Source organism: Sitophilus oryzae, unplaced genomic scaffold (genome assembly GCF_002938485.1).
Source record: "Sitophilus oryzae breed Bouriz unplaced genomic scaffold, Soryzae_2.0 scaffold_1063_pilon_pilon, whole genome shotgun sequence".
Taxonomy (NCBI): Eukaryota; Metazoa; Arthropoda; class Insecta; order Coleoptera; family Curculionidae; genus Sitophilus; species Sitophilus oryzae.
The window spans coordinates 906,509-978,597 of NW_022145686.1; the positions used below are offsets into that span (position 1 = coordinate 906,509).

Below are 72,089 nucleotides of genomic sequence, written 5' to 3' on the forward strand. Positions count from 1 at the left end.
TAACATCCCATAATATAGGCAACTTTTCATATTCTTAAATTAATAATAACCGAGCTTCATTGATCCACTCCAAAATTTTAATAAAGAAAACGAAAAAAAATCACACACGCACGCACAAACGCAGACAAAACAAATTGCCGGTGCAAAGTGAGCTTTCGCGCACACATAAAATCCCTTTGAGCACGGACCAAAAACCGACACCAGACGGCTCACGTTGACCAGACCCGCGCCCAGACAGTATGTGATAAATAAATATGCTATTTTGTCTTTGTAACTGCGAGATAACCAATTGAAAAATTTCTTATGGTTAGGTTAGCTTATGTTATAAGGATATTTTAGTTAGTTTATATTGGTTTATTCTGAGCCAATCTAAGTTCCGCCCAACTCTATGACGCAAGCACTTTAGTTGTCTGTTCACCTTGTGATATTAATATATAAACTTTACATCATTATAGGTGGGTCTGTATTACCCGAGAGAAAACCTGAAATAAAAAAAGTTGTAGGCGGTTTTTCTGGATCATGTACCACAACTCGGTATTGGGATTGTTGTAAGCCAACTTGTGCATGGAAGGAAAACATTGATACCGATGTTGGTAGGTTGATTTTAGTAACTAGTTGTAAATATAGTGTTATGCAATTCTTTAATTGAAAAAAAAGTTTTCGATTATTTGGTTATTTTAAGTATTATTATGAACGTAGTTTAATAGGTGGGTCAAATTGGACGCTTTTAAAGGGAAACATCCTTTTCTGTAGGAGATAGACGAAAACTAATATCGGTGTCTGGAGTTCAATTTTGATCAAAAACATGATGGTAAAAACCGCGCATCGATATCTGTTACCGTTCCAGAGTTACGGGGTGTTTTTCAAAAATGTGCATTTTTACCAAATCGCTGGCGCTGTCACTTTTTTGCTATGGAAAATTTTATATTTTTGTGAAAACATTTCCCAAGCACCTTTTTACGTAGAATTTAGTAGTTGGGATATCTTGTATATTTTTAATTCATTGGAATTAATTCTTGGAAAAGAATTTAAAATTACTTTTCCAAAAATATAGCATACCTACTTGATATTTTGCTCGATTCCTCTTCAAAATATAGATTTTTTAAAAATTTGCCCACTTTGAATAAGTAAGCTTTGAACAGCGCCGGCTGAAGTGCAAAAAAATTCTAAATTTGAGCAGCAATTAAAACGAAAATAATATTTGCAATGACAGATATAGAATTGAATAACAATATAAACTATATTTAACAACATCAACACGACCATTAAACTATCTCTAATGACAATAAAAATTAACAGCAAAACGAGACAAATATCGACCGTGTTCTGTTATGGACAGACCGTTTATGAACATTTCTCGCGGAATTCATTAACTCAGTGAAGGTGAAAGATACCTTCGCATAACCTCTAACTATTTCTAATTCTTGTCTAGATAATACGGGCGATTTAAAAAGAAGCACCTTTATTCTTCCACAAAGATAAAAATCCACTAACAATAACGGGCACTAAATCCGGCGCCCTCGACGGCTAACGGCTGGGAACCAGGGCCAATGAAGTGAAATATTCAAAATTGTTCCAGCAAAAGTTTCCCAATTATGACGGGTGATGGCGCTGATCGTCAAGATTTTTGGACAGGGATTTTGCTTACCGACAATACGACGTGAGCTACGACCGGACCAGGACCAATCAGAATGATTAGTCTTTCTTGGACATTTGCCGCGGAAGTGTGTGTTAATTTCTGTTGTGATAAGTGTGGTTGTGTTTGCAGTTTGATTTTTCGGTTTTGATATTATGTTAAAATTAATTTTCAAGTATTGTATCACCTGTTTTTATGTAATAGTACTTTTTTTAGTTCTATGATCTGATATGTTATGATTTGTTAATGTTTGTTTAACAATGTTACACCAAAGAGGTTATACTTAACATATCAATTTGCATAGCCCAACTTTTTTATCAATAAACTTTGTAGATTTTCAGATTATTTAATTCCTTTTGTTTCCGTTTGTAATTTTATTTTTAAGACATATTATGTGATTGTTTCAGATAATATGTTTTAAAAATAAAATTGCAAATAGCGAATAAAAATAATTAAAATAAAAAAGTGTATTTTACAATTCCCCCCGGCCCCGCACCCCTTTAGCTAACCTGTAAATGTCAGCTTTGTCGAGAGATGGCGTTACGAAAATGGAACCGATTTATTACAAGGAACTTGGGCATCTTTTTCGTTAGTATATTCTGTGCTGGGAACGTTCTGAGGCGGTACCTCGTCTTGCTGGAAAAATATGTTTTCGAGTTCCATTAGGGCAGATCATCAATAAGGGGCCCAACGCCTACTAGTTAAAAGTGGCGAACTTATACAAATTCTGTATTTCGAAGGGGACTATAACAAAATATCAAGTGTGCTATATTTTTGGAAAGGTAAGTTTAAGTTCTTTTCACTTAATTAAAAATATACAGGGTTCCCCAAATAAAAAAATCATTTTTTCTGATAATAAACACAAAAATGCTAAATGTTTTCACAAAAATACGAAATTTTCCATAGCAAAGAAGTTACAGCAATTTGTTAAAAATGCACATTTTTGAAAAACACCCCGTAATTCATAAAGGGTTTCATCATCATATTTTTGATAAAAATTGAGCTCCAGACACCAATATTATTTTTCGTCTCTATAGAAAAGGGTGTATCCCTTTAAAAGCATCGAATTTGACCCACCCTGTACATAAATAACATTTTAAGACAAAAAGGTAATACATATATCTAATTTAAATGACAAATATTAGGTACTTTGACTTGCGTAATGAACTACATATTTATTCTACTCAGATATTTCAATTAGGTATACTAACTTAATACGCACAACTGCAGTCCCTGGGACTACACTGTAAGTAGCTATAACTAAGCGGTAGTTTAATAGCATGTGTGACAGCTAGAATCTCTTGTGAAAGATTCTGATCTCAAATTATAATTATAATAGTTAAATTTATCTAAAAGTTAGTAGTCAAAAATATCAGTAGAAACTTTCATATTCGAAAATATTGTTCTAAGCCTCTTAGAGTACAATATGAAAAAAATGGAGTCAGCGATGGCTATGAAATGATGATTGCTGTCATTTTATATAGAAAATTACATGAGGAATATCATCGATCGCCATTTTTTTTCGATCATACGGTATTATATACTATTTATTATATGATTATTAAATTAGAATAGGCTCTAAAAATATTAAATTGGTATTAAGAAGTTACGATTTAATAAATAGTGTTTAATATATATGTGTGGGTGTGAATTGGATTGATAATTTAAAAAAACCCAAACCAAACCAATCCAATTACGCCAGTGCCATAAAGAGTTGAAAAACAAATGAAAAAACCGTATATTTCTTTTTCTGGTCCCTGGTGTAATTATTGTCCGACCAAATTATCGCCGGTATTAGTATCAGTTACGATTCTTGTTTTTATAAAATGTAAATTGTGCTTGTAGTTCGTTGAGATGAACGAATCGTAGGAGTCGATTCAATATGAGAAATTGAATCGTGTGATTCGATTCACTAATAAGAATCTTAATGCCCATTACTAATTACTATTAAATGGTATTGTCATATTTTAAAACGTTTTACAGATATTTTGTTTTTGTAATTTTGAAAAATATTGAGATTAGTGTTTCCGATATTGTTTTTCGGAACCTCAAAGGAACGACTCGTTTAGTCTTTGCCCACCTCTACTAGTAATTCTATTATTATTTATATCTACCATCTCTAGGACCTGTAAAAGCTTGTAACATCGATGGAGTTAATATAAGTGACGTAGAGGCCCAATCTGGATGTGGTGGAGGTAGCTCTTACATGTGCAACAACCAGCAAAGTATTATTGTTAATTCCACATTTGCTTATGGGTAAGAATTATCGGTATTAGTAATAGTTTACCTTTATTATTTTCTTGCCTGTGTGCGGCATAATTCAACTCACATTTCCCCTTGAAAACAATTGAATATCACTTTCATTTTAACCGGATGTAAGCCTATGCATAAAATTTTAAATGGCGCCACCTATTCTTTTCAACTATGAGTATACACTGTATATCACAAATTGATATTATATTTGAAAATGTCGGCCTAGGGTTCTTTTTTTAGAAAAATTTAAAGTAATTTAATCTATTAAAACAAGAAAACTACATTGTTTCTATTAATTATAAATTATTTATTTCTGTAAATCAACGAAAAATCATCAATAATGTCCCATTATGCTCATATTTTTGAGGATAAGTTTGATGTTTAATATAATTATAGATCTTCTAAACTAAAGCTTCATTCAGAACCTCGCAATTAGTGGAATAAATTAGTGGTTTTCATTACACTCTATAATATACTCTTTAGTTTACGATCATTCACAATGTCTAAAAATCAATTAAAATTAATAGAATATCCTAGCAACATCTTGCGGTAATCAGTTGTATCCATAGAAAAAGCCTAATATTTAGTAGCCTAGTTATTTCTAACCACATTTTCTATTGACGGATGATAAGGTAAAAATGATCTAGCAAATTTTGAAGTATAATTAGTGGAAAATTTAAAAGTTTGGTAACATTTTCCATTAACTGAAAATTCCTCCCACTAATTTTGATGTTCTGAATGCTTACATTCAAATTAGAGGAACAAACTTTAATTGAAACCACTAGTTTATTCCACTGAGAGATGTCATTTTCGCCTTTGATTATCTTCCGTCAAGAGAAATTGTGGTTAAAAATCTGATTAACGCAAGCTGTTGCTAGGATATTCTATTAATTTTAATTGTGTTTTTTAAATATTGTGAATGATCGTAAACTAAAAAGTATAAAGTGTAATTGAAACCACTAATTGCGATGCGAGGTTCTGAATGAAACTTTAGAATATAATCTTTTAATTCTGGCATGTTGACGTCGGAATAAAACCTCAAACCTCTCAATTTTGAAAAATAATAAGAACTTGTGATAGATAAATAGAAAGAAAACATCTATGTAAATATATATAAAATACACGGAATGTCATATAAATAAAATTATTTGCTTACTTAGATTAATTTTCTCTTTAACTAAAAGTGAAGATATTTTTTTAGAAATCGAGTTTTGAAGAACACCCAATGTTTGAAACTCAATTTTCACGTTTATTTGTACAAAACCACCATGAAATAGCCGGATGTGCAATTATTTCTTTGTATACTCGACACAAAGGGTGGACCATTAGTGCAAAGTCCAATATCGTCGTTGTTGAAAAAGATATGAAAAAAGGTTTTATATAGATGTTGCATGGTTAATAAAGGGGCATATACTAAAAATATTTTGTTGTATACAGAGTGTCCCACATAGTTTTTATGGAGTTTTAAGTTTGTTTTTAAATTGTACCCTCCATTTTGCAGTATATGATTGGATTCAGCATAAAATTCTGCAAGTTTTAGTAAGACTATACTTTTTTTATTTGAAGCGGTGTTGCCATTCTATTTATTATTTAGGTACTAAAACTTTTAAAAACACTATATCCGAAAAGTGTTAAGAACTGGAGTGAATATAACTTTATTAATATTTATCTATAGGTATTTTCCTAAACACCAAGGATAACAGAATAAACCCACCCAGGAAAGTTTAAATTATCATATCATATCTCTATTTTTTCAAGTGCACACATCTTGTATATTATTTTTCTTTTATATGCAGAACTAAATAATATTATTGCTTGTTGATATTTGATTGTTTTCAACGGTAAAATACCAGACAAAGATAATCAGATTTAATAAAAATTTACTGTTGAAAGAGGTATAGAAAGAGGTATATGTAATATAATACCTCGAATATCTGCAAAATCGCTGAAAATTTTAGAATACTTTGAATACAAAAAAAATAATTTTTTAAGTCTCTATCTAAAAAAAATAAAATACAGGGTGTTTTATTTTAAATACTGCGATGTTGGCGACGACATCGCCATATATAAATAATTACCCTGTATAAGATAATGTAAACGTTCCTTCGCGAGATTATTAAATTTTGTTATCCTTGATATTTAAAAAATATAGCTAAGTATTAATAAAGTTGAACTTACTCTAGTTTTTAACCACTTTTCGAATATTATATTTTAACCAAAGTTTTAATAAATATGCAATAGAATGGCAACACGGCATAGTGCGAGAAATAATATTAGCATAAATATATATACAGGGTTGTTCACCACATACGACACGGAATATTGTAGCTAAACGATTAGATTTTTATAAATTGTAAGTTTTGGGTTCGTTGAAGGACTATTAGAGCTACAATTTAAAAATATTTTTACAAGATACAGAGTGTACCAAATAAGTAAAAAATATTATAGTTGTATTTTTTTAAATGGAACACCCTGTATATTATTCTATTTTTGGATTCTACGATTAAAATAAAGGTAAATTTGGTTAGGTTTATCACACTTAACCTTACCGTTTTTAAATATTTTCAATTTTATGAAATTGCAGTAAAAATTTTAAGCCTTCATTTCTCCAAAGGATATCAAAAGTTTTTAATACTAAATATTTACTGACGATTATTTATTGATCAGATATTGTGTTGTAATAACAAAATTTACTACCTTATACAGAGTGTCCAAAAATGTATATTAAATATTACTAGCTTTTAAACGGCAATAACTTGTTTAATTTAAACAGAACACCCTATATATTTTAGGTGAATCAGATGCACAATATAATTGTCTATCAAATTGTATTATACCATTTTTACCCATCTCTTCAAGTTTTCGTAGAAAATGCATTTTCTTATAATTTAAACCTCATTTATCACTATACCCATGGAATATTGACATTTCAGATTTTTTTAAAGAAACATATATGTATAAAATGTATTGCAAGCCCATTGGTATACAAAAAAAAACTATTTAAATCTTTGTGAAAGAGTATACCAATTAAATATACATATCCATTATTTCCGACCAAAAATTAGTTTTAGCTTAATTAATAAAGTATTCTAAATAAATGTGTGTGTGAATTTGGCTCAGAATCAATATAATAATAAGTTATGAAGATGAACGTTTCTGTTTTTATAAATAAGCATTCGTCAAAAAATGAAATAAAATGTATAAAGTGTTACTTTTTACCACACTGTCTAATACACACACAAAATTCAGTTTTTGAGTATTTGGAGCAAATATTTATTAATCACGTAAACAGTCAATTAATGTAGTTTGAATGCTGGGATCATATTAATTGGCCCTTGTTAACAAAAAAATATTTAAAACAGTTTTTTTATTTTTTAATGAAATAAGCGAACTATATCGACAATATTAGTATCTGTACTCTTTGAAAATTTGTTACATCTTTAAAAATAATCTAAAATGTCAATATTTCATAGGTATAGTAATAAATGAGGTCTAAATTATAAGAAAATGCATTTTCTACAAAAACTTGAAGAGATAGGTAAAAAATGGTATAATACAATTTGATAGACAATTACATTGTGCATGTGATTCATGTAAAATATATAGGGTGTTCCATTTAAATTAAACAAGTTATTGCCGTTTAAAGCTAGTAATTATTTAATATATATATTGAACACTCTGTATAAGGTAGTAAAATTTTTATTATAGCAACACAATATCTGATCAATAAATAATCTTCAGTAAATATTTAGTATTAAAAACTTTGATACCCTTGGAGAAATAAAGCCTTAAAATTTTTAGTGCAATTTCATAAAATTGAAAATATTTCAAAAACGGTAAGGTTTAAGTGTGATAAACCTTAGTCAAATTTACTAGCTATTTCAATCGTAGAATCTAAAAATAGAATAATATACAGGGTGTTACATTTAAAAAAAAAATACAACCATAATATTTTTAACTTATTTGGGACACTCTGTATCTTGTAAAAATATTTTTAAATTGTAGCTCCTAATAGTCCTTCAACGAACCCAGAACTTACAATTTGTAAAAAAATCTAATCGTTTAGCTACCATACTCCGTGTCGTATGTGGTGAACAACCCTGTGTATATATACATATATATATATATATATATATATATATATATATATATATATATATATATATAGTATATATATATATATATATATATATATATATATATATATATATATATATATATATATATGAGTTATATATATATATATATATATATATATATATATATAGTTTATAATATATATATATATATATATATATATATATAATAGCAAAAAAATATGCAGAATTTTATGCTGAATCCAATTCTGTACAGAAAAATGAGGAGGGTGCAATTTAAAAGTACTTAAAACATGTCCAAACCTTTTTTTGGGGACACTGTATACATCAAAAAGATTTTAGAACACGCCCCTCTATAAGCCATGCAACATAGTATAAAACTTTTTTTCGTATCTTCGATATGGACAACGATTCCTAGCACTAATGAGCGACCCAGTATAAGCATAAATGGCTAATTAACAGTATTTCAGATTTGCTGCCGCTGTCTTTATATCACCACCTGAAAATCTTTGTTGTGCATGTTTCCTTGTTAATTTCCAAAAAGGCGAATGGGGTGACTGTGCTGGAAAACAGATGATTGTCCAACTGACAAATACAGGCGGTTCTAGCAGTGTTAATGGCACCGAAAACAACATTGAAATTGCCATGCCTGGAGGTAAAATAAATATCAGAATCTTTATATATTACATAAATATAATCTTTTTTTGGTTTAGGTGGCGTTGGGTATTTTACAGAAGGATGTAAAACTCAGTGGAATGCTCCAGATCAAGGATGGGGTGAACAATATGGAGGAGTTACTACTGAAGATGGCTGTAATGATCTTCCTACCCAACTACAACCCGGATGCAAATTCAGGTCTGTATGTTATATTTGAACTGATTTTTTGTTTACTCTCTCTTTAATAGTTATATATATATATATATATATATTTTATATTATAGATATTTTTTTCTCATTTTAACTTTAAAGAGTAATTATTTATTGTGTCTAATGTTTATTTTTTTATAGAAATCTAATTGTTATTCTTTTATAGATGGGAATTCTTAAACGGATGTTCCAACCCGCCAGCGACCTTTGAACAAGTTGTTTGTCCTCAAGAAATTGTAGATATCTCAGGCTGTAAAACGGATTAATTATTAATAAAAACTTGGACAATATATTTGTTTTTATTTGTCGTTAATTGAGTATAACTATTTATATATATATATATATATATATATATATATATATATATATATATATATATATATATATATATATATATATATATATATATATATATATATCTTTATATTTCTGTAAGATATCTCTCCCTAAAATGCTATCGTATTTAATAGGAATTTATACAGGGTGATCCCCGAACTGTATTCCGGAAACTTCGGCAGCATATCCTACATATAAAATTAAGTACAACAGTTCGTATAAATATATGTCCTAAAATGGCTTAGTTTCAGAGATACCGAGTGTAAAATTTCCATTTTTATTTTAGATTTTTACGAAATAATTTTTGATGTGACGTCAATATTTGTATGAAAATTGGTGTCTGGGAGTTTTTTGATATGAGAGATTTGATTATGATGTCAATATGACTCTTACTTGTAGAGGGCGCCTCCTATATATTTTTAACTGGTTTAAAGAGTAATAACTGTAGAGTAAGTACTAGCTGAAGTGGATGCGGATCTTTCTGCCTTCAGGTCCTTCTTTTCAATGGAAAAACTTCAACAGCTTCAGAGAATTAGAGAAAATCATACCAAGTATTTCTCCAATGGCTCTCCAAATAAAAAGAAAAATTTTAGGTGAAATGACGTGAACAGAGGATCAAGCACCCTCTGAAAACTAGACGATAGCAAGCTTAGTGTTTTTTTAATTAATATTCAGTCCTTAAGACATAAGACGGGTGAATTATATATTTTATTAGAAGAGCTCAATTTTCCAGAAATTGTTGCCATAACTGAATATTGGTTAAATATGAGATCAGCCTGTATTTGTCAAAAATTACAGTACATTAACTAGATTCAATAGAAGTAACTCATCTCATGGAGGTACTATGATAATGTCTACTAACAACGACTTTTCGGCAGTAACTAAGTTCGATACTATAATATCCGAAAAAAATTTTGAATTTTCCGTCGTTTATCATAATGCTTTTGACCTCTGTATTATTTGTATTTACAGAACACCTGACTCTGACGTACATATTTTCAGTCAAAAATTGCTAAGCTTGCTTGAATCCCTACCTATAAAAAGTAAATTAATTTTGTGTGGCGACATAAATATTGACTTTTCCAGTGTGTGCGCAGCTAGGGAGTCTCTCCAGTCCATTTTTGATTCTTTTAGTATACTCATGCATACTGACTCACCAACTAGAATAACTAAAACTGGTTCTAGTACTATAGACGATGTCGTGTCGTCTTTTGACCCGAAATTCGTTGACTGTAGAGTCCTTCACTCTGGTTTCTCTGATCATGAGGCAGTATTGACAAAATTTTTGCCAAAATCCAAATGCAACAATACCTCGCGCAAATTGGGCCGTATTTTTTCGGATAAGAATTTTCTAAATTTTCACCACCTATGTCTAACAACTGAGTGGGTTGTCCTCTTGGCTGACGTCGATTCCGAATTTTCTAGATTTATGGATACCTTATTATCTGGCGTACAAGGCGTTTTCTCTTAGGCCTATCAAAATTAACCAAGGTATACCCTGGTCTACTACAGGCTTGCATATATCTGCAAAGAACATGCGCTCATTATCTCACCTTAAGAAAATCACGGACAGCGTCTTCTTTTATAATTACGTGAAACTTTATAGAAAGGTTTATCATAAGACTATGAGAGCTGCGATGGACATTTATTATAATGCGAGGCTAGCCAAAGCCGGTAATGTTGCTAGGGAGACTTGGGCTATTGTAAATGACTTAAGGAATAAGACTTCTTCGTCTGGCACAGTCTTTAATTCACCTGAAGATTTAAACACTTACTTTGTTAATGTGGCTAAAAATTTAGTGAACACCATAACTCCTTCCCATGATTCACTTTCATATCTCCCTAAAACAAATGAGAATTTACACAGTTTCTTCTTCACGCCCGTAGCATTAGATGAGCTCCGTAGTACAATTAATAGTATTAAAAACAAATCCTCATCTGGGACTGATGGGCTTACTCTCAAAATGTTCTCTGAACTTCCTGAATGCACATTAAACCATCTTACTACTTTAATTAACGAGTCATTCCAAAAAGGAGTTTTTCCAAACTGCCTTAAGACAGCAATAATTATTCCGCTGCATAAAGGAGGAAATAAAGATGAAGCTTCGAACTATCGCCCAATTGCACTCCTGCCACATTATCTAAGATCATTGAAAGATCGGTTAAAAAAAGGTTTCTATCTTTTCTACTTAAATTTAAAATACCTACTACCTACCCATCAATTTGGATTTCTAAGTAACAGTTGCACAAATGATGCTATGTTCGATCTTTTTAATAATGTATACTCTAGCCTGCATAACCATCACTCTAGAGCTACAATTTTCTGGGATTTTTCTAAGGCTTTCGACTGTGTAAATCATAATATCATAATATATTAATTAAGAAATTGCAATACTATGGATTCAGGGGAGTGCCGCTCGAAAGGCTCAAGTCATATCTTGGCAACATAAGGCATGCAGCTTGTGAGGATTGATACGTCTATGTCTTCTTGTAAGCCTATAGAATGTGGTGTCCCTCAGGGTTCAGTACTTGGCCCTATTTTGTTTCTGATGTTTATCAACACATTGCAAATTTAGACATTAGCGGTAAAATCTGCCTCTTCGCAGACGATACTAGTTTCACATGGAGCGGCCCAGATGTTGCGGCACTATATGATACTATATCCAGTGACTTACGCACCATTAAATCTTGGTGCGATTCTAATCTCCTATGCCTCAATCTATCAAAAACTAAAGTTTTGTCATATAAAAGTACTATACAACCTTTTGTACTAAATAACCCCACTATTGACGTCGTAGACTCTGTGAAATTCTTATGACTTGTAGACAACTCGTTAAAATGGAACTTTCACATCGAAGCTCTATCAAAGAAACTAAGCGCTACCTGTTTTGCGCTAAGATCAGTTTCAAAGGAGCTTAACTTATCAACCTCTAGAATAGCCTATTATGCCCTTTTTGAGTCACATCTTCGTTATGCCCTTTCATTCTAGGGTACTTGCTGCGCAACAAAATTTGATCGTATTTTCAGACTTCAAAAGAGAGCAGTTCGATATTTATTGGGACTGAACAGTAGAACTCACTGCCAGAATTTCTTTAAAAACTTCAAAATACTCTTCCTTCTTTATTCATTTTTGAATCCGTTTGCTTAATCCGCAAGCGCATATCTGCTATTCCCGAAAGGCCATCCCATAACTATCCACTTAGGAATGCGGAGCACGATCTTTATCTGCCAACCCCGAGCTCAGAACTAGTTAAAGGTTCAATACTGTACAATGCCAAAGAAATGTACAATCATCTGCCTTGTATATCAAGTCGCTTTCATTCTTTCCCGCATTTCGCAAAGCTCTGAAATCATACTTACTGGAGAGAGCCCTATATGCGGTAAACGACTTTTTTGTTGATGTTTAATCATGAACAATTTTGAGGTTTAAAATGTTGATCATCTCACACACTAAATATATCAGAAGATTCCTATCCTTCAATAAGAAGAAGAGAGACAACCGTTCCCACCAAGACAATTATGCTGACATATACTTTTTTACTTTTTATTCTAATTAATTTAATTCAGTAGTTGATTGTCAACCATCATAGCATACACATGTACTAAAACCAATTTTTTTTGTAATAAATAAATTTTTAAAAAAGCATTTCTGAGTGTTCGAGAGTTATTTGGCGCAGTCGGGTAGGATACACAGAATTCCCGTATCGAACGTGAATTTTCGTTTGACTGTGAACAGATCCTAGACAGTTGTTCGCGAAAAGTGGAAAGTGTACTGGCGGCTCTTCAAAAATCAAGAAACCGACCTCGTATTGGACCAATACACAATTCGCTCAAGCAGAACATCGAAGTTTGGAACAACATTGTCCAAATTTGCGAAGAAACCATCAGCGAAGACTACATTGCAGACCTGGTGAATTTCTTCATAAAAAAGGATGCTCAGAATCGCTCTCATCATACTGTAAGTACAATTTATGGAAGAACTTTCTGAAATTTTTGAAAAATTAAGTTTTAACAAACCTTCAACTGACTCTCAACCAATTAACGAAATTTTACAAAGAAATTTAAATTCAAATATAAAGAAGATGACACAAACTTTCAAAGCTGAATATTTAAATTGTCTGCCTGAATTCGACGGCAATCCCAATGAATTAAATAGGTATATTTCTCTAAGCGAATCGTTAATAAATAATTTTTATGACCGTAGTAATCCAAATAAATTTGAAAATACTTATTTAATGAACTCTATAATTTCTAAGCTTAAGGGAAACGCAAAAATAGTTGTAAGCATTCATAATACAGCCACATGGGAAGATTTAAAAAGTGTTTTAACCAGAAACTTTGCTGATCAGAGAGATGAGTGTTGTCTCAATAGAGATCTAGTAATGTTAAGGCAATCGCCAAATGAAAAACCACAGCAATTTTTAGATAAATGTTTAAATATCTTAAATCTGCTATGTAGTTATGTTGATATTCACGAATCGACTACTGAGGCAAATAACTTAAAGAAAAATTTATATCAGGATATAGCTCTAAAAACTTTCTTGTCTCGCTTACGAGAACCTTTGGGAACTACTATACGTTGCATGAAACCTAGTACTTTGGAAGAAGCTTTACAATGCGTAACTTCTGAAGATAATATTCATTATTTTCAAAATTTTTCTAGTAACAAAAATACATTTAGGCCACCTGTGGCACAAATACAACAATTTAGACCACAAATGCCAGAAGTACCGCGATCTAATTTCGGTTCTTCTCAGAATTTACCTTTAAATTCGCATACTCAAAATAATCAATTTAGACAAAATACTTTTCCTAGCAGTTTTTCTAACCTATAAATATAAAGCCTAACGCCTAACCCTAACTATCAACAACCGAAATTTTTTACTAACTCCCAAGTTTTTAAAACACCTTCAAATGTTAATGTATTTAAACCTAATCCTGGACAAAAATTCCCACCACCTAAACCTATGAGTGTCTCTACTAGAAACACTAGAAACCTAAATAGAGCGGGTCCGTCAACATCAAACCAATATAGAAATAATTTTTCTAACCAAAATCAAATTCGTAATTATTTTAGTAACGTTGGTAAAAATCCAAATATGATTGTCGAAGAACTTTTCAATACAGAGGCAAATCAAGAAGAGACATATGATCAAAATATTGAATACTCTGAGCCTCAAGATTACGAGGAATTTAATCTCAGTTATCAAGATATCAATGAAACCGAAATACAGACAGATATTGAGTCGAATGTTGACAGACAAAATTTTCTCGAAACTCCTACTCCCAAGCAAAACACATAACACCGCAAATAATTTCATTAAACACAACAAATTCAAGTGAATTAGCATATTTAATTTTTCCTGAATATAATATAAAATTATTGATCGATTCTGCATCGACCAAATCATTTATCGATCCACAAATCGCTAATAAATTTTTCCCAAATTCAATAAAACCAGATCCGTTTATCGTAACTACAGTATTTCAAAAATCATCACATAAATACAGCGCTGAAATTCCAGCATCTCAAATTTTTAATTTACCGAAAGCAAAATATCTTAAATTCTACTTATTTAAATTCCATAATGTTTTTAATGGGCTTATTGGACTTGACATTCTTAAATTTTTACAAGCCAACATTAATTTTAAAGATGGATATTTACTAACACCATATGCAAAAATTAAACTGTTTTTTCACGGAACTCAAAATCCAGTATATTCTATAAATGTTTCACCGAGATCACAACAACTCATTAAAGTTAGAACTTCTATTCAAAATGGCGAAGTTATAATTCCTCACACAAAAATTCAAAATTGTGAAATTCCTGAGAGTTTAACAATGGCTTATAATGGCGAAGCCATAACAACTATTTTGAATAGTACAACTAACAGTATTGTGTTAGACTTGTCCGAGCCTATCGAAGTCCGAGCCTATCGATAGAAATGAAATCGAAAATATCGATCTAAATTTATTTACTCAAAATCCACCCAGCACTAATAATAATACTGAGAAATCGCCTTTATATTTTTACAGCGAAAATCTGCCTAACATAAGTGATCCACCTAACGACGACAACTCTATGCACGTTGAACCCGACCTTGACCGTCACCGTGAGAAATATGAAAATGCGATCAGACAATCCATTCTAACGCGGAAAATCATCCTATCTTCGGTATACCAATAATAGCAACTGCTGTTAATTACGGGGCAAATCAAATATTTATTAGCTCAGTATTACACTCACCAGCAAATCCTAAAACAAAAAGTTTATTTGGAAAAAAGAAAAGTATTATTTTGCAACTATCACAAAATAATTTAGAAAAAGATATAATCGATTTTGTCAAAACCTACATAAATCCTGATACATTATATTATTTATATTTCGAAAACCCTGACCTGTATGAACCCTTTTCAAACACTCTTCAAAATTATTTCAAACACTCTGCACTAAAACTCAAAAAATGCACTAAAAAATTAATCGATGTAACTAACAACGATGACCTGAAGGAAATAATCCAAAATTACCATGAAAGTAAGTCAAATCATCGAGGAATCGATGAAACTTACAATAGAATAAAAGAAAAATATTATTGGCCCTTTATGAAAAATCCATCCAAACTTTCATCAATGATTGCGAAATTTGTCAACAAAGCAAATATGAGGGACACCCTATAAAAATACAGATGAACATTACAACTACTGCAACAAAACCCTTCCAAATCCTCCATATGGACACTTTTACACTTGAACAAAATAAATGTTTAACAATTATCGATAGTTTTTCGAAATATGCTCAAGCATATCATCTCAATTCACTTTGCAGTACGGAAATCGTAAATAATCTTATACAATTCTTTTCTCATCACGGAGTTCCAGATCAAATCATAACGGACAATGGTACCGAGTTTAAAAACTCAGTTCTCTCAGAGCTACTAGCTTTACACAAAATAAAAATGCATTTTTGTTCAGTTAACCACCCCCAATCTCAAGGTTCAATCGAAAGGTTCCATTCAACCTTGATCGAGCACGTTAGATTACTTAACACAAGAGGTTTCTTAAAAACACCAATATCACACAAAATTGTATATGCCATTTTAGCGTATAATAATTCGCTTCATTCTGTCACAAAACTCACACCTATAGATATCATAAATGGACATATTACAGAAAATAGCCCTTTTAATTTAGATATCGATAAAATATTAATTAACGACTATGTCAATGATCATAAAAAACGATCGCGATTGTTATACTCAAAAATAAATGAAAATCTAGTAAACGAAAAAGAAAAACGAATAAATAAAATAAACGAAACCCGTGACGATCCGGATATGTTCAATGACACTGAACAAGTATTTGTCAAAAAACACACCAGACAAAAAACTGCCAATAAGTTTGGCAAGAAAATAAAATTAAAGCAGATTAATACTAAGCACAAAACGGTCTCTACTGACGCTCAAGATAAAATTCACATGGACAACTTAAAACGTCCTATCAAAAAATCTTTTAAATTTAAACCCTAAATGACTGATAATATTTATTTTCAGCATACCCGTAATTCTGGGGGTGAAAGATAAAATAGAAATCAAGAACTTAGTGAACAACCCCGGCATATATCCAGCAAAAATCGGAACGGCTAAGCTTACACAAAATTATTATAAATTAATACATTTTTACGATCTTCAGCCTCTTATTGAAGAAATTGATAAGTTAAAGTCACAATTTGAAAATAGAAAACTTCAAATTAGCAAACATACAATGTATTTAAACGATTCCTCCAATTACATAAAAGTCTTAAATTTTATTGAAAACAAATTAAGTGATAAATGATCTGAATTAGTTCCATATTCTCCAAGGAAAAAACGTGGACTAATAAATGGTTTGGGATCTATTTTCAAAGCTATCAGTGGTAATCTAGATGCTAGTTATGGTGAACGATATGAAAAACTAATATTACAACTTCAAAACAATCAAAATAAATTATCAGAAACAATTAAAATGCAAAATTCGCTATCTATAAAATTAATCGATAATTTTAACAATACATTAAAAAATATAATGCATAACGAAAAATTGCTTCAATCTAAATTAGAACAAATTGCATTTATAATAAATGGAACAGAACAGTTCACTGCGAAAATTCTATGTTTATAAAAGATGTTTTAAATCAAATTATAGAACTACTAGCGTGTACCAGCGACTTCGTTCGCGTCGAATTAATCATTTGTAATGGTGATGATAAAGCAAAGCAAGAATTTCCATTAACATACAAACTGCATAAAATGTTCTCACATTTATGTCAGCATGAGAAAATACAATATGGCGATATTATTATATAACTTGGTTATATTTGAGGGGTAGTTTCATCTCGTTGGAATTTGACTTTCGAAAAATCCGTTTGCCAAAAATAAGCTTTTTACGTCAAGCAGTTTAAGCAGAATCGTGGTTAAGAAATTATCCAACTTTTTGGAACACCCTGTATGATTTTTTAAGAAATTTCAAAATATGTAAAAAAAACAAATAAATGATGCTTGTCCAAGCGTTTTCTCGAAAGACTAACCGTTTTTTAAATAACAAATATTGTAATATTTGAGGGGCATTTTCATCCTCTTGGAATTTGAGATTCGAGAAACCCCTCCTTATCGAACCTCTACACACCACAGTCAAGTTTAAGAGTTTTTCCGAAACACTCACCGGTTTTTAAATAAAAAATATTTTAATATTTGAGGGATAGTTTCACCCCCTTAGAATTCGAGTTTCGAAAAATCCCTTCTTATCGAACCTCTACACCCTAAAGTCAATCTGTTTTCCAAAAATCAGCTTTTTACGTCAAGCGCTTTAAGCAGGATCGTGATTAATCAATGACCAGATTTTTCGAAACACCCTATATACATTTTTAAAAAATCTTAAAATATTTAAAAAAACAAAATAAAATATACGTGTTTAAGCGTTTTTTCGGAAACTTGACCGTTTTTTAAATAAAAAATATTGAAATATTTGAGGGGTGGTTTCACCCTCTCGGAACTGGAATTTCGAAGAATCCCTTCTTATCGAACCTCTACACCCTAGAATCAACCTGTTTGCCAAAATTGAGCTTCTTACGTTGAGTGGTTTGAGCAGGATCGTGATTAATCAGTATGTCAGTCACTTAAGGATTTTATATATTAGTATAGATATATATAATATTATTTATTCTATTAAACAAGGATATTGAAAATTCAGTTACATTTGCTAGACTAGGGATAATGCACCCGAGTATAATTAAACCATATGAATTCTTGGAAGAACTGAAACGTATACAGAGTGGCTCAAATACATTTTTATTACCTATCGAACTTGATCATGAAAATGTTTTGTTATTAGAAAAGTTAATTAAAATAGAAAGTTATTCTTTTAAAAATAAAATTTCATACATCTTAAATATACCCATCATTCGCCCTTCGGATTTTAACTTATTTCACATTTATTCAGTACCAATAATGGAAGAAAGTCAGTTTAAGGCTGTAATACCAAAAAATAAATTTCTAATAATGAATAAATTGTACTACGCGTACTCGAGCGATTCCTGCGCGAAGATCTTCCAAGAGCAATACCTATGCAAAGAAGTGGAACTACAAGAAATCCAAGAAGTGAACCCCTGCACTGTCCAGTTTTTGAGCTTAAAAAACCTTTCCACTTGTCAAAAACGCAATATTCGCGTCAACCGGCCGATCATCAAACATATCGAAAATTCAAATCAGTGGATTTTTATAATCCACGATGAAGAAAATATCAAGTTACACTGCCACCAAGTAAAAGGAAGCCTTATAATTCGTATTCCAGAGGGATGTGAACTCTCAACTCCTAACTAAAGAGTTAAGAACACTAAGATATATACTAAACAAAGTTTTAACTACCCTAAGATAAACACCCTAACCAGTTCTCCACAAGATATGGACCTAACAATATCACTGGAAAATATCGAGTTAGACGAATTACAAGATATAAGAGGAAAAATACTTCAAAATCAGCCGAAAATAGATAATACTGATTTTTCAACATTGCCTAGTATCTGGACAGTCTTTATCTATATATCAATAATCTTATTGATTAGTTGTTATCTAATCAGAAGATTCATACCAAGAGATGTCTACAAGAAGCCTGTACGTCAAGAAAATCCATTAGATGTTCAAATCCCACTGTAACCCTCGGATTTGAATCTACAGGGGGAGGAAATATATCAGAAGATTCCTATCCTTCAATAAGAAGAAGAGAGACAGCCGTTCCCACCAAGACAATTATGCTGACATATACTTTTTTACTTTTTATTCTAATTCATTTAATTCAGTAGTTGATTGTCAACCATCATAGCATACACATGTACTAAAACCAAAAAAGCATTTCTGAGTGTTCGAGAGTTATTTCACTGGTCAAAGGTCAAGTATTTAAAAAATTTAAAATTTTATAACTCTTAAAATTATATCTATTTACTGCTTACTATTCTGCAATTGTCCATGTATGTACTTTTTGTAATTATAATAACAAAAAACTAAATTTTTTTTGAATTGTATGATTTGTAGTGTGTATTTTTTGTTGTTTGTATATATTTTTTTGTGCTTTTGTTTGTTTTGTGATTGCTTTGTCGATGAAGCTGTTTTGGCTTTTTGCACAATAAAGCGTTGTTGGTTCTTGTTGTTGTAACTTTTCGTCCACACCTGTATAAAACTTCTGGCTAAAAAAATATACATTTACGACGTTTTTTACGTAAAACGGTCTCCTGTTAAAAATCGCTACGAGTAATGAGTACCTATGATTCTTGATATATTTGGAATCGAAATGATCAATATCTATCATAACATAATATTAAACACACAATTTATTTAAACACAATTTATTTAACACTAATTAACAAAAACAATAACGATTAAAAGACTTAAAGAACTATTTATAACTTATTTACAATTTATCTATTTATTTATCTAACAGAAATTTATTTTGAATTAGCGCGGCGATTGTAACTGTACGCGTCGATCGGTTATTTATCTCTCTCTCTCCCTTATGCCCCGGCGTCTGCTTATATAGGAGAGAAACAGACAATCCAGATTTGCTAGTCAATTCTTATTCGTTCTTAGAACGTCGGCATCGCTGGGCGTATGAGTCATAGGCGAGTGGCCAGGCCTAAGGCTGAGTTCACACGGTACGGGTCCGTAACAATGCCCCCTTCTTAGGTACATCTCGTCCCGAGATGTACACGGTGAATGAAGGTATTTGCACAGCTGGCCCCTGGTACATTGAGAAGTCTGGTAGAAAAAGCAGTCTACAGTTTTCTCTCCCGATCTCAGCTTTGGGTTGTAGCAGCAAACGAGGATCTCGTTGTTCTTCTTTGGTTACACCATAGCGAGCCTTCTTACTGCTGTTGTATCGGGCCATGAAATCGTCAAAGGACATCTCCGAATCAGTGGGATCAAAGCTGCAGGTTCTCACGGTCCCAGCACGCTCTTCTATTTCGCCTTGGTAGAGGCTCAAACGGTTGAAATGGACTACCCCCGGTTTTCCTTTTGGCAATTTTCTGATACGGTATACGACGTCATTAATCCTATCCATGACTTCGTATGGCCCTTCCACGAGGATTGTAGCTTCGGAGATAACCCACGACGTCTCTGCGGGTTGTATAGCCACACCAACTTCCCTGGTTGGTATCCTCCATGATTAGCTTGAATGTCGTAGTGCTCCTTCATTCGGTCACTAGCGCTTTGAATATTTAGGCGGACTCGCTGATGGATGTCATTCATCCTTTGACGTAGTGTGTGGACATAATCTTCTCCAGCGACATCTTCTCCCGGTCGGCAACCAAACTTCAGATCACAAGGTAGGCGCACTTCCCGTCCCATAACGATGCTGGCTGGAGTTTGCCCTGTAGATTCTTGGACGGATGAACGGTAGGCCAACAGGAACAGGTGAAGAAATTTGTCCCAGTCTCTTTGATGGCCAGAGACTACTTTGGCCAGATAACGGTTGATAGTTCTGTTCATGCGTTCAACCATCCCATCGGATTGTGGATGTAGAGCAGTCGTCCTGGTCTTGCGGATGTTAAGGACTTCACAGACGCCTTGGAACAGATTGGACTCAAAGTTTCTTCCCTGATCTGAATGAAGCTCCATGGGAACACCAAACCTGCAGATCCATTCTTTAACAAGGGCATCGGCAATGGTGGACGCTTCTTGATTTGGCAACGCGTAGGCCTCGACCCATTTGCTGAAGTAATCCATTACTACCACAATGTATTTGTTGCCATCGTTCGTCTCCGGGAAAGGACCAGCCACGTCGATCGCTATTCGTTCGAAAAGACTGCCTACATTGTACTGGCGCATTGGAGCTTTACCGCGCTTTTGTGGACCATTGATAGCAGCGCAAACGTCACATTTCTTGCACCAAGCCCTCACGTCTTCTTTGCAGTTCACCCAATAGAACCGTTCTCGCAGCTTGCGCAGTGTCTTGGTAACACCAAGATGTCCACCGCTGGTTCCATTGTGAACTTCCTCCAAGACCTCCGGGACCCCCTTCTTTGGAATAACGATCTGCCTTCTCTCTTCTTGTCCCTCTAGCCTCTCAATCACACGGCGGAGTAACCCGTCATCTATTACCAAGGAATTCCACTGGGCCCAGTACGACTTCACGTTCGGCGAATATCTGCAAACTTCCTCCCAAGTTGGCCTCTGGTCCGCGTTTTTCCAGTTAATCACCAAGCCCAACTCTGGATCACTGATTTGGTCATTTGCAAGATCTTCGGTTTGCCAACTATCACCAACCACAGTCGTCCTTAAGACTTTCACTTCTTTCTCTTCTTTGCAACGATTTCCCATCTGTCCGCAATTCCAACAGCAAATCGGTTCCCCCTTCTTGCTCATATACTTTCCGCACAATCTTTTCCACTTTGGAATCGTCGGAACACTCCTCAACAGCCCGTACAAATCCTAGAGACCTAGAGCATTCTTTCGCGGCCTCAAAATTCCAGGGCACGTGCTAGGGCATCTCCCAAATGCGTTGGATGAGCTAAAAGAAGTGTTTGCCTTGTCTCGTTGTCAGGTAAACCATCAATAAAAGCCTGTACTGTTAAGCGCTTCATAACATTTTCGGGCATAGCAGGATACGCAAGGCGAGCAAGGCGGACTATTTCAGCTTGATATTCTCTTAGGGTCTCATTAGGCTGCTGAACACGATTTTTGAGCTGGGAATGGTAGACATGTTCCAAATGAGCTTGGCCGTATCTCATTTCTAAATGTCGTACCAATTGCTGATAATCTGCCTGTTCCGATGGTGACAGTGTCTGCAGGATGTCAGTCGCATCTCCTCGCAGTGCAACAGTCAAAGCGGTAGCCTTTTCAGCGATTGTCCATCCGTTCGCTCTCGCAGCGGCTTCAAACTGGCAAAAATAATTGGCCCAAGCGGTTTTTCCGTCAAACTGTGGAGGCTTAATAACTGACTTTGAGGTATACTTATTTTCGACTAGTTTCGTGTCTTCCGGTGTCTCTTGACATTTTGGTGAATTTGCCTTTCCCATTTCTTTTCTCAAAATCTCGATATTTCTGTTTACATCGTCCTCAATTTGTGTTATTTTGTCTTGTAGTTTCGTAGAATTCTCTATAATTTCTGTTATCTTTTCATCTAAATTAATTATTTTATTATTAAAGCTGGCCTGTATATCTCTAGAATTTTCTGCGATCTTATCTTCTAAAATATTAATTTTATCACTTCAAATTGTCTTCTAATTTTTGAGAATTTTCTGTAATTTTATCATTCAAACTCTCTTCCAAGTTAATCATTTTACTATTCAAATTGTTCAAGTTGTCGTCTAATTTTTGTAAGGACGAGTCAAGGTCACCTTCCAGCTCAAAGCAAAATGTGTCAGGATCCTCACCTTCCTCAATCAAAACGTCTCTCAGTCTGGCTTGCAAAATGCTTTTCTTTCCATCTGTTTCGCATTCCCTCTCTTCCAGTACGCATTTTAATTCCGACACTTTCAAGTCTTTCAACAATTTTTTCGGAGCCATTGTCTGTCTTTTTATTTTCCTATTTTATCACACACCCCACACCTGACACCAATTACGTTTTTCGTCGATTCCGTGTGGATAGAAAGTCACAATTTATTTCAACACTATTTATTTAACACTAATTAACAAAAACAATAACGATAAAAGACTTATAGAACTATTTACAAACGATTTATAACTAAGAATTTATTTTGAATTTTAGCGAGTCAACTGCACTGGTATATTTATAACTGCCCTCTCTAGGCCACAGCCGCCGGCTTTTATACCTACAGCTAAAAGAACTCTAGAATAGTCCATAGATCGTTAGGTGCATAGAGAAGGTTTCGATTGTTCTCGTATGTACTACTCCATTCCAGTGGAACTCGTTTCTTCTCGAATCTTCGAATGAATCATTACGGTGTCACAAGCTACACAATTGTGTACTTTGCTACACATTTGCTTCAATGAATGCACAGCTACACCACAATCGCCTAAGCTACACATTTTGAGAATTTACAAATTTCGTATAAAAAATAATACCAGAACAGTAAATCAGCTGACAAAAGCTGATTATTTATTTTTTTTTGCTTTTAACTTAGTAAATGAAAAGCGGCCGCAAATGTACTTTAAATTTTGAACTAACAAATATCATTTTCCGTCATCAGTGTTCAGGTGTTTGGTTTGGTTTGGTTTTGGTAAAATGTTTAGTAAAATGTCAGAGTATGAACTGGGTCATGAGTCAAGGACCGATAGGCAAGAGCCAAAAGCGGTAAATAGACAGGATTGCTAAATCCCTTAAATAATACATAACACCTGATAACACGTACAAATTAATTATTAATACAATTACGTCACTGTAGTTCACAATCTCACTTCTACTCGTTTGCATACGTGAATATTATTCAATTCCTATTTCATTTTCTACCATATCAGCAAGGACTGCAGTTTCTATGGACATATTTGTCCGATTACACAATCCTGAAATGTTTACAGTTTTTATAAAAACTGTTAAACAAAATTAACCGGTGTAATTTGTCCTTTAAAACCGTTAGTTTCGCGGCATCATATTTGACGTCACTGCAATCCTTGCTGGCATGAGAGGAAATTAATATATTAACGTATTATATAAACGACTAGAAGTTAGACTCGTAATTGCTCGTAATCATGCTTTAAAAATTGGCGAAAGTGCGTCTTATTGGATAGTTTACAGTTATTGGACGTGGATGCTACACAATGCTACACATTTTTATGATCAAGTTCTGCACAATCAAAAATTTTCTTGTGGCAACCCTGGTCGGCATCGCTGGGCGTATGAGTCGTAGGCATAGACTTAAAATAAAATATAGACTACACTATTTACATCTCAACGCGGTCAAACAATATTTTTTGTATACATGTTTACTTCTGGGTACAGTCGACCGAGCCTTCCTCATCCAGCCTATGTTGTCACGTCTTTAATATTATCAATATTTTTTTTCTTGTTACACACATATATTGAGATATTAATACTACAGTTTAATAAAGTAGGTTTTAATATTCCATAGATGTATTAAATAGTCCTTATACTACTAAATTATAAGTCGGATACTGTTTAAAAAGGATAAGTTCTTTACAATATGACAACACCGATTAGAGGCGAGGAAGCCTATTCATTCATTTATTACCTTGTAGTACGCATCGCACGTGTGCGGTAAAGCTTTGGTGCCGCTATGTCCCCGGCTGTTTTAACGCATTTTCTTAGCTTCTAGTCCTTAAGTGTTTATTTTATTGAGATTTTCTGTTCAAGAACTATAAAATATGGTTCGCTAATGCCAAATTTGCAAGAAATTTGACTTAAATAATCCATTTAAGTCCTGAAACGACTTTCGACCGGTAGGCAACTCTCAATTTACCCATTGGGAGTCAGTGGCGTTGTTGTAGAAAGGCGCTTATTTAGATAATATTCTAGTAAAATGTAAAATCTGAATTTTTTCTCTTACATTACATTATTTACTTACTTACATTGTAACAAAATCATAATTATAACCCTGTTAATAATTAATAATGTTTTTATTAAAAATATATTCCGGTTTATTCTAAAATTATCTTCAGAATCTAAAATAACATACAAGAATTTTAATATGATATTACATTATGAGACAATATTTTTTAATATACCGGGTCGTCTCAAAAGTGGTTCACCGCTATAACTTTTTTATTTTTTCAGATAAAAAAACAGATTTGTATGTTAGTAGGTATATGACATAAATTAGGATTTATTGACGTATTCAATTGTTTTTGGTCTCTTTCTGTTTCACCGAAATGATTACATCTTTTGATTTTTAAAGGCACCCTCGGTATATTTCTACTTTATTCGATAGAAAATGATAATAGAATTCTGAATAGAATGACATATCATATGTCAACTTTTGACATTGTCGCTTAAAAACAAATCGTATTATAAATTTCAATCCAGGGTGCCATGGTGTTGTTAAAAACACTAAGTTTTAATCAAGGAGCCTTGGAAAAATAGTTTTGATCGTCTAATGGGTTTCGTGTCTTGTCTAGGCCGGTTAAAAGATGTACAAATCATATTTTTAATCATACATATGTCAATTTTTTCAAATGGAACAAGGGTGACTCATTAGCATATTTGGAAAAAGCATTTTTTTATGAATATATTGATACCACACACTTGGTATTTCGAGTCAAATTGTCGTTATGAACCGCGTGTTACAATTACAATTAAACCATATGCGAAAATGTCAAAAGTTGACATATGATATTTCATTCTATTCAGAGTGTCATTTTCTATCGAATAAAGTAGAAATATACCGAGGGTGCCGTTTAAAAATTAAAAGTTATAGTCATTTCCGGTGACACAGGAAGTGACCAAAAACAATTGAATGCGTCAATCAATCCAAATTTATTTCATATACTAACATACTAAATCTTGTTTTTTTATTTGAAAATATAAAAAAATTATGGGGGATGAGCCACTTTTGAGACGCACCCGGTATAATAAAGACAGTACCGAGTTAAATAAATGTAGTTTTTATTTTATCCACTTCCTATCACCTTCCTTGCTTTAATGGAACAGATTTATGTTTTCTCTAATTTACATAATAAGACATCACTTAACCAGAAAAAAAATTACAACAATCATATTTTTTTTTCTCTCCCTGTCGCCGATTCTATTATATCTGTGGAATAGATCCTGTTTTGATTAATATTAGGGGTTGTAAATGTTTGACTAAAATTAATAATTTATTATTAATTTCAAAAATTACCTAATTTCGATTATAAAATTTCTTCTATAACGTGTATTTTATTATTTTTATCCTTTTTGGACTCTAAATTGTTTTTTCTAAACTTTTATTTAAAAACCTGTCCTAAATCTTAATAAAATATAAAAACGTTTAAATACGATATATTTTTAATTTACTTATAGCTTCATTAAAATAAAAAAAATACCCGGCTATGATACGGAGAGTTCAGGTGTACTTGAGAAACGAAAGACAGTGTTGTGTTTCTCGGCAGAGTCGTCAGGGAACGACCGTTACGACAGAGACAACCTATCTATCGCTCGTGTCGCACTCGTTAAAACCTAAAACAATAACAAGACAGTGTCTGACCGCATGTTCCAGCTATTTATGAATGAGATGCTCGGTCTATATTTTATTTTAAGTCTATGGTCGTAGGCGAGTGGCCAGGCTTAAGGCTGAGTTCACACGGTACGGGTCCGTAACAATATCATTAACATAAATTAAATATATTGACTATATTTATATATATATATATATATATATATATATATATATATATATATATATATATATATATATATATATATATATATATATATATATATATATATATGCTATATATATATATATATATATATATATATATATATATATATATATATATATATATATATATATATATATATATATATATATATTATTATAAATTAAATATATTGGCTATATTTATGTTGATTAAGATGGTACAGAATATTAGTCCCAACGCCAATACAATATTTTAGTAACATTGAGCGGAAATATAATGTCAGAGATATTCTTGAACCACCTATCATGGACTTGATATCGTCAAACAATTCACTTCCCATTTTATTGAGTGGATTGTTGTATATATTGTTCTAATTTTATATTTAGGTATTTGTTACTATTTAAAATAACAAAATGTATTTTTGGTTTTGGAAACTTTTATTTAAAAAATATTTACATCAATATACTTAGATATGTAAGTGTTTTGAATATAAACACTTGGGATATTATCAGATTTAGATAGCAAAATTTATATAAATAAGGAATTGAATTAGCCTTTCCTAATATTTGAATTCTTGTGCAAAATGAAAGTGTTAATTGTTTTGACTATTTGGCTAGGGGTTGTTTTCTGTAAGTTATAAAACATCGTTTATTTCTGGAGAATACCATTCATAATTACTTTCTTTAGTATTGGAATATTTTATTACATGATTTAATTATATACAGGCTGATTTTCTAACTTGGAATAGAGTCAGTAAATCACGATATTTGTTTATTTGAAAATATGCTCGGACATGTCAATTAGTAGGTAGTAGGTGTTCTAAACTGATTTTTCTTACAAGCTCAAATTGTACAGGGTGAGTCAACGATAGAGTAAAGCTCATTATCTCATTTGTTTCGAGGTTTACAAAAAAATTTTAAATATAAAAGTTGTAGGGAAGGTTAAGATACACATTTTAAAATTATTATAAAGTGCTTCAAAAAAGTGTGGCGGATATAACATTTTTTAACTGCAACACCCTATTTTTTATTTTATTTTTAGATTCTGCGTAAAATTCCTTAACTTTTTTGTACATAATGTTATATACCTAAAATTAATAGTTTCTGTATTATATAAATTTGTTTAAACAAATGCTAGATTGCAGTGTGATAAAAAAATTGTCAGTAATGGCATTGTTTCTGAAGTTGGAGAACCAAAATTTGGTAGGAGAATTTAATAGAGATGAAAAAAAAGATATATATAAAGATATTTTAGTTAAACGATACAGGGTGTTCAATATATAGTTATGAATTTCAACTACTTAAAATTAAAAAATCTCAAATTTTTTAAATGGGACACCCTATATATTATCATTTTTTCTGATAGATTTTACAAAACTCTTCAACTTTTATTAAGTATGTCATATACCTATTTTTAATAGTTTGCGATTTATTCGAATATTTTCTATTTTTACCCAAATTTTTAATACAATTACCCTATAAAATCATAGTTGCCATGACAAAACAAACTATTTATTACTTATCTTTAACAAGTCGCTTAATAATTAGTTACAATTATTGCTGGTATTAGTTAAAATTAATTAACTTTACTCAAATAAACTAAAATCGCAGTCGTAAATTTCTTGGTGTATGTATTTCCATATTATGAAAGGACACTTGGATTTTCCGTCGCGCGTCGCACAGTGCTTCGAACATATGGCTCTAGAGGACAAAAATCCAAAACTTCTCTTTTATTGTAAGCAATTTATTCAAACTAGGTTTATTTGACACAAATGATGAGTACTCTCATTGTACTAAATGATGATGTTCTTAGTCCCACGTTTATGAAAAAAAATCTTATAAATAATAAAAATATTGGAGCTGTGTTCCATCTAAGCAAATAATAATTTATAGTATGAAAACGGTGTAAGTATTAAATAAATTCCTGTGATAAAAAAGAATTGAAATAACATTAGAACATGATTCCTACAATATAAGCCTAATACGTAAGATAAGATAAAAATGTTTTTGTTTAATGAAAAAGAAACATTAATGTTATATTTAATTAAAAAAAAAACTTAAGATACTATAAATTTACTTTAGGACAACAAAATGCATAGATCGTAACTACTTTGATTCAGAAGAATTACTGCTGACAGAATCTTCCAAATTTATAGTATCCAAATCAGGTAGATGAAGTATCCTCACATATAAGATATTTCTGTACATCATTTTCTAATATGTTACTTTTTCGCGTTGTTACTGTTCATTTTGTCGCTATGAGGGGTTCGGATGTTAATAGTTACCTCTTTAATACAGCATATCCATATATTATTTTTTCCTTTTCTTGGGTATGAGATTATATAATAAATTGAAAGATGGACACTTTTTTTATGCGACGTTTCGCTCCAACATAGTGGACTTTTTCAGGCACCAGTGGTGTCTCATTTGACTGGAAGGTTCATCAATATCTAATAAGAACATATTTTTTGAAATACAAATAATTTTGAGTTCTTGTCTTTATGATCAAGCCAAGTATTAGCCAGATCGGCATTGCTTATCAATTTTACTCCATCTGAAAAGTATTATAAAATAAAGTTCGTCGCAAGCAGACGCAGGTGAACTATACAAAAATTAAAAGTGTATGAATATGGGAACAAAAATATTCAATAAATACGATATGTTTTGATATGTTTTTTTTAAATGCCTTTTTGAAGTTTGAAAACGTAAAATTTTTATACCCATTTAAGAATCATCTTAAAAAATAAATAAGAACTAAACAATCACGAACTTGTTTAGAAATAAATTTAAAGTACATACCTTGTTTAACAATATCCATAGTGGCTTTCAATTAAGTACATACCCGTTTAACTTCATAATATACAGAACTACTATGAATGTTATTCTTTTCACTAATGAGATAATGATCGCAAAATTTATTTTTAGTGAAAATATTTGCTAACAAAAACGCTGTTTATGAAAAATAATATACAGGATGGTTGAACATTGCTATAAGTATAAAATTATATATTCAGATATTAGTAAATTTTAACTTATTTTTTGATTTTTGTCCATGGGACGAAGCACTGTGCGTCGGGGCGAATAGCCACAGATTAAGGTAATACTAGATTATCTAATTGTTGAAGACTACAAATATAGGAATTCTTTTCGACATACAGTAAAGTTTTTTTCTCGTAGTAATTCTGGTTTATAATTCATTTGGTAAAGCCAATATTACTACTGCCATTACACACTGAAGATATTTTCTTGATAATCTACATCTATTCTTATACTACTTAGCAAAGCACTATACAGAGTTTCTCACCGTAGCCGTTCGTTAGAAGTTTTTGAAGTTAGGAAAAACTTAGAAGTTTAAAATTTTGGAACGTAGGGTTTTTTAAAATTTCCTTTCATTTAAAAATATTTTCAAAGTCATACCACTTCCGGTTACCCCGGAAGTCGCCAGTAACTTCCTTATTTTAAATGGAACACCCTGTATATTATTTTATTTTTGGATTTCTAAGGAAATTTTATGACGAGTTTCATTAAATTTCCCTATACCTATTTTCAACTGTTTCTCAGATATCTTGATATATATGAAAATTTTTACAGATTTACCCCTATTTTTAACAGTGGGTCTTTTACTCATTTTGAATTGGTGATAAACGCTTCTGCGGTAAACTGGAGCAGAGGACTAATACTTTCGAAGTCCATATTGACAACTAATTTATCGCATACAGGGTGTCCAACATTTGATAACTGATTAGATTATTTTCAAACTCAAAAAAGTTCATTTTTTCAAATGAGATACCCTGCATATTTTTTGATAGTTTGATGCAGAATTCAATTCTGCATCGATTTGCTATAACTTTCCCTATACCCCTTTTCAACGGTTTTCTTGTTAATCCTTATTTTTTATTTTAATTCAATTTTTGGCAGAATCGACAATATCGTTTGTGCGTTTTTTAAAATAAAATAATTATATTAAAGTAACGAAATTGAATGTAATTAGAACATACGAACAAAACAGGAACAAAACAAAAGTGAAATCATATAAAATATAACATAACATAACAAAACAAACGTATAACAGTAACGGTGAGGCATTAATTATTATCACTAGACGTTAGTGTAGTGATAATACCCTACCGTAATAAAAAAAGTAAACACAATAATTACAAAAATTATTGTTCAAAGTGACCGCTAATTTGGTTGAAACATTGAAAGCTCTGCGATGCACTCTCAAACAGACCTCCGGATTTTGTCTAGGCATAGATTAAGTAAACACATGGTTAACACGGTTTAATAAGACTCGGTCCCTAGTACGTACAGACGTAGAGTACACCAGCTCTTTTATACGCCCCCAGAGGTAAAAATTGAGGGGCGTTAAATCGGGTGACCGTGGCGGCCAGTTCCAGGGTCCTTGTGGACCAATCCAGAGATCTCGAAACATTAATGTCAACTGCTGGTGCATATTGTCGATTCTGCCAAAAATTTAATTAAAGTAAAAAATACGGATTAACAAGAAAACCGTTGAAAATGGATATAGGGTAAGTTATAGCAAATCGATGCAGAATTGAATTCTGCATCCAACTATCGAAAAATATACAGGGTGTCTTATTTGAAAAAATGATTTTTTTTGAGTTTGAAAATAATCTAATCAGTTATCAAATTTTGGACACCCTGTATTCAATAAATTAGTTGCCAATATGGACTTAGAAAGTATTAGTCCTCTGCTTCGGTTTACAGCAGAAGCGTTTATCACCGATTCAAAATGAGTAAAAGATCCACTGTTAAATATAGGGGTAAATCTGTCAAAATTTTCAAATAAATCAAGATATCTGAGAAACAGTTGAAAATAGGTATAGGGAAACCTAATGAAACTCATCATAAAATTTTCTTAGAAATCCAAAAGTAGAATAATATACACGGTGTTCCATTTAAAATAAGGAAGTTAATGGCGACTTCCGGTATAACCGGAAGTGGTGTGACCTTGAAAATATTTTTAAATTAAAGGAACTTTTAAATAACCCTAAGTCTCAAAATTTCAGACTTCTAAGTTTTTCCTAACCTCAAAAACTTCTAACGAACGTCTACGGTGAGACACCCTGTATAATATATAGTACTGAACCAAAAAATATTTTTTTCTTGGCTTGTTCGTGTATATCAGTCACATTGACTAATTCAGTTCAGGAAAATCTTTAACTATTATCTCTACAATTTATACTTACTACAACATATTAAACTAAAATTCAAATTTTGTTCTTAACTTGCTTAACAGACAAGAAATTTTGATAATTATTACTTTTTGTCATGGTAACTATGATGTTATAGCGTAATTGTATTAAAAAGTTGAAGAGTTTTGTAAAATCTATCAGAAAAAATGATAATATATAGGGTGTACCATTTAAAAAATTTGAAATTTCTTAATTTTAAGTAGTTGAAATTCATACATATATTTTGAACACCCTGTAGCATCTAACTAAAATATCTTTACATAGGTCTTTTTCTATATCTCTATTAAATTCTCCTACCAAATTTTGGTTCTCCAACTTGAGAAACAATGCCATTACTGACAATTTTTTTATCACACTGCAATCTAGCATTTGTTTAAACAAATTTAAATATTACAGAAACTATTAATTTTAGGTATATAACATTATATACAAAAAAGTTATGGAATTTCACGCAGAATCTAAAAATGAAATAAAAAATAGGGTGTTCCATTTAAATAAACATATGTTATATTCGTCACACTTTTTTGAAGCACCGTGTATACTCTATAATAATTTTAAAATGTGTATCCTAACCGTCCCTATAACTTTTATATTTAATATTTTTTTGTAAACCTCGAAACAAATGAAATAATGGACTTTACTCTATCGTTGACTCACCCTGTACATGAAATTACTTAAGTGTGTAAAATTTTCAATTTTTATAGATAAAAAATAAGCAAATGTTGTAGTGTTGAAAGAACAAAAGAGATAAGGGTGTATGTTAATTTCCGATTAAGTAATTAGAAATGCTTATAACGAGTTTCAGTTCCGTTTAACGTATTGAAAGATAGTAAATGGATAATATTTTACACAATTGTAGAATACTATTCTTCTTGTTAGGTCGCCGTCTTCCTTTGGAGGTTGGCGATCAACTATGATGATGTGTGAAACCGCACCTCTGAAAATTTCAATCGATGTCAGAGGCGCCGATTGCGTGGGTACTCGGGTGCTCCAGTACCCACGGGAAGAAAAGAATGGGTGCGGAGCACCCACGAGCATGTGCGTCAAGACTATAACCAGTTTAGCAGCTTTAAGCATAGTATAAGGAAACTAGTAGCTTGACTCTTTGTCAAATCCTTTGTTCTTTTTCTGCCACTTTATATGACCTTGTTCTCGCGTCTCGTGACCACTGATGTAGCTGTATAGTCGTGGTCTATAACTAGGCAAAGTACAGTCGTGGTACTCGCCATAGTTTCACATAGATGTATTTAGGAAAATATGAGTTCACAATAAAATAAAATAAAAAAAATTAATCATGGAGTAAAAATTTGCTTGAAAACAGAATATTTTCACATATCGTGTAAGTAACAATTCTCCTGTATCTGAAAATCTTCTGATGGTAAGAAATGCGGAAAAAAATATATAATGACATATTTTTATATCATTATCTATATCAGGGATTTTCTACAACTTTTTTTTAATTTAAAACAAGTTTAATTTTAACATTAATGTGTTTGTTTTGTAGTAATATATTGGTTAGGTGATTGTCATTTGATAACTAATAGATTGAACAACACATTGTACTTCAATAATTGCTAATAAACATTACAGAAATTTCAAAACGGAAAGGAAGCAAGAACAATGAGAAATAGCATCACTACTTTCTCATGTAAAAAAAGAATATTTTTTTAGTTATTGTTACCGTGTCCCGAAGGTACCGAAAGAACCGGGAATTAATAATTTCGAGTCCCAGTTCTTTGATATCTCAAAAGAACCGAGAATTTCCGGAACCCTAGTTACCATATTATCAAGAAATTATGTTTTTCAACTAAAAACTAAAAAAAATTCCAAATTTTTTTCAAAAAAAGAATGCGCAGAAAAATCCACATATTTATAGGGCTAAAATATATTACCTCTAAAAATATTTGCACTTATTTAAGACCCACCACAGAGCAATTCACAGTAATGGCTTTGGTTATGGTATGTTATTGCGTTTCCGGAACCGGAGCTGTTTTTCGGAACCGGTAATTTCAATACTATGACTCTAAGAAACCCGGACTTCCAGTTTTTTTTTCGGTACTTCCGGTACTAGCAAATTTTTGTTCAATGATGGTGCAGATTTTACCAATACTTATTCACGTTCTTATAACGTTTTTTAAACATTACCACTGCGAACGGCAGCTTTTCATCGGTAGTGCAGTCGTGGATAAGGTATTTCACTGGAGAAGAACTAATTAACAATAAAAAATCAAAAATAGAAATATTGGGCGCCAGGCATGAACAGAGAAAGAAAACAGTTGTATATTACTTAAAACTAATGACCATATTTATTCATGATGGATTCTGATGATAAATAGCATTGTACAATTTTAATAATTATAGTTGTTATATGTCGAGTAAAGTTATGTTAAAAATAGTATTAAATATGCTCTATGTAAAAGACTATGGAAAAAGACAATGCGTGTAAAGTTGTAGAAGATATATGAAAGGTAGCATTAATTTATTTAATTTGTTAAATTTTATACGATGTTGAATCTGAGGTGTTGCAAGCAGTAGATTCTAGAATCTATGTTTGGTTATTCATCTGTTAAAATAGCGCAATAATAATATTTATAGAAAGTAATACTATTACAAGATATGTTCATAACAAAACTAAAGATCTAACCAGATTTGTAAACAATAAATTGACATAGATATTATAATAACCACTATCAGCAAATTATTCGAGATGAAATTATAATTAAACTTAGCTGCTTGTTCTTTAGACAATCCTGCTTCAAACAGAACAGCATGAGTAGGGCTTGTATCTCTGCACTGTCTCTCGGCTTCACTGATGTCCAATACAAGGAAAAGGGTCAGACTGAGGACACCATGAACCAATATAGCCGTAACTGTCGACTAGGCTTAAGAATAAGAGCTAAGCAGCATGGGGCTTACGCTACATCCATACTGTGGCAATCCAAACATAAGACAAACCATCCGTACATAGGACATCCGTCCATAGGACACCTGTCCATAGGAATCACTACATATACATAGGACACCTGTCCATAGGATAATGTCCGTACCTTGGAACACTATCCGTACCTTGGACCACAGAATATCTAGCTACGCAACAGAAGCCTCGTTACATGTATAAAACTGTATGTAGCAAAAGGAGACAGGCTTTAAAAGTCTGTCTCCAAATCAGATATTTTGATGTGGTAGTTTCGCTACTACATAATAGAGGGCAATAAATTTAAAAGAAAACAGTTTTCTACAAACAAAATTTAAAAGAATTTTGTGCAGTGTTGCCATTGTGTAATTCATATCGTAATACTTCCTGATAAAGCCTACCTTCAAATTTGCTACATCATTTAAACATATTAAAATAGATCTTATGAGCTAAATTACAATCACTTCCTGACGTTTGATTGTATAATTGAATCCTGAATTTTCATTGTAATTCGGCGACAATATAATAAGTATTGTTCTACTATTATGATACCACTTCCTGACGTTCGATTGTGTTCATACCAAGTTCATATTGTATAATCGGGAAAAAACGGCGTTAACGATAGCTATGAAATGAATATCACTGTCATTTTATATGTAGATTTATATGGGAAATGTCAGCGATCGTTCTTTTCCAGCCAATTGGACGCCGTTTTTTCAGAAGCATATCAAGTGATACCATAATATAGTACTATATTACGATACATGGCGTTCGATTGGGCTTAAACTTGGTATACTATATCTTCAGTGACATTGTAATACCATGGTACCATAGAGCATATAAAGTGGTACCTTCTATAGTACCATATTTGATGACATAGCAATATTAGGTACATGGCGGCAATAGGGCTTAAACTTGGTATACTACGTATTTGCGGTGACATTGTAATATGATGGTACTATGATGCATATCATCTGGTACCATAATATAGTACCATATTATGTACATAGCGTTCGATTGGGCTTAAATTTGGGATTCTACTTATCTTCGGTGATATTGTAATATTATGGTACCATGGAGCATAATAAGAGGTACCATAATATAGTACCATATTACGATACCATTTCCTGGCGTTCGATTGGACTTAAACTTGTTATACTACGTATCTTCGGTTACATTGTAATATGATGGTACTATGATGCATATAAAGTGGTACCTTAATATAGTACCATATTTCAATACCATTTCCTGGCGTTCGATTGAGCTCATATTTGATATATACTTGCGTATTTCTGATGACATTGCATTATTATGGTACCATGAAGCATATCAACTGGTACCATAATATAGTACTATATTACGTACATGGCGTTCGATTGGGCTTAAACTTGGGATACTACGCATTTTCGGTGACATTGTAATATGATGGTACTATGATGCATATAAAGTGGTACCTTAATATAGTACCATATTACGATACCATTTCCTGGCGTTCGATTGGGCTCATACTTGGTATACTACGTATCTTCGGTTACATTGTAATATGATTGAACTATGATGTATATAAAGCGGTACCTTAATATAGTACCATATTACGATACCATTTCATGGCGTTCGATTGTTCTTAAATTTGGTATACTACGGATCTTCGGTGACATTGCAATATTATGGTACCTTAAAGTATATCGAGTGGTACCATAATATAGTACACTATTATGATATCATTTCCTGGAGTTCGATTGGGCCCAAATTTGATATACTTGCGTTTCTTTATAAAGATTTGTTTAATTAATAATTTTAATTTATTTTACGAATTTTAATTTATTGTTCGATGTCGTGACAGCAACTTTTATGCCGAACTAATATATTATTAATTGTACCTGTGTCACTTTTTTAAAATCTACCTAGGTCGATTTTAAAATCTACCTAGGTCGATATAAATAACGTGGCAAACGGAAGAAATTTGTTATTATAGTATTTTTTAGTCAGTTAACATTTTTTGTACTGCATTTTAATAAATTATTTCCATTATTATTAAACTTATATTTCATTACTAACGTTCCAGCATTAATAAATATCACTATCAATCGCCCTGTATATTATTAATTTTAAAGGTAATTAAAGGTATTTTCTTAGTTAACATTATAAGGTATAGTGTATATTAAAAATGTATATGTTTTGTAATAATATACTTAAAACTATTTTAATAGCCAAAGGAATAATTAATATAAGTGTATTTGACAAGAAAAGAAGAATAGAAAGAAACACATACTGCATTATACACAATAAAAAGAATGGGATGCCAATTCACGTCTTTTTGAATCTGGCAACTGTGCATATTTAGCCGAGCTATAAGGCCGTCGACGAGCCGTCGATCCAAAACCGAAAGTTCAAAATTTCTAATTATATTCTGATTATGATATTGTCGCGCCATCTAGTATTCTATTTGTGCAATTTTAGCTCTTTCATTTCGAGTATTTTTCTGTTGCGTAGCTAGATATTCTGTGCTTGGACCCTTAAAATACGAAACTCATGTTTAAAACCTACCAAGGTGTAATAAATACAATAAACCTACCTCGAAATACTTCCGAGGGCTCAATAATAAACAAAGAAGGTGTACTTTCTTCCATTTAACATTCTGGAGGATAAAAGAAAACTAACGTGCCATCAAACACCAAATACGAGTTGGGCCAATCCAAAACTCTACCCAGAAATACTCAATAATAATATCGAATCTATAAAAGATAATATCTCATCTTTACCTGTAGCTTCGAAATAGCAGCTGATTCAGATTATATAGCAAGATTTAAATTACCATTTCTAAAAGCCGGGTTGCTGATGGCAACAGAGCGGCAAAACAAAAGTGAGATTAAAGCCTGACGCTCACTAGACGGAAGCGCGACGGAGCGCAAGGCAGCGCGGCGAAAAGGAATTTTTATAATACATAGTTTTAAATGGGAGAGCGCTCACTTGGCGGAAACGCAGCGGTCGGCAGCGAAACGATTTAAAACTATGTATTATAAAAATTCCTTTTCGCCGCGCTACCGTGCGCTCCGGCGCGCTTCCGTCTAGTGAGCGTCAGCCTTTCAGCGCAGAGAGACGGCCTTGAAACGATGTTGACAGCCCTACACAGAAGCGGTGAAACGATAACAGGGTGGTGGACTAGAGAACGTTAAAAATACGCCAAGCGTGTCAAATAAATTATCAGGCCAGAATGATACGGAATACGGTGACGATACGCCAGACATCATATATATAAAAGACATGTAACGAACTAAAAACGTTACAACCTGTATATTACTTTTCGTTTAGATGCAAATTAAAAAATGAACATTTTTTGTATTTAAAGTATTCCTAAATTTTCAGCGATTTTGCAGATATTCGGTTTTCAATGATAAAGTACCAGGTAATATACCATGAATATCTGCGAAAATTTATGAACACTTATATACAAAAATTTTTCACTTTATAATTCTGCATCTAAAATGAATATAATATACAGGGTGTTGCATTTAAAAGAAATGAAGATATAGCATTCTAAATATTGGGATATTGGCGACACCATAAAAATTATAATGTGTGGGGGTATAAGGTAATGTAAATTTTCCTTCGCAGATTTATTCGGATATCCTTGGTGTTCAGGAATTTATAGCTAATTATTAATAAAGTTTAATTCACTCTAGTTTTTTACCAATTTTTGGATATAGTGTTTTTAACAAAGTTTCAGTAAATAAGAAATAGAATGGCAACAGTGCATAGTGCAGGAAATAAAAAATAGCCTACTAAATGCAGAATTTTGTGCTGAATCCAAATATATACAGAAAAATGGGGGATGCAAGTTAAAAGAACATAACACTTTATCATAACTTTTTCTTGGTCCACTCCATATACAAAAAATATTTTTAGTATATACACCTTTATAAAACTATTTTTTCATATCTTCGACCACGACGTCGATATTGGACTTCCTCGCACTAATGAGCCACCCTGTATGATTGGATTATAGGGCTTTTTCAGCTTTATGACTTTATTGTCGTCAAAAACTTCAAATTTTTAGCACATGCTCCAGAGCCATTTTCTCTAAGAGATCTAAATAAAGCCTTGAAAATTCCAGAATTAATGTCAAAAACTGAAAAATCTCGTACATATAATGTAAAAAAAGCAAAAAAATAATTTAATAAAAAATAATTCTGAATTCTGAAAATAATATCCAACATAATCTTTAGACCTTAACACCGAAAAGTCGATTAGTTGCAGAGATGAAAAAGATAGAGTATGAGCGACAACATGCACAGAAGGTCTAATGCCGGGACTACACCAAACTGATGTGCAAATCCGGCGGCCTGTGTCTCCAGCCAGAATCGGCGAGTCAGATTGCTGAAATTATTAAAAAGTTACGACAACGAAGAGCCGGCGCACACTGGCCGATTTGAATTAAATCATGGCATAAATAGAGTTGCGCGTTTTATTTTATTAAAAGAGTGCCTCTCTTTATTCATAAGTTCTTTTGTAAACCTTGTTAACGATTACGCATAAAAAAATCTAAAATTGATAGACCTGACCAGGTGATCGAGGAGGCCCATGCAATTGGTCAACCTCTTCCAATCCCTGAGTTTGCATAATTATGATATAAATAAGTCGATATGAATAAACTCGTTAATACACACCGCCCGGAACAGAGAAGCAATGGAAAATGTTATAGCAAACATCCATTAATGGATCTGCACTAGAAGAAGAAGAAGATATAAATAATTTTTAACAGTTATTTCATTATGAGGGGGAGTGTCATAATGAAAGTCATGTTGGAACTATTGGTTGGTTTACCATTGATGCGCAAGTATCTAAATTTAACTTTTCTAAAAAACGTAAGTAACGTTCACCGGTCAACGTATCGTCGTAAATGTATGGTCAAGAAAAGTTGAACCAATAATCATATACACTATTCTTCATTTGAAAAATTCATATTTACAATTTTTGTTTATTTTAATTTATAAAGTTTGGATGTGACAGTTTCACATTACTGAGAGTAACGACGATTGAACTTATTTCCATGGCTAACCAAGTAAAATTGTTTGAAAATGATAAGAATTGGCTATACCTCAGTTATTTTTCGGAAGAAACATGTTATAGTTTATATCGCTGAAAAGCTTAAAAAATGGCTGTGTGTTCACATTGAGATGTTAATATATTATAAACTTAATATTGTTATAGGCGGATCTGTAATATCCGAGAGGAAACCTGAAATAAAGAAAGTAGTAGGAGGTTTTTCTGGATCATGTACCACTTCTCGGTATTGGGACTGTTGTAAGCCAACTTGTTCGTGGAAGGGAAACACTGATACCGATGTTGGTAGGTTGACTTTATTTAGTAACTAGTTGTAAATATAATTTGCAATTCTTTAATTGAAAAAATTTAGTTATTTTAAGTAATATTATAACGCAATTTCATATACACATATAAATAATATTTAAGGACATAAAGGTAATACATATAATTTAAACGACCAATATTAGGTACTATGCTACTTAGACTTTCAAACTACTTAGACTACTTAGACATTAAATCTGCTTACCTAAAACCCAGACTTGTGTACTTGGCAAGTATACCAGTATTTGCGGACTTGGCAAGTATACCATTTTGTAAACAACATTGGCAAGCTTGGCGTTCACACGACGCGATGAGTGACAAATTATTACGCGTACACATGAGTCGCATGAGTCCGGCTTTAAGACGCTTATCAAATATATTGTTATTGGCATAAACTTGTCATGTTGTATGAGTGGTACTTGAGTAGTGCAATTATTTGTCACTTATCGCGCCGTGTGAATGCCAAGCTTGTTATTGATTACAAATGAAAAAAAATGTTGTTTATATAGCTGGTATACTTGTGTACGATGTACTTACTTGCGTACAAGTACGAAAATATTGGTGTACTTGTCAAGTACACGAGTCGTCTGAGTCCGGCTAAAGTAGCAGTGGTAAGCTTGGCGCTCACCCGACGTGTCCATTTCAACAAGTACGCCAGCACGAACATTATTTAAAATCCTTGCAACTAAACAGTACTTTTTTCTTTTTCATTTATTTTATAGTAAACTAAATATATACATTTTTAGGGTAAAAGTTACTGTAAGTGCTGCATATTTTAATGCTAAAAAAGTGTCAATAAATTCATCAGAGACGTGCATGTATATGGGTTATCACTGGAATATTTTACAAAAAAAAACATGTGCGCCACTGACTTTTTTCTTTTAATAACAAAATTGTGTAGGCCGTTTACTGCCAATTAAAAGTTATCTCTTGATATTTTGTCGAATTCGGCCTCCTTGATGAGATTTCAATCACAATTAATAAAATTAAAATAAAATTAAAATTTACAAAAAAAACATGTGCGCCACTGACTTTTTTCTTTTAATAAGAAAACTGCGTAGGCCGTTTACTGCCAATTAAAAGTTATCTCTTGATATTTTGTCGAATTCGGCCTCCTTGATGAGATTTCAATCACAATTAATAAAATTAAAATAAAATTAAAATTAATAAATTATATATTTTACCTAATTTATTATTAAATATTATTACTATTAGTTATTATTACTATTAGTCAGCAACAATTTACAATATTACAACATACACTAACAAATTACAATACTAGAGCAACTTCAAATAAAAAAATAATGGTATTTAAGATAATTAGAAAAAACCTAATTTTAAAAAGTTTTAACATGTTGTAACTTAACTATGCATTTCCATACCCATGTCCCATATTTATAAGAACTATTTTTCATATTTTTTTGATGAGGAATCAATGAGTACTTATTTAAATATTGTGCAAGTTAATGATATTATTTTTTTAAAGGTTGCTATTAGAATTGGACCAAGAAAAATTAATATAATTACGTTTATCTTATCAAGGAGGTCGAAATCGACAAAATATCAAGAGACAACTTTTAATCCGGCTAAAGTAGCAGTGGTAAGCTTGGCGCTCACCCGACGTGTCCATTTCAACAAGTACGCCAGCACGAACATTATTTAAAATCCTTGCAACTAAACAGTACTTTTTTCTTTTTCATTTATTTTATATTCGTAGTATATATTTTATAGTCGTAGTATAGTAACTGTAGTAGTGGGAACTATCGAATGAATACTATCGAAACATTCGATAGTTGCAATTCATTCGAATAATTCGATAGCTAGTAAGAAAACATTCGTTGAAAACTATTCGAATCAAAATTATCGAATAGATGCGTCATCTCCCTTGAAATATTGTATTCTAGTAATTCGGCAGCAAAAACCATTCATTTATAAAATTCATTCATTTATGAAATTCATTTATTCGTCAGGATCGATTATAATAAAATATTAACTAGATTTTAGTTGTCGCCCGGGGATTTCTTTCCGAGAAACCCGACAGCGGTCGGTGGCAATGCTATGAAAGAAGCCGGCATCTTTAATTTTTTGCGGAGTCATAGAAAGATAAGGACACATTATTTTTTTATTGGGGTGCTAGTATTTACACAGAAAATACATTATGAAGGGCGCTGTTGCCATATATTGGTATTAGTTGATATTAGCAAAGAATATTATTGTTTGGCTTTAGTTAGTTAGGGATAGTATGTCTATATATTTTGATTTTTTTTTATTAATATTCTGTTGTTACACTGCAATAATACTTGTTATTTTGGATGTAGGAAAATGATTTTTAATGTTTTTAAGCAAAGACTGGTTTAATAAAAATAATAATAACAGCAATAATTTGTTATACCTATTAACAACAAAATTTAAAATAATTTAATATAAACATTTTTTTTACGTAGTAGCAAAATATAAACAACAAATTAGATGTCAAAATTATTTATATTAGATCCTATTTAAAAATAATATAGTCTTTAAATTTTTTGGCAACGTTGGTTTATTAAATAATAATAATTACAGAACTAATTTGTTATATTAACAACAAACTTGAAAATCATGAAATATAAACATTTATTAATTTTCTAATGTAAATGCAGTGTAATTGAAGGAAAATATAAATAAAAAATTAGAAATCAAAATTATTTATACGAGGTACTTTATATTACTACCTATTTAAAAATAATATTTATTTTTACTGGCATTTACTTTAAAAAACAAATGAAATATTTCTTCGCAAAAAACTACATGTAAGAGAATTAGCATAAACAAAATAGAAACATCGTTAACTTTTTTTTAAATTGGCACGTGTAAAACTTTCAATTTAATTTTCTCATCCCATAGTTTGAGTTCGATAACCCCCCATTTACTTAACCACATTACTTAAATATGATTATTAAGTTCAACCAATTCATATTATTAAAACATCTAAAATACAAATATGTATTTTTAAAATTAATTCTAAGTTCATCTCATCTCTCTTAAAAATTGCTACTTCTCAAAATTTCCCATTAAAAAATAGACCATATACCATATAAAATAAAATAATTGAAAGATCGGGCTACGGAAAATCACACAAATTTTCGGAAAAATTTTGACACCTGCACACGCACACAATCGTCAATTAAAAAAAACTACTATTTTAGTATTTTAAATATTTTAATAAACGCAAAAATAGCACAGTATTTATAAGGCGAAGTTATAAAAATTTGGAAGAACTAATAATGCACTGACGCACACAAAAATCAAACGAATACTAAATTTCATTTATCAATAGCATTCGATAGTCGTGGCTCAACGATAACCATTTAGTCACACGGCGAGGTTGTCACATATGCTTTAGTATATAAATAAATGAATGATTTTATTCGAATAAAACCATTCGATAATTGAAATCATTCATTCAGTAACCATTCGATAGTTTAATTCATTCGATAGTTCCCATCGCTAGTCAACTCGATAGATATAATAAATGATCTTATTTATTAAAAATCAACAACACAGTACGATAACTTTCGTCGTCAAAGACCAATGAAAAGACACTAAATAAGCACCCCGAACCCAAAATAGGAATTAACAAGTTTTTAAGAAAAGTATAGCAATTACGCAATAACAATAAAATTGTTGGTGCATCCGTTTGAGCGGCTAAGTATACACAAACCTACACTTGGCATGTGTACCAATAATTGTGATTCTTTTGGCTCGAACAATTCCGACAGAACACACAAGATGGCAAGTATATGCCAATAACAAATGTTTGCCAGTAGATATAATTAAAGTGATAGTTAGTAACCTTGACATGCTTTGATCTATTGTAAAAGATTCTAATCTTAAATTAGTTAAATTTATCTAAAAGTTAGTAGTCAAATATCATCTTCATATTCGATGACTTTCTTCGAAGCTCCATAGTAGTACTCCCTTTTTATAATTTTTTACATTATTTCTTGCTTAGTCTAGGAAAATTAATGAAATCATCATACAATCAAACAATCATAAAATAATGATATAGTTAATCTTTAAGGTGTACTGATAAACATACAAAAAGTCCCTGACAGTGGGGGGTGAGCCGGCGGTAGGGGGTGAGCCAGCGGTGGGGAGTGGATGAAAGGTTAACTTTTGTAGTTTTTTGCTTGTATTACTAAAACCGACTAGAAGCCCATTTATGATTGTACTTTGCTGTCAAAAATGTTATAGAAATAGTATACATATTCTAATCGCGGCAAAACTGGTTGTACATCACGTCCTTTCTCCCTCCCCGTGCACTGACAACTTTGCAGGTCGGATCCAAAGAATTGCGATTGGAAAGAAGGACGATAAAGTTTGGAGTCATATTTGGAGTATGAATTAGTTCCCTATCCGTTAGCTTTATTCAATGAAGACTGTATGAGGAAAACTAAAAAAGCAACCTTATATGATGTTCTACCGAATACCGACATTACTATTGATTTTAAAAATAGTATCATTGTTTTAGATGGTAGGTCCCTTCTGCACCGTTCTAAGTGGCAACTGGGATCATCTTATTCCGAGATATGCGATCAGTACATTAACTATGTACTATCTCACTATGGACTGCATTGTACTGTCGTGTTTGATGGCTACAATGATACAAGTAATAGCACGAAAACATCAGAACAAAAACGAAGAGGGGCAGCAAAATCATTTATTGATGTCAATTTTCATCCGGCAATGAAAGTTACTTGTTCAACAAGAGCATTTTCTGTCAAATGCAAAAAACAAATGCCAACTTATTAAACTACTTACAGAAAAAATGCTGGCTGAGAATATTGAAACAAGAGTGGCTGTAAGTGATGCTGAATTATAAAAACTGCAATTGAGAAAGCTGCAAACAATTCTGTGGTTGCTGTTGTTGGAGATGTGGATCTTATAGTTCTTTTAATGGCTCTGACACCATCAGCGAATGAAATATTTTTTGTCAAGCCGGGAAGAGGGAAAATGGAAACTAAAATATTTTCTTCCCAAGAACTCCAAAAACTTTCATATTATTGTGCCATTCTTTTTCTTCAGAGTTTTAGTGGCTGCGATACAACCGCAGGCCTTTTTAGAAAGAGCAAAGCATTGTTTGTTAAGCTTTTTGAACAAAATCCATTAATAAAGGATATAGCAGCCATCTTCTATGACCCGACATCAACTCAAGAATTCATAGTAGAAGCAGGAGAGAAGATGTTTTTAACAATCTACCGTGCCCCTTCTAATCAGACTGATCTAAACAGCCATCGATACTCAGTTTTTTTTAAATCCAATTTAACCAATCCAATTAAACTGGATCCTTTTGGATTTTAATCCAATTAAACTGGATCTTGCTTCGCTGCCACCTACCAAAGGGTCAGCAAAATATCACTCGTTTAGAGTCTACCACCAAGTACAAGAGTGGCTTGGGAACCAACTGCCTCCTGAAATGTGGGGATGGAAGCGAGGATTCGATGGAAACCTGGATATCACCACCTTAGACCCTCCCGCACCTGACACAGTGTTATTTTTTGCCGCTGCAAGAGTGACTGTTCTGGGAAATGTGGCTGCTGAAAAGCTGAAATTTACTGCAGCCTTCTTTGTAATAGCTGCTTAGGTGCGTGTCCCAACGGGGCGTCCGTTGATCTCAATAAAAATGATGTCGATGACAATGATAATGATGATAATAATAATATAACAGACAATTAAATATAATATATACATTTTTCGCTTGATTCAAATAAATAAATTTGGGAAAATAACAAAATCACTCTTAGTTTTTCATTTTGTTAAATTTCAACACCCTGTATCTAAAAGTATTGATCATACCTTAAAAATGAGCAAGGTAAAATTTGTATTAAATTTATTTTACTAAACTCTGGTAGATATTCCTAAAGGTTTTACAGATATAAGCAAAAAAACTAAAGAAAATTACCTTTTACCCTCTCCCCTATTGCCAGCTCGTCCCCCACCCTCGGGGACTTTTACTATGTTTATCAGGACACATCAATGGATAGCTATACCAATTTTAAAAACTACACGAATTATTTCGGCTGATCATCAATTTTCAGCTTAATTTTCCTAGGCTTCCTAGGCACGATAATACAAAAATTTTATGTTTGCTGTGTTTACAATAATAATTAGGTAAGTATTAAGGTAAAATGCATGTTAATTTACGGTATACTTACACTTTTTTTATAACGACAAATTCATGATATAAATTTCAATTACTTTATGCGGGAATACGAAGAGTATAGACTTTTTTAAGCATTAAAACTAATTTCACGTTTTTTTAAGAACTGAAAAACTTATTTGTTTGTACTTTTTTCATACTTTTTAAGGTAAAACTATTAAATGTATTTGTTCGCGTCATAATGCGGTGAACAGCAAATTTTATTTGAATGCGTGTGGTATCATTGATGACGCGAACGAAATCATTTTAATTAATAGTTTTATCTTACTTATTTTAACAATCTTTGCGTTGTAAGGATATGTATTTTTAAAGGACAAACAATTAATTTCATCATTTAAAAAATATATATTTTTTTTTTCTACAGACTGGATGTTTTTTCTAATTTTTGTTTTAAATTTTTGACTTGGTTTTAGAATAATGGCCGCGGGCTTAAGCAGCCGAAGTAAATTGTTGGTTACGCTGGCTCTAAACAAAAAATTAAAACAAGATATAGACAAATCCAAATTAGCAAATAAAAAGCAAAATATTAAAAACAAACAACAAGATGATCCTGAGTATTGTTTAGAAAGTGAATACGACTCTTCTTCTGAAAGTTCTTCTGGAAGCTCTTCTGAAGTCCCTGAATTGGATACTAGTCATGTAACAGCCAATTCTGAAATTTTAACGGATACTGGAAACGAAACTGGTTTCCATTCAAATTACGATATGGTTAAGGACATTGTCGAAGACATTGTGAAGTTGTCCCTTGACTGTGTTGAAAAAAACTATAATATGTTCTTTACCAAAAAAGGAAATCCTCGTAAGCGACAAAGATTTGACACACCTGCAAGTGAACGAAAAAAATTAAAAAGAACAACCGAATCAGCGCAACATAAGGTAAAAGGTACGTGCAATTCTAATACCTGTAAACGCAAGTGCTCAAAATTTATTGATGAAGCTCGTCAAGAGGATATTAATAGGCAATACTGGAACCTCAGTAGTAAAGCAGAGCAATCTTTATTTGTTAATGGTTGCGTGCAACAAATAAGTAAAGGAAGATCCACGACTGGTAATGGACCTAATTCTCGCCGTCAGAATACGTACAAATATTTTCTGAAAAATTCCGAAGGAACAGATATACATGTTTGCAAAGTTGTTTTTCTTTTAACATTTGGGTTCACGAAAAATGATCGTTTTCTAAAAAACCTTAGATCCAATAAGAAAACTAGATTAACTCCTTCAGTCAGGAAAAGAGGACATCGCCCTGCACTAAATAAAATTGATAAGAATCCTATAATAGATCATATTAAATCATTTCAACCAAACATATCTCATTATAGAAGGGGGCACGCTCCAAAACGTTTGTATCTGCCTTCCGAGATAAACATAACTATGATGTATAAGGATTTTAAATCAAAAAATCCACATTTTACAGGAAGTTATGAGTTATACAGAAAAGAAGTGTCTTCGTTGAATATTTCGTTTGCTCAGTTAGGATGTGAAGAATGTTTACCTGCACAGCATATAAACTGCATAAAAAAGAGGAAAATCATGAGGATCCATGCATTTACTTAGATTGTGACCAATGCTGCAAATATCTTCACCATGAAGCCAAATACCCCGCAGCCCGAAAAGAATATGCAAAAGATGGGGAAAAATTAGAAGTTGAAAGCGAATTAACAGTATCGGCCGATTTAGAGAAGGTAATTATGCTACCAAGAGCAGAGATGTTCAAGAAGTAATTTTCGTACCACGGATCACAGTTTTAACGAAAGTTTAGTGCCTGTTGGTAAGGGAAAAAAAATAAAACCACTAGCAGTCTTGTGGCACGAAGGAATTGCTAAACGCAGCAAAGAAGATATTATTTCCGCTTATTATGCTTTCTTTTTAAAAAATCGAGACAAGGAAATTGTTACAATTTGGATGAATAATTGCTCGGCTCAGAACAAAAACTGGGCTCTTTTTTCTTTTTTTGTTTAGATTGTTAATAGCAAAGAAGTTAGTTTAAAAAGTCTAACAATTAAATATTTCGAGCCGGGTCACTCATTTATGTCGGCAGACCACTTTCATCACCAGGTGGAACTGTCGATGAAAAAACACAAAACAGCGTGGGATTTTGACGACTTTGTTGCCCGTGTTTCGTCAGCCAATGGAGGCAAAACTGATGTTATTCAAATGTCCTTCAAAAACTTTTTTAACTGGAAAGATTTTTCATCAAAATTTAAACTCAAAAAGGAGCAATTTTATTTCAAAAATTTAGTCATCGCAACTTTTAACAGAGACGAGAATGTATTTCAATATAAAACTAATTTTGAAGAAGAACAATTCAAAGTTTTGAATTTTCTTAATAATAAGGTAAGATAGTGTTTTTTTTTGTTTGCACATCCTAAGTAATTTTCATATTTTTAGGCAGTAAAAACTGGGATCCCCATGCCAGAACCTAGAGATAGGAATCGTGGGGTAGATTTAACTCGAAAAGACACTTTAGTTTCTACCCTTGCTCCAATTATTCCAAAAACTAGTCTTAAATTTTGGCAGGAACTGGATGTTTATCGTGATCCACCTAATGACGGTGACGATGAGGGCGCTGCATAAAAATTTTGTTTGGAACTGTTTGTAGTTTTTAATAATGTGTTTAAAATTTGTTTTTAAACTGTTGTATATCATTTTATACTGTTTGTAGTTTTCAATAATGTGTTAAAAATTTATTTTGTTTTAAATCGTTTTATACGGTTTTAAAGTTTTCAAAATGAAAATAAATACTTATTATTTGTAAAAGTTTAAGGTGCGTCTTTGTCCTATCTGTGGTTCATACGAAATTATTTTTAAAGTTTACTAAAAATAATGTCCTATCTTTCAAAAACCTATTATCTACTAAGGTAATTTAACTAATCAAAACAATAATAAAATTGTATACCAATTAACAAGCTCTACCCAAAATTTTAGTTTTCTTAAACGATATCTAAGAGGTGGTACATAACAAAAAACTGAAACGTTTATTTCTCAGAAATGTTACTTTGTCAGTTAGGACGCTTCAGCTTAGCACGGCAGAATACTAGAGCAACTTCAAATAAAAAAATAATGGTATTTAAGATAATTTGAAAAAACCTAATTTTAAAAAGTTTTAACATGTTGTAACTTAACTATGCATTTCCATACCCATGTCCCATGTTTATAAGAACTATTTTTCATATTTTTTTGATGAGGAATCAATGAGTACTTATTTAAATATTGTGCAAGTTAATGATATTATTTTTTTTAAAGGTTGCTATTAGAATTGGACCAAGAAAAATTAATATAATTACGTTTATCTTATCAAGGAGGTCGAAATCGACAAAATATCAAGAGACAACTTTTAATCGGCACTAAACTGCTTCCACTATTTCGCTTACGGAAGAAAAAAAGTCAGTGGTACATTCTTTTATTAGAAAAATATTCCAGTGATAACCCGTCCCTGGTGAATATGTCGACACTTTTTTAGCTTTAAAATATGTCGCATTTCATTCGAAACGCTAAAAGTACTTCGAAAAAAATCAAAATAAATCGAAAAAATATTAAGACTTTAACACAACACAAAGCACAATCAGACCTATGTTGATATGAGAAATAAATCTTATTTTTACGTGAGGAATCTCCCCACGAGAGATGGCACATGTTTTTTGAAACACCCTGTACAAATATAACAATACCATATTGTAGTAAATATATTATTATCTAAATCTATTATCTCTAGGACCTGTAAAAGCTTGTAGCGCCGATGGAGTTACAGTGAGTGACGAAGATACCCAATCTGGATGTGTTGGAGGCAGCTCATACATGTGCAACAATCAGCAAAGCATTGTTATTAATTCCACATTAGCTTATGGGTAAGAATTATTAGTGTTTGTAATAATAATTGTTTGCCTTAATATGTCTATTTTAATTTATATAATTCAATTATTTATTATTTTCTTACCTTTGTGCGACATAACTCAACTCGCATTTCCCCATTAAAAACAATTGAACATCACTTCTACTTTAACCAGACGTAAACCTATAAGCATAATTTTAAATGGCACCATGTAAATTTTTATGTATAACTTAAATTCTCTTAATTTTCTCAAATTCTCTTAATTCTCTTTTCAACTACGAGTATATATCACAAATTAATATTATGGTAATTATTGGGAAAACTGGAAATCGCCAGATTTTCACCAAAATTTGTATACATCCTATTTTGAGGTCGTATATAGATTACGAATCTGAATCTTTTTCCTTGGCGGTCTCTTACCGTTTTTCAGAAAAACGGAAAATTATTTCAACATCGAATTTTTCTTAATTTCTCATATTTTTAAGGTTTTCTAGCACATATTTTGTTAGGTATTCAATAAACAGATATTATTGCTATTTTCTGTTACTTTTTTAACCAATTTTATGCATAATAGAGGAAAATTTGCTAAAATAAATTTATAAACAATCTGAAAATGTTGGGTAATGTGTTTCTGGCATTTAAAGCAACGTTGCCAATGCTAAACCTAAATTTAGCGTGTTTTTTTCGCTCATTCTGGGATTGCGAAAGGCGGTCGCCAGAACGGCTCCTTCCCATAATTGCTATTTTACCAACGAGATCTGACTATTTATAACCACGAAGTTGCACGAAAGAGTTTTGATTGCATTGGTTACAACTTCCATGCGGAGGGTGTTAATCTTTCGTTGTTATATTATATCAAAAAAAGATTAACCCCCTCCGCAAAAAAACCAATGCAATCAAAACTCTTTCGTGCAACTTCGTGGTTATAAATAGTCTTTATATAACTTCTTTGCGGAGGGGGTTAATCTTTTTTTGATATAATATAACAACGAAAGATTAACCCCCTCCGCATAGAAGTTGAAACCAATGCAATCAAAAATCAAAACTCTTCCGCGTAACTTTGTGGATATAGGTAGGTATATTTAATTATTGTCGATCTCATAATAGGTAATTTATTTAAAATCCCTAATCACTCGAAAAAATAGAAGATATGGCAACGTTGTAAATTTTCAAATTTATAGATTAGGTCTAGAATATATTATTTGTCTCTCTCATTACATAGGAGAGAGAACGAAGGATATATCAAATGTCAAACTTCCATCTAGTCTCAATTTTCTTTATTATTTTGTTAATAAAAGTGTTTTTTAGTAAACTTTTGGACATTTTTCTATCCCCAATCAAGTGTGGCTTTTAGATAAACTATAATATAATGAAAATATAGTGAAATTATTACTTTATAGGGCCGAAGTAAAGAAATATTCAATTTTGAAATAATTTTCCGTTTTTCTGAAAAACGGTAAGACACCGCCAAGAAAGAAGTTCAGATTTGTAATCTACGACCTCAAAGTAGTGTGTATACCAATTTTGCTGAAAATCGGACGATTTTCAGTTTTCCCAGTAATTACCAATATTATTTTTGAAAATGTCGGCATTTCATTAAATTAAAACTAATTTTGCCCATAACACACCATCATCACACAGCCACTCGCGTCCACTGCTGGACATAGACCTCCTTTAATCTCTGCCACTCCTCACAAGAGTGCCACTCCTCGCAGCATTCATCCAATTTGTGTCGATTCTTTTTGTATTCTTGGACCAGCGTGTGGGTGGACAACCTCTACCATGATAAGCGTCCTGCCTGGGACTCCATTTGATAATTCTCTTAGTCCACCGAAAATCCGATCTTCTTGCCAGGTGTGTTAGATGTTAGATTTTATAAAGGACAAGGGACGAACACGAAATTAAACGAGGCTTGGTCTGAGTAGCAACTGGTTTATTGTGAGGTTGTGTTTTTCTTATATACGCGCGATGACGTTGACACACAATGGCAATGTTGCCATACTTAACAAGGTGTCCGGCCCAACTCCACTTAAAGTGAGTGATTCTTTCCACCACATCTAACAACCCAGTCATCCTGCTTATAGTTGTATTAGCCACTTTATCTACATATAAGGGATAGGCCTAACATGGCTCGTTCCATTCTTCGTTGCGCTATTCTTATTTTGTTCGCACTATTTTTGGTTAAGGTTAAAGTTTCAGAACCATATGTCAGTACCAGTAGAACACACTGATTATACACCATCCGCTTCAGACAGATTGCCAAGCAATTAAGCCTATTCTTCTACCAATCTCAGAAGTTTGATTGTCTCTGCCAATACGTACTTCGTGTCCTAGATACCTACTTGTAGGAACTCAAGGAACTCACTTGTTAATAATAGTCTCTCCCCCAATGTGGTACACACCCTGGCCCACCACCATGTTTATCATAAACTGATGACTTCGGATCCCTGATTTTGTATACGTAGAATTTCTTCGTACCACTAGTTTCAGTATACAACGCAGCATACAAATCTTTAACTACATTTAGAATTTCCTCTTTGGCCGCTGTGATATGTCCGTTTTTATTTTTTAATTTGCAAATATTTCTCTTCCCTTCTGTTATATTTTTTCTCATTACTTTCATTCCGCTGTTTTCTTCTATAATAGTGGATATTTTTTGCATGTTATATTTTCTTATATCCTGTCTAATTGCTTTCGAAATGCCTCTATTAAGTCTATTAGGTTGTTTCAGCTCTATTGAATTTGATGAACAACCTTCCCTTAGTTCTCTTCTTCTTGTCATGAGTAATCTAATAGTTGCACTTAGCTTATCGGTTATATTCCTACTTGCAGATGTGCAGCTCTGTTGTGCGCTGTTCATAACTTTGGTTAGCTTCTGATTTTTTTCATCTGCGTGAAAAAAATCAGATCAGGAATATTTAGTGGTCCGAACTGTATTTCGGGAACTTTGGCAGCATATTCTGCAGATAAGCATAAGTAAAAAAGTTCTTATAAATGTATACGAAAACGTTTAGTTTCTTTAAATCTGACTCCTATTTGGAGGAGGCGCCACTTACATGTGTTTTAACTGTTTTGAAAAGTAATAAATTTTCGTCTGTACCTGTATAAAACTTTCAATGATTTTTTACTTAAATACGTCTCTTGGTAAAAATCGATACATGCAACCGTTCTCAAGATAATTATAATGAAAATAGTCAATACATGTCATTATTGGCAAAAAAATAAACCTTTTGAGTAAGTAGTTATTTGACTGAAATGATAAATTTGAAATGTTTTTGTGTCAATAGTTCAACAGAAGCTATTTATCATCATTTTTTCGAAGAAAAATTTATGATTAATTTAAAAAAATAAAAAGTTTTTTAAATTAATCATAAATTTTTCCTTGAAAAATTATCAAAAGGTTTGTTTTGAACTTTTTGATACAAAAATATTTCAAATTTGTGATTTCTGTCTAATAATTATTTAGTCAACATGTTTAATTTGTGTCAATGATGACAGGTTATAGGTCCGTGTCAATGATGACCGGTATTCATAATTTCGATTCCAAATATTTCGAAAACCATTACTTGTAGGAATTTTTATCAGGAGACATTTTTTACATAAAAAACGTCGTAAATGTATATTTTTTTACTCAGCAGGTTTATACAGGTACTGACGAAAAGTTATTACTCTTCAAACCAATTAAAAAATATGTAAGTGGCGCCCTCTACAAGTAGGAGTCATATTGACATCAAAATCAAATTTCCTATGTGAAAAAACTGCCAGACACCAATTTTCATCCAAATATTGACGTTACTTCAAAAATTGTTTGGAAAAAATTGAAATAAAAATGAAATTTCTACAAACTGTATCTCAGAAAGTAAGCCATTTTAGGACATACATTTATACGAACTTTTTCACGTACTATCTACAGAATATTTACCGAAGTTTCCGGAATAAAGTTCGGCCCATCCTATACGTAATCCATTTCGGTCGCTAATAGAACGTTCCACGTTCTGCTTTTCAACTGCCATACTTCGCTTTCAACATTCTCTAAAATATGTATGTTTTTCTTTAAGTTAATTTTTGTCTATGTCTGTGTTCCATGCATTTCCAATTTTAGCCCTTCAAAGAAAAAACTACATTATTTCTATTAATGATAAATTATTTATTTCGGTAAATCAATAAAAAATCATCAATACTATACCATTTTACTCATATTTCGACGTTTGATGTTTAATAAATATGACCTCATAATTTTGACATATTGACGTCGGAATAAAACCGCTGTATGCTCTCAATTTTATTAGAAATTCGAGTTTTGATGAACATCCCATGTTTTAAACACAATTTTCATATGTATTTGTACAAAAACGCCATGAAATAGCGGTATGTGCAATAACTTCTTTGTTCACTTTGTTGACCCAACATATATGCATAAATGGCTCATGAACTGTATTACAGATTTGCTGCCGCTGTCTTTAAAACACCGCCTGAAAATATGTGTTGCACATGTTTCCTTGTTACTTTCCAAAAAGGCGAATGGGGTGACTGTTCTGGAAAACAGATGGTTGTCCAACTGACAAATACAGGTGGTTCTAGCAGTGTTAACGGCACCGAAGACAACATTGAAATTGGCATGCCTGGAGGTAAAAGATATCTCACAATGTTTGTGGCATAAATTTAGGTTTTTTTTTGTTTAGGTGGCGTTGGGTATTATACAGAAGGATGTAAAACTCAGTGGAATGCTCCAGATCAAGGATGGGGTGACCAGTATGGAGGAGTTACTACTGAAGATGGATGTAATGATCTTCCTACCCAACTTCAATCCGGATGCAAATTCAGGTTTGTATATTATATTTATAATAATTTTTTGTTTACTCTATTGAATAGTTTAACATATTTTTTCTCATTTTAACTTTTAACAATATTTATTTATTGTTACTAATGTTTTTTTTCTTGAGAAAAATATAATTCTCATTCATTTATAGATGGGAATTCTTAAATGGATGTTCCAACCCACCGGCAACCTTTGAACAAGTTGTTTGTCCTCAAGAAATTGTAGATATCTCAGGCTGTAAAATGGATTAATTATTAATAAAAACTTCGACGATATATTTGTTTTATTTATCGTTAATTGAGTAACTATTGATTTATTATACTTTTAAAATATATTTTTTTATATTATTTTATCATCGTAATCTGTAGGTACCTTTTATATTTTTTCAAACAAAAAACGAGAGTTGGTATGTTAGTATAAAAAATAAATCAGAGTTGATTGACGTATTCAATTATTTCCCATCACTTCATGTTTCACCAGAAATGACTGCAACTTTTGATTTTTAAATGGGAACTTCGGTATTTTTTTACTTTATTCGATAAAAAATAACATTCTGAACAATTCTGAAAATAACACTATAAAATGGTATCGGAAAATAAGATTTTAGTTAAATGCGCCTATCTTCAGGGCCTGTGTTATGCAGTTGCATTGTGAAATTCATTCTACTGATAAATATATATATATATATATATATATATATATATATATATATATATATATATATATATATATATATATATATATATATATATATATATATATATATATATATATATATATATATAATAAATAATATTTTCTCGCCTTTAGCTGTGTATTTTTTTAATTTCGAAAAATCGAAAGTAGAGAAAAAAAAAAATTAAAAAAAATAAATAAAAAGTAAAAAGAAAATTGTTTTGCTTGTCGTAAAGGGGGAACCAAGCTCCACTCTCACAACCGGTTTCTGGGCCTACCCTTCATCAGGTGAGCTGACCAGGGGCTGGTTCTCACCGATACGGCAAGCAAAACTTCTTCTATATCAACAGACGATGTCGTAAAGTGTCGGTGAGATATTAGTGCATCTCCCGTCAAAAGATGGTAAAGAGCGTTTTTCGGCTCGCTCAAATATATGAAATGAACAAAATTCTTACAGCTTTAGTGTATATTAATAAATAATATTTTCTTGCCTTTAGCTGTGTATTTTTTCTAATTTCGAAAAATCGAAAGTAGAGAAAAAATTAAAAAAAAATAAATAAAAAGTAAAAAGAAAATTGTTTTGCTTGTCGTAAAGGGGGGAACCAAGCTCCACTCCCACAACCGGTTTCTGGGCCTACCCTTCATCAGGTGGGCTGACCAGGGGCTGGTTCTCACCGATACGGCAAGCAAAACTTCTTCTATATCAACAGAAGAATATTATTTATTAATATACACTAAAGCTGTAAGAATTTTGTTCATTTCATATATTTGAGCGGGCCGAAAACGCTCTTACTCTTTGACGGGAGATGCACCAATATCTCACCGACACTATACGACATCGTCTGTTGATATAGAAGAAGTTTTGCTTGCCGTATCGGTGAGAACCAGCCCTGGTCAGCTCCACCTGATGAAGGGTAGGCCCAGAAGCCGGTTGTGGGAGTGGAGCTTGGTTCCCCCCTTTACGACAAGCAAAACAATTTTCTTTTTACTTTTTATTTATTTTTTTAAATTTTTTCTCTACTTTCGATTTTTCGGAATTTCGAAAAAAAAACCCAGGAGATGAAAAAAAAAATTGATGAAGAAACGAAAATAAATGATGGAAAAAAAAGGAGCAAACGGGAGCCTAAAGCCCCAATTTGCAGCCAAGAGGCTAATTATTCTGCCCCGCGGTGTCCACAGTAAAATTTCTTTGGGTATTCTGTGATCGGGCAGTCGTTGCACATGACCAAACCCTATAAGTTGTTTTGTTCTTATGTCGTCCACAATTGTGTGTTCTGTTCCCATAATCTCTCTTACTCTGTCGATGGTTATTTTTTCTCTTTGCGATTTTCCAGCAGATCTCCTCTTCCTCCAGTAATCCATTTCGGTGGCCAATAGAACGTTCCACGTTCTGCTTTTCAACTGCCATACTTCGCTTTCGTAAGTGAATATGCTTTTCACTACGGTATTATAATATTATAATATTATGTTCTTATTAGTTTTAGAAATTTCTTGGTCCCATAGTACACCATTCATCATAGATATTGCCCTCCTGCCTTGCATTGTGTGATCTGATAAAATTATTAAGATTTTAATGTAGTTCCAATTGATAAGGATGAAATTCATGTGTTTCGATAGTTCTATTAACACTACGGCCAGAAAAGTCCGTTTTAAACTAATTTCTAGAGAGGAAGCATTCAGACGCGTTTACACCTTGTTTACACGAGCAATAAGTGAGTTGATCAAGTCAATTGAATTAAATTCGCATGAATGCAATATGACCGTCTAAACACGACAAAGCATGTCAATTGACCAAGTGAGTCGATTCAAGTCCCAGTTGACTGTTGTTTAATTTTTGACTTTCAAGTAGTCTGTTTAAAAGGGCGCGAAGTTTATTAATGTTAATGAAAAATATGAATGTGTATGGAACACACAGAATCCAAAATATAAAATTAGGGAAATAAGAGCACTACGCATTAGGGTATCTTGATGTTCGGTTCTGGGTACATATTTTTCATCAAAAAATTAATTTAAATTAAATTGGTTTGCATCCACCTATAATTCTTTTGTAATCTCTAGGATCTTCTAACTATAGCTTAAACATTAAATTATTAGATGCACCATTAGTAGTTCTGTGGCTAATCCATTTTCTGTTCCATATTCTTTTACGTTTCGGCATTTTACGTAATAAACTTTCTGTTAATTCCATTGCCATCATTTTGAAAGTTTGAAGTACAGCCTTACGCACTGTCTTTATTTTGAATCAACTAAGAGAAGCTTTTTGACATGAAATATGTAAATTGGGAATATGTAGAATGTTTAGGAGGGGAGTTAATCACCGCGATCTTACAGATCTATATTATAACGAGTTATAAATCATCATAGAGTCTCATGGCTTTAACTAAAGCCAGTATCTGAGACGGCTCCACAGAGACCAGCTCTCCATCCTCGACATCAGCCGTACCAAAGTTCATAGTACGAACGGTCGTCGCCTGTCGTCTCGGTGCACTCAGTGATAATGTGTTCTGGTGTTTCCCCATTTTCCCCATAGAATCTCCATTTGCAGTTGTTTCTCAGCTTCAGCCTACTGAAATATTCGTTGAGAAGACAGTATCCTGTTAGAAACCCCGTGACAATCCGAAGATTGTTTTTACATACATCAAGGGAAATCTTTGCTTTTTCTCGGTCGTAAGTTCTGAGAAACTTTTTCGAGTGTCTTAGACCGTTAGGTTAGGATGGAATCTTCCAGGATCTTCAGTTCCGCTTTTAGTTGGTTTCTGCTTGGAAAACAAAACGGTTCTGGTCTAGTTAGGGTACTGAGTGTTTGCTACTTTTCTAGCTAGATCATTTACTTTTTCATTGCCTTCTATCCTTTGGTGAACAGGCACCCAGAGTAGAAGGACTTTATTTTCTTTGCCTAATTTCTTCAGCTTTTCTAGGCATTTTTTGACCAACTTCAAATTGATGGTTACTGAGTTGATCGCGTTTAATGCTGCTCGACTATCGGATAAGATCGCTATTTCCTGTTTTCGATAAATTATACGCATCTTTCCATAGCGTAGACTTCTGCCTGAAAGATGCTGGAGTATACTGATGCTTCCAAAAGCATGTTATGGTATGGTCTTTTACACGCTGAGCAAACGTTTCTCCCTTCCAATACTTTTTATTACTCAGTACTATAGTGGGGTGTTTCTCAAAGTTATTTAGTTCTCTTCCACTGGGAGTTGGAGAAGTGGAATTTTGAGGGTGTTCCAAGCCCCCGACCTGAAAATTCTCCCAGAGGCATTTCCGTCAATGGCCATTCTAATCATTGTCGCATTGGCATAACTACCGAGGACAATGTGCAGTGGTGTTAGGTCTAGGATGACCTCCATTGCTGCTGTTGGGCATGTTCTCATGGCGCTTGTTATGCAGATGCATGACAGTCTCTATAATTGGCACAGGTTTTGCCTTGATGTACGTTGCTCTAGTTTTGTGTACCAAGCAACTGCTCCATAGATAATCATGGGTATCATGATATACATCCAGCGCAAAATGTTAGGAACGCCGCCCCATCTATTTTCAGCCCGTCTTCTGCATATCATGAGTGCCTTTGTGGCTTTGCTGGTAATATGCATGTTCCAGAGAAGTTTACTGTCCAGGCAGTATTTCCTTTCCATCTAGATGGAGTTTTTTCAAGTTTTTCAGACTTTGCTTTCTGGTGAATGGCACTACCGCAGTTTTGTCTGAGTTGATGCTCAGCCCGACAGGCCTGCACCATCTCTCATCGATGCGGAGTCCTCTTTGGGTAATATCACATCGTTTCACAGGATTCCTTCATGTTTCCCCCGTGCAAACATGACTATGTCTTCTGCATACCCTATGCAGTGTATTCCCGCTAAAGTTAATTCGTTTAATATAGTCACTACCAAGCTCCACAATAAGGGGGAAGTCACTCTACTTGTGGAGTTCCTTGCGTTGTTTTAACAACTACATTGTTGGTATCTCTTTTAGCCTCTGATGTCCGTGTGCCAGTGAATTATCGTACTGTTCACCCTTCTTGTTTCCAGAGATCGCTTGAGCACCTTGTGAGGTATATTGTCAAATAAGGCACCTGTCCCCTGCAATGTCCAATAAGGCACAAATTGCTGTTTCTTTGCTATACAGACTTGTCTGTATTAGTTCGATTAACTGGCAAAGAATAGTTTCTGTGGAGCTTCCCGCTCTATATGCTGACTATCGTGAAGTGGTTTAACCCTTACATGATTTGCTCGAATATGGTTGTCCACTACTTTCTCCATCATTTTTAGTATGAACCATGTGAGACTAATAGGCCTAAATTAATTAGGGTTAGCCCTGTCAGTTTTGCGTATTTTGGGTATGAAGATTACTTTCGATCTTCTCCAGATAGTTGGTATATATCCCATCGTTAAGCTACTTCTTGTAATGGTTAATAGATGGTGAGTAGCTATTTCCCGGCCCTTCTTTAGAAGGGCAGGATAAATCCCATCTACTCCTGCTGTTTTATAAGACTGAGAGGTGTAAATAGCCCATTTCAGTTTTTGTTCTGTTATTACTAGCTCGACCATCTCCCAGTCTTCCCTGCAAAGCTTGTGGGGTTTGGTTGGAGCTACTTGCGTATCAATAGGTATGCTACCTGGAAAGCGTGTATGAAGTAGGAGGTTAGGTTAGGTCTTTTCATCTCCTTTCGTGTAGCTTCAGTCGGTCTTAAGTGCCATGTTGAAATGGCCCACTCTTGGCCATAGCGTTGTGTAGACTAGCTGCATAAGTAGTAGAAGTGATGTTTTCGCAAAAAGATCTTAAGCCAGACCGCTTTGTCCTTCAAATCTCCGTATTATACTCAGTTAATTTCTCGGTGTAGAGCTGCCATTCGCCGCTGGATTTGGCTCTATTGAAGAGTCGTCGAACCTCCGATCTAAGATTGGTCAGCTTCTTGTTCCACCAGGGCTTGTTATTACTTTTTTGTATGCCCATACTTGTGAGGTAATATGTATCCAAGATTGCACCCCACTGACTTCCCTTACGTACCATTCTAGATACAGGTGTTCCTAGCCCTACTTTGATGTGGTATAGTTCCCGGTTTATAGGAGTATGATTCCTCCTAATTTGAACTCGATGATTATGTGATCTGATAGGGACTCCGTTGATACTCTCCAATCTTTCTAACTAATTACACTAGCACCCCCGATTGTTATATCTAATACTTCCGCCCGCGTTTTTTGTCACAAACGTGGGGGGGTTCGCCCTATATTGAGAACTTCAAGATTGTATGCTAAGAGGTATTCAAGTAAACACTCACCTCTAGTGTTAGTATTAGTGCTCCCCATACCTCATTGTGCGTATTGGAATCACACCCCAATAGCAGAGGTAGTCGCCGTTGGCTGCAAAATCGCGCAAGCTCCTGTACTTCCGGAGGCGGTGTCTGATCACCCGGAAAGTATGCAGAGGCAATCACGATATTGCTACAATCCTCGATATTAAGTTGAATCATGATTCGAACAAGGTCCGATCTCGGGTTGTAAATTCTGAAACACATGTGTAGTTAATGTTTTAACATTAAAAATGTTTCTGTTATCCTATATAAGGGAGCCCAAATCGAATTAAAATGCTACATTTGCCACACCATGACGTCATATATACAAGGGTATAGGAAATCTCGGCGCAGCGGCGGCAGTCGGCCAGCGCGCGCAAAAACCATTACATCGCTAATTGTTTATTGATATATCTTTATTAGTTTTAAAGCAAAAAAATATGGGGTTTGCTTTGATACCTTGTCAAGACATAAGCGAAACTTTTAAATTGTTTCTTTTTTTTCATTTAGGCCTTCGTTTTTCGTTAAATGAAAGTTATATTAAAAAAAAATCTATTTTTAAACCAAATTTTCGCATGATTGAAATTATTATTCATGTTTAAAGTTTTTTTGGTCATAAGCGCTAATGAAAATGTTTTTTGTAAATAATTATAAAAAATTACTCCCTACGAACATTATTGTGTACTGGATCAAAAATAAGTATTTGTTTTCTCTATACGGTGGTATTAATATATCGAGTTTTGATGATAGTGCCCTTTTTTTATCCGGTCTAATTTTTGTACTACTTTCGGAATAAGGGTCCCCATATCATGTACTGTACTTCCATCTAGAAAGAAAATTCAGCTTGTGACACCGAAGTGAGAGGTAACGTCAAAATAAGCTTTAATCTACCTACATCATAGGTAGGTGTAGGTACTCTAGGTATATTCTACCTGTGACAGTAGCTGAACTAGCTGACAGTAGTAATTAATTTGTTATCCGATAAGTAGTTGTCATTATATAAGTTTAATCATCTTATACCTCCTATAACGGTAGGTTTTGGATTTTTTCCTGATTGGTTTGTTAAACAAAAATATACTGGGCATATAAATGTCTGTTACAGGTTAATTAAGTTAAGAAATATGTTACACACATATTTATTTTAATAATAATAGTATAATAGTAATGGCTATATTATGTTATAACACATACATATGTATTGAATGTACTTATTTTAACCAATGCATTGTTTTGTTTTTTTTAATCTCACAAATAAGAAATGTTTTATAGTTTTTATAAAAAACAGTGATTATACAATTTATTTACACCCCTTACACTGTTTTCTGTAAGGAGTGTAACCAGGAGTATATTTCGTAACCTCTTACGATATAATAGGGCCACAAAGTGTTTTATTACTTAATGCTTAAAAGTTAATAATATATTTGTACATAAAATAAAATAGACTAGAAAGTCAATTAATTAATATTGACGTAATTACTAAATAAGTACAAGATTTTTTTCTAATTATTTTAGTGTATTTTCAGTCACCTAATTATAAAGGAGAGATATCCAACCATTGCATTATTTTACTCACAAATAAATGTTTTATGGTTTTTATTATAAAACAACGATTAATTTATTATACACCCCTTAACCCAAACACTCCAGGAGGATATTTTCGTGACCCCTTATTTAAAGTGGACAAGCTTCATTAGTCAATGTTTTAATTACCCAGCGTCTTTAATAAAATCTAATGTGATTTTTCATAGAAATGATCTGACATAAAAAGCAAATTTTATCAAAAACTTTTTGATTATCTACAAGGAGTAAACCGCTGACAAATGTCTGTATACTAATGCCAAAGTAATGCCAAAAATACAAATTAAATACCAAAATTTCTCATATAATGCCCCACTAATGCCAAGCTGATTCCAATATAATACCACTAATACCACGAATAATATGTAACACATTTGTTTCACGAATTAACCTGTAACAATACTGGTAGGTACGTGCACAGATTTTTTCCTAGGTAACTTAAAAGTCGTTAAAAAGTCTAATTATATTTAAAGAAGATATCATTCCAACAAATTACATTATAAGGCCATGTTTTAATTACCCAGCGTCTTTAATAAAAATCTAATGTAATTTTTCATAGAAATGATCTGACATAAAAAGCAAATTTTATCAAAAAACTTTTTGATTATCTACAAGGAGTAAACCGCTGACAAATGTCTGTATACTAATGCCAAAATTTAAATTAAATACCAAAATTTCTCATATAATGCCCCACTAATGCCAAGCTGATTCCAATAATACCACTAATACCACGAATAATATGTAACACATTTGTTTCACGAATTAACCTGTAAATAATACTGGTAGGTACGTGCACAGATTTTTTCTAGGTAGCTTAAAAGTCGTTAAAAAGTCTAATTATATTTAAAGAAGATATCATTCCAACAAATTACATTATAAGGCCAATAATGCACAAGTAATACCATTAAAATTTTAGCGTTTTTAACAACATATTTCTTTAACGAATTAACCTGTAACAATAGTGGTAGGTACGCGCACAGTTTCTTTCGCTAGGTAACTTATTAAGTCGTTAAACAGGCCTATAAAAGCTATAACAGCATAGGTAACTAATATTTATAATTTAATTCGAGTTTTAATCTCAAATAACAAATGTTTTTGCTGGTGTATTTCTGAAGTGTTCATTATTAAAGTAGATATTCTTAAAGTTATGCGAAGTAATGTTTCCGGTGAGACCGCGTATATGTCACCGGATTCTGGTTAGTATAAAGACTTTTTCTATAGAAAGAGTTTTTTTTCTATATTTTCCTTTCAAAATAAGACTAATTTCTTCTTATTCTTTTTAAATATTACAGTGTTTCTTTTCCTAAAATGTTATACTTAATTTTCGCTTAAAATTAAAAAAAATCACAAATGGAGGAAAATATACGTTATTGAATAAAGTTTATACAAATCACTTTACCATAACAAAAAAAGTAAAAACATGTTATGGCGGAAGATATTCAGGTGGCATTTCACACATTTATCCATTAAAATCGAGATTAAAATAATAAAGTTGCGTAACATGTTATACACGAGATAGAAAGTTTCAGAATCGATTAATACGCAATACGCTACGCAGTCAACTTATTCCTATGCGCGGATGAGCGTCTTCAAGACTCTTCCTTCGGCCAGGGTCACGACGCCGCCGAAGAGGAATCGGCCTACGTTTGGCTAAACAGGCTGGACACGGTGGAGTACGATATTGGCGAGTCTGAATATTTATAAAATTTGCAAAGTAAAATATGTTGGAAAAATAATTAATCCATACATATATAAAAGCTCAAAGGTTTTTTTGTTGCATCCATCCCGCCGAAACCGCTTTACCAATCTTGATGATTCTTTTTTTAAATGAAAGGTATATATGTGTAGATTTGTTATGAGGTATTTTTATAGTGCTTAATGGCTATTTCTTTGTGTAAAACGACTAAATACTAAAACATACCTGAAAAACACCTACACACAATACCTCCAAAAATAAATTATTTGTCATTGTCAGTGGTGTGTCAGTTAGATAATATATTACGTTTTTAGATATTTTAGAGTGAGTTCATGCCGCCAGCTTTAGATACATAAATATTAGCACAAAGGTTCGTTTAAACGACATTAGTGAATTAGCTACACAAAGCGATTTTAGGAAATTCATCCTCTTAGAGAGTAAAATTATCTCGGAACAGTTTGTTGTATGAAAATTCCTTACTATTTGGTCTAGAAGAATGAAATCCTACAAAAAGAATTAGAAGAAATTTTTGAAATTCATCAACCAAATGGGTAAAGTTAGTAAAAATTTATATAAAACTTGGTGACATCTGGATTATACACATAAAAATTGGCACAAAGGTAAAGCGAATTTATGAAATTTATACCCTTAAGGAGTAGAATAGGGAATGAAAGTCTGCTGTACGAAAATGCAATACTATAACATTATAAACCAGACAGTATAAAATTTTATACAAGGGTTTATTTAATGACATCATAACGAAATATATCTTCCTCAATTAAAAATAACCTATAAAGAGAGTATTAGTGCTCTTAATAAATAAAAAAAAGATGAAAAATAAAAAACATCTATGCTCACTAGCCCTCTATAAAGAAGTAAAAAATCATTTAAATCAATGCATGAACGATTCGAGGTGTAACGCGAACGTAGTCGCGAGAAAAAGCTAGTAATTTATTAAATTATTTTATTTAACTCATTAATTTTCATTGAAAAGGAATTTTTGTAATTCGCCACTATATTAGTTAAAAACTAAAAAACCCATATCAAATTTAAGTTTTGCGATTTTGACTTATACTTTTTACAAAATCTGAACACATTTTAAAAGAAAAAAAGTTCTTGATAATATTTTTGTAGATTGACTACAAGTTGTATAACATAAATTTCTACGACCGGTCTACCTAGTGGATAGTGGTCTGCAGCATCGCCTTGTGGTGCAAACGTGGGCCTGTTAATCTGTGACGTGACGCACAACAGCCAAGTAAAACAGAAGTGTGGCTAAGAATTTAGTAATTTAAAAAAAGTCTTTTAGATACAGTAGTAGGTATTAAAAAGTTTTGTGTTTAAATGGGTTTGCCTTTAACAGTTAAAAATTATATCGTAAAGTGTAACTTTCCGTAAGAATTCTTTATCTGTCATTGATCATGATCTGTCATCATGTTAACCTGATGTTTTGTATGTTATTTTGTTTTTTTCGAGGTTTTTTGCTTGCTTGTTTTACGGATGGGTGCGATCGCATAATTATTATTGATAATGTTTTATTTAATGTTAACACTATTACTTTTTCAGTGAATCTTTAAATCAGTTGTTTTTTGTTAAGTTCGTTATTTAAACATATGTATGTAATACACTCATATTAACACTGATCATATTTTTACGTTTTTATTCATCATTTTCAATGCCCCCCCGGTTGCATCTTTGTAAAGGACTGTGATTTTTTTCTTATAAGAATACAGGCTCGGGGAAATTCCTCCCTGTTATCATATATTACCCTGAAATTTTTTCCAGACGACTCTTTAATTTGTCCCTGACACACCCAGGGTTCCTGTCCTAGTCCAGAAACCGTGGGTGTATCATTACATGTTGATTTTTCTGAAAGAGTCTAGTGATTGTGGCGGAAGACCCAGTGCATTACAAGATTTTGCATAATGCAGGTATATTTGGGATATCCCATGCATTAGGTTTCTGGGGTATGAAAGGATCCTGGATCTCCCTGTTGTAAAGAGGACAGGATATCTCCCATCCCTCCTGACAACAGATGTTCCTCCTCCGAGGAGTGGTCATCAACCCCCTCCGAGGATATACACCTTTCCACGGTTGGAATTTCAAGGGTGGAGTATAAAAAAATACAAAACAAAAAACTCGGAATATGCTTTAAAGTCAGTTGAATTAAATTGTCTTAATCAATTCACTTGACTCGTGTAAACGCACCTTTAGAATTTTCTTCTTTTAGTAATAATAATACATTCACATTACTCTCAACTTTTATACAATATCTATTTTTTTCCTTTATATGTATAATCCACACATACTATCAAATATCAAACCGTTTCATTTTAATTTCTTGAATAGGCATACTTGAGGTGCCCTTAATCTAGATAAATTTGATGACTGAATTTTTTCCTGTTAATAAAAAACTCAGCTGCTCCAATACAAAAAAATCGTATTGTTAATTCATCACGTGAAAAAATCATTTTTGAGATAATTAAAAAGGTTGTTCTAAAAAGGTTGTTAAAAAGTTGTTCTACTTTGCTGTATACTGGTATGACACTTTTAATAATAACCGCCTTCTATTGAAAGAGCGGAAGTCAAATCCTGTCTTATATTTTCAAAAAGACACAATTTTTTCATTAAATGCAGATTTAAGATATAGGAAGTGCTGAATAAAACATAAAGATTAAACAAAACTTCGTTCGATTATGATGCAAAATACAGAGTGATCCGTTTAAAATAGTGGAGAAAATGCAACACTAAGTTTTGACCCACCCTGTATATGTCAAACAAGATATTGATAGGTTGAATTTTAAAGAAGACAATATTATCCTGTACCGCCGACAAAAAAACTTCGAATTGAGAATTTTCAGAGGTCATTAAATGAAATTTTGAATGTAAATTTAGTTTTAAAACGGTCATATTTCAAAAACTACTCGGCATAGTATATGACATTACAGCATTTTTGGAATGGAATACTGTATATTTTTTTAACTGTGATGAATGGAAATTTAATAGCTAATCCACAGTGCTAAAGAAATATACAGTATTCTATTTAAAAATATAAAACTTTAATTTGAAACAACCTGTATGTTGACAGAAATATTTTCATTAAAAAAATTAAAATAAAAATCACACACCAAAATCCTAATATAGCTTTTTCAGAAGCCTGGATCATCCTGTATGTCATAATGCTCGTGTTTCTAAAACCAGAAATTATATATTAATAATATGAAATATTATAAAGGGTATTATTTAATAATAATGTGGTCTTGACGAACCAGTTCAAATTATCTACTAAAGTAATCTAATGTAAGGGTTATATGATTATTCCATGAGTACTATTATAAGTAGTAGTATTTTTTGTTTTATTTCAAAATCACTTGTTTTTTGTTATTCTATATTTAATTCCGGGTTTTACACTCATATTTTGGATATTTTGCTGTTTGTAAGTACTTGTTGACAAAGTATCAATCACGTCGTTAACACACATTTTAGGTGGGTACTAATTAATTATATCTAATGAATTGATACTCAATAAACAAAATAAAAACTGAGAGGTATTGATTAGTATTGACAGGCTTAATAAAAACTTAGATATACGGGTTTGCCCAATAAATCGGGTTATATTATTAATTATTGTTTTAATCCTTTCCCTCATATTTGTAATCCAAATTATCCAAATGAGTCAAATAAAAAACACACACACAAGAAAGGAAAACACAGAAAAAGAACCTGATAAAGATAAAATGAAAGCCACTGAAACTATTTCAAATACAATTATTTACCAAAAACTGAACGAAATGCAGAAAAGTCTAGAATGCCTCTCAGCAAAATTTGATGAAATGCAAAACGAAAATAAAGAACTGAAAGAGATACTGAAAACCCAAGATAAAGATAACAAAATGTTAAAAGAAAGACTAGAAGCCCTTGAAAAAATTGTTGAAAGTCAAGAGAGAGAAAAAATAGAAAACAATATAGTTATTAGTGGAGTAGATAAAATAGATCAAAATGAAAATACAAAAGAAGTTGTAACGAAAATATTACAACAAATGAGTTGTAACACAAGTACCATTGCAAATATACAAAACTGTTACCGAAAAAATTCAAATAACGAGAACAACCCAATCATAATCACACTAAACAACAAGCAATCAAAAATTAATATTTTGAAAGCACGAAAAGAAATTGGATCATTATAAACAAGAGAATGTCACATTAAAGGAAGGAACAACGATATATTCATAAACGAACACCTAACAACTTTAACAGGGAAAATATTTTACGCTACTATAACCCGACTTTCTAAACGTCGGCGACGTCGTTACAGACGTCCCGGGATAAACAAACGCGAGCCCTGGATCGTTCGCAGCAGAACGAAACGGCGTCCTGTGGGATAATTACGCACCCGAGCCCTGAATCGTGCGCAGTAGAACGAAACGGCGTCCTGTGGGATAGATACGCACGCGAGTCCTGGATCGTTCGCAGTAGCACGAAACGGCGTCCTGTGGGATAGATACGCACGCGAGCCCTGAATCGTTCGCAGTAGGACGAAACGGCGTCCTGTGGGATAGATACGCACGCGAGCCCTGAATCGTTCGCAGTAGGACGAAACGGAGTCCTGTGGGATAGGTACGCACGCGAGCCCTGAATCGTTCGCAGTAGGACGAAACGGAGTCCTGTGGGATAGGTACGCACGCGAGCCCTGGATCGTGCGCAGTAAAACGAAACGGCGTCCCGGTTAGTCGCCTGGATAAGCACAGTCCACAATCGCCCGGTCAGGACCACCTCGGGATGTCGGCGAGATCCCACGGCGCTCCTGATGAGAATACGGGAACTACAGAACCAGTCGCGGGATAGACGAGATCCTGCCTTAGTTCCAAGGATATTCGCGCCCGTATATTTGTTGTACTACCTTAACCGCTATCTGTCTCCCTTTTAATCAAAAGAAATCGGTCTTCGCGTCCACGGGATCCGGACAAAATGCCTCAACCTTGCACGTATTTTTACTTCTATAGTAGGACAGTTGACACCTTGAGCGGATACAAGTCTGGTTAAATTTTACGTACGCGCGTTTCGGACCAAGATGCCTCTACCTTGCACGTATTTTTACTTCTACAGTAGGACACGAGACACCTGGAGCGAAGATTTAACTATCTCTATCTCCCCTTATTCTATAACGCGTTAAGGCAGTAAAACAAACCGTATTAACAATAAAAAGAAAACGACCTACTCTCGATCACTTTGGCGGCTGGACTTACCTTCTTCAGAGCGGCAACGGCGGCTGGCAGCAGGGTACTTGGCAGGGCACTCCGGGCTCGAACTTCACTGTTCACGTGCGATCACACCACTGACTACCTGGCGCTCTCGCTGCCAGGGTATACTCAAACGACCCTCCCCTCCACTCGACCGGTACTGGTAGGGCCAGCTTCTCGGCTGCCGTACCGAACTATAGCGAGTAACGCCGATCAAAACTCTATTACAATATGGTCATTAAATATCTAACGCCTTTAATTCAACAGTAAGAACATTAATGAAGTTCATTACCATAATGAGTTAACAATAAAATCCATTGCCTAACCTTGTTTACAGAAAAGGTCCCTATTATTTAAAGTACAGTATACGGGTGTCCCAGAAATGAGCCCCAAAATTTATGAACTTCATTACACTCCCCTACTTCGGTTAAAAATATGAACATATATTTTTGTCAGCCACTATGCTGAAATGAAACTTCCTGTTAAAACAGCTTTTGTTTGACCAAAACTTAAGCTAACGCCCAGTATATCTCTTAAAGTCTAATAAAACAACAACAAATTCGAATGTTTATTCAGCCAAACTTAATCTAATAAAAACAAAACAAATTCGAATATTGTTTGTCAAAACTTAAACTAACGCCAGTATATCTCTTAAAGTCTAATAAAAACAACAACAAATTCAGAATGTTTATTGGGCCAAACTTAACCTAATACAACAACAATAAATTCGGATATTTACTGGGCAAGATTTCATCTAACAAAATAACAACAAATTCGAATGGTTACGGGGCAAACTTAATCTAAAACCTTGATATATCTGGGACCTGGTATCACTTTGATTATGCTTACAACTAAAAAGAAAACAACCATAAACTCGAATGTTTATTTGTCAAGTCTTAATCTAAACTTTTGTATCGTAATCATGATTAAGTTACTAAAATAAAACGACCGCAAAATCAAATGTTTATTTTCAAAATGCAAAACTTAACTAAATTACGCAATATCTTCGGTCTTCTTCAACTTGAAGATCTTCCTTCGGCGGTGTCTAGAGCTTCGACGTGTCGAGCTTGCTCCAACGGTGTTTGCGGCTTCGGTGAGTCCCTCGTTGTCCAGCGGTGTTGAAAGCTTCGGTGGGTCCCTCGTTGTCCAGCGGTGTTGAAAGCTTCGGTGGGTCCCTCGTTGTCCAGCGGTGTTGAAAGCTTCGGTGAGTCTCTCGTTGTCCAGCGGTGTTGAAAGCTTCGGTGAGTCTCTCGTTGTCCAGCGGCGTTGAAGGCTTCGGTGAGTCCCTCGTGGTCCAGCGGAGTTGAGAACTTCGGCGAGTCCCTCGTGTTCCAACGGCGTTGAACGATCCTGCAAATGGCTCAGTCATGGAGACCCGTACACCTATAACACAAATGAATTAGTTCAACTCTTCAGGCACGCAGGACAATTGGTCGCAATACATTTTCATATTTAAAAAAAACGACCAGCTGAGAGATATCTACTAAATTCCCTTAAACAAAACTTCTCTACCCTCTTTCTGTTTCCCTTTTTAATTTTAACTATCAAAAGATATAACTTGACACCCTTTTTTTTTTAAGAAAAACAAAACCCCTTAGAGAAAGTAAACAAGAAATGAAAACTTAGAATCTGATGAGTTGTAGACTGAGGACATGGTGACGACAGACTCCTGTTGCTGGACGTCCGACGTTGGTTTTCAGACGGGCCAGGACATCGGGCTTTTCTGCATGTCACTTCTCCACTTCTTCCCTGGCAACTTGTTGCTGTCTCCGCCTAGACTGGCTTCCAGACACATGGGAATGTGGGGGAGTTAACTAGCGTCAGTGTGGCTTGCAGATAGGTCCTGGCAGTGACTCATGAGTCATGAGTCGTTATAGTCTGAAAAATTCAAAATAACATCAGTTCTACAACTTCATCAGTCGGGACGGTTTTTTTTTTAGATACTGTTTAGATGCCTGTTGATCTTCCTCTTGACCAACATCCATCAGCCCAGGATTCGGAGTGATTTGAACGGGATGGTATACATCTACATTTGCAATCCTGTGATCGCACGCCGAGTGTTCCACATCTGGAACAGAACAAAAGAAATCTTCTTTGACATACACCACGTAGGTGTCCGGGTTTCCACATCGCCAACAAACATTCTTCTTTCACTGGAACTCGATCAGAGTTTTAAGCAATACATCTTTGAGTCAGAAAGCTTGTTAGTTTGACGTCTGCGGAACTCTTCTACAGGGCTTTGTAGACTCGTTTTATCGGAAGGCGACTGCCTTTAGAAACGGATGCTGACG

General features: G+C 33.0%; 3 protein-coding genes and 1 long non-coding RNA gene across 4 annotated transcripts in view; 3 read left to right on the forward strand and 1 right to left on the reverse strand.

Annotated features, from left to right (window-relative positions):
- Positions 1-9,143, forward strand: part of LOC115878712 (endoglucanase-like) — an 18,825-nt gene extending 9,682 nt beyond the window's left edge. The window contains exons 2-6 of the mRNA XM_030895295.1: positions 456-593; positions 3,760-3,892; positions 8,457-8,641; positions 8,700-8,841; positions 9,020-9,143. Coding sequence (XP_030751155.1) covers positions 456-593; positions 3,760-3,892; positions 8,457-8,641; positions 8,700-8,841; positions 9,020-9,119 — 698 coding nt within the window. The 3' untranslated portion in view covers positions 9,120-9,143. The remainder of the gene's footprint in view (positions 1-455; positions 594-3,759; positions 3,893-8,456; positions 8,642-8,699; positions 8,842-9,019) is intronic.
- An 18,374-nt stretch (positions 9,144-27,517) lies between these two features.
- On the forward strand, positions 27,518-55,591 carry LOC115878722 (endoglucanase-like). The gene is made up of 6 exons (XM_030895306.1): positions 27,518-27,602; positions 40,314-40,451; positions 50,381-50,513; positions 54,941-55,125; positions 55,180-55,321; positions 55,468-55,591. Exons 1-6 carry the CDS (start codon positions 27,557-27,559, stop codon positions 55,565-55,567), a joined length of 744 nt encoding a protein of 247 aa, XP_030751166.1. The 5' UTR covers positions 27,518-27,556; the 3' UTR covers positions 55,568-55,591.
- Positions 47,876-49,772, forward strand: LOC115878730. Its single transcript, XM_030895318.1, has 2 exons — positions 47,876-49,002; positions 49,057-49,772. Exons 1-2 carry the CDS (start codon positions 48,697-48,699, stop codon positions 49,240-49,242), a joined length of 492 nt encoding a protein of 163 aa, XP_030751178.1. The 5' UTR covers positions 47,876-48,696; the 3' UTR covers positions 49,243-49,772.
- A 15,158-nt stretch (positions 55,592-70,749) lies between the features above and the next one.
- The window catches only part of LOC115878740, a 4,996-nt gene continuing 3,656 nt past the window's right edge, over positions 70,750-72,089 (reverse strand). Inside the window, exon 2 of the long non-coding RNA XR_004049594.1 lies at positions 70,750-71,676. This is a non-coding gene — a long non-coding RNA (uncharacterized LOC115878740). The remainder of the gene's footprint in view (positions 71,677-72,089) is intronic.

What these genes read in the sequence shown, in the direction of transcription:
- LOC115878722 (XM_030895306.1), top strand. Translation starts at nt 27,557, where the DNA reads ATGAAAGTGTTAATTGTTTTGACTATTTGGCTAGGGGTTGTTTTCT. An exon ending in TTGGCTAGGGGTTGTTTTCT is followed by an intron (nt 27,603 to 40,313) that starts GTAAGTTATAAA and finishes ATATTGTTATAG; the next exon opens with GCGGATCTGTAATATCCGAG. An exon ending in AAACACTGATACCGATGTTG is followed by an intron (nt 40,452 to 50,380) that starts GTAGGTTGACTT and finishes TATTATCTCTAG; the next exon opens with GACCTGTAAAAGCTTGTAGC.
- LOC115878730 (XM_030895318.1), top strand. Translation starts at nt 48,697, where the DNA reads ATGTCGGCAGACCACTTTCATCACCAGGTGGAACTGTCGATGAAAAAA. An exon ending in TGAATTTTCTTAATAATAAG is followed by an intron (nt 49,003 to 49,056) that starts GTAAGATAGTGT and finishes TCATATTTTTAG; the next exon opens with GCAGTAAAAACTGGGATCCC.